Source organism: Hibiscus syriacus, unplaced genomic scaffold (genome assembly GCF_006381635.1).
Source record: "Hibiscus syriacus cultivar Baekdansim isolate YM2019G1 unplaced genomic scaffold, ASM638163v2 tig00110561_pilon, whole genome shotgun sequence".
NCBI lineage: Eukaryota > Viridiplantae > Streptophyta > Magnoliopsida > Malvales > Malvaceae > Hibiscus > Hibiscus syriacus.
Genome location: NW_024062782.1, coordinates 173,853 through 245,941, shown reverse-complemented (window position 1 = coordinate 245,941; position 72,089 = coordinate 173,853). Strand labels below are relative to the sequence as shown.

The following is a 72,089-nucleotide window of genomic DNA, read 5'->3' as shown; positions in this document are numbered from 1 at the left end:
GTCGATCAATATTGTACAGAAATCGAGATAATACTTTACTACCTCTTTATACTTTATGGAACATGTTAATATTGGTAAATGCATGAATAAGATAATGTTGGTCACTTTTGTGGAGTTGAATAATTTATTCACTCGATATGAATGTGGTAGAAATTCTGTAACTGAATACGGATCGAATGACTAATATAAGAGATTGAAATATTGTTAGAATTAAATTACAAGTTTGTGATTAGTGATAAAGAAATCAGACATGGATTTGTAAATTATATTTTATATCATCAAAGGTTAAATGTTAAAGGTACTTGGATGGGAAATTATGAGAATACTTCGGTAGGGTAAAAATACGAAATTACCCTTATATTGGAAAATGATAAGAATTGTCCCTAGAAGTGGATTAATAAATCTGAAAAGACATATTGATCTGATAAATATATTGATGTGCATAAGAAATGTTAGTTGTACTTGGAAATTATGGATAACCGGTTTTTAACCCCAAGAGGGATTATGCAAGATACTAGAAGTCTGTTAAGGGAATTATTTCAAGATCAGAGAGTGTTCAAGAAAGCAATTAATCATAGGATCTCTAAATTATATTATTTTCGTTAAGAGATAATATCGAAATTTTTTGGTTAAGAAATTACAGAAATGCCCTTAAGAGGTAGAATAGTCTGAGTTAACCATGAATGAGAAAATACTTAGAGGATTCGTACTTAACTCGATTAAGTACGGATTTGATTGTTAAGATCCTGACTTAATTCAGGAAAATTCCTGATTTTCCGTTTGTAAAATCTGAGAAGACACTTGACCCAGAAATATCCGAGTTATGAGAAAATACCTGAAGAATAATTTATCGGGGTGTTCTGTTGTCATAATTGTTCGAAAGGACTGAAGTAAATGATAAGTTGGAATTTAATAATAAGATCATATAGAAGGAAATGATTGTAATACAATGGATCTGTACAATGACCAAAATACCCTGTAATGGAAATGACCCAAGAATATCACCAAGCTCAGGAATGATTGGATATCCTCGAGCTCTGAAATAAATAGAATAAAACTGAACACCAAAATTACCAAAATAACCTTATGGCCTAAACTAAGTAAATACCTTGGATTAATTAAGAAATCCAAATAAGCATAGGTATTGGACTACCTTTAAAAGTTATGGAACATAACTTAAGTGAGCCGATCAACCTTAATAATAATATGTCAGTACCTGAACAACATAGATATTACTTAAATGCATGTTCGTCTACTCATGTTTAGCTCAATGATAATTTTGGAAGTATTCAGCTCAGCTCAACTCTAGATCGCATTCAGTACTAAGAATTAGACATTTGTTCGACAAATCAACCACGAAGACCAAATTAAATGGAACGGAAATACATGTATCTGAAATTCAGGAACGTTTGAATTACTCTGGAAAATCCTGAAGTAACTGGAATGGACATGACTGCTAAATGAACTAGGTAACTTCAATGATTGAGGATTTAGTAAGTGATTTGGATAAGTCTGGAAACTCTGATGAGTTTATATAGTGTATAATTACAATGGGTTATGAACAAATTAATCAAGTACATCAACATTACATGATATTGTGGAAGCGTGGAAATGAAATTAAGAGCATTGGAATATTTTTTAGTCTCCTTAAGATCTGTTCAGTGATGACTCAGAAGATGATCTATGGATAATAATATTTGGTATTAAAGAGTAAATACCATGGAAGTTTAATGAATTGACAAGTTGATAAGTATTGTTTTTGGGAGCTATTCATTTGGAGTTGTTTGATAAATTGATTAATCGACATAGATTGTAAATGTCCTAAACCTTCATTTCTTCCTTACCAGCTCAAGTCATATTCTGAATAATTGATATTTTGTCAGTTATTGAACTCTTCCAATAGTGATTCTGAATTCCGATATTCTATCAGTATACTGAAGATCTGTGTTTTTCTGTTTGATAAGATTATCCAGTACCTCTGAATAATGTCTGTAAACTCTGGTGTGTTCCCTAATTATATAAATATTTTATCTGATTTCTGACTTGAATTCTGTTCTGATACATTACCTGAATTCTGTTCTGATTTCTGATCTGGATTCTGTTATGATATTTGATCTGAATTCTGTTTTGATTTCTGATATCTCCGTTTACCGACGGAGAAATGTTTTATCTGGGGGGTTTATTGTTGGAGGAAGATTATCTGCAAGCTTCTCGGTTGTGTGCTCAGGGCCTTACTGGTTGTGCGAGGTGTATGGTTCTGGGGAACCTACACAAACAGATTGTGAAAGGATGAGGGTGTATATATATATGTTTTAAAATAAAAATATGTATCTTTTTACTGGTTTTATGGGAACACACTTGATAACATATTCTGATCTCCTGAATTCAGTCATTCGAAATATTTCCATCTGAACTGAAAGTTCATTGTCTGTTACCACCTGAAATATCAGTAGGATCTCTGCTCAGCATAAAAATCTGTAAATGTTCAGAAACAATAAGGAAATATATATTTATTTGTATCTGCACGTTCATCAGCATCATCTGGTAGTTCTGTATTACTGAACTTTCCAAAGCTCACTCTATTACTCACATTTTCAGGTTAAAAGAATTGTACCAGTGCATCTATCGACTTCAGTAAGGGAGTTCTTCCGGCGTTGTTGCAGAGTATGGTACATGTGATTAGGGGGCATGTAATTGTATTTTGATTTATATACGAGTCTGGAAATCTGTTTTATTTTTAAATAGTGATAATTGATTTTATAAGTTACACATTTCAATAAAAGTTTTAAATTTTCCGCTATTTTTACAGTGGGTCACTCCGGTGGCCCTAATATGACTTCCCAGATTAGATCGGATCCTCCGCATCGGTCTGGGGGGTTACATGTCTAGTACCATAGGCAAGGTCGGCGATCTCGCCTTAGATAAAGCTAGTTATCTACTCTATTGTAATCGAGCTCTACCAATATTCTTAGAAATAGATCCAAAAGTTCTTCCCTGATTATGGCCTCTAGCAGGGGTCTGAACAGAGGCCTGAGAATGGGTAGAGATCATAGTAAATGCATGCTTAAAAGTGGTTGGGTGAGGACAATTCTTAAGGAAATGCTCACTAGATCCAACACGATAACATGTACCTATATTTTTTCAACACCCTCATCCATGACAATTACCAAAATGCTCACAATTTGGAAAAAGAGAGAAACCTGAAGAATCACCTCGACTAATTACGGGGGTGGATGTGATGCAAGCCTCGAACCAGTATTACTCCTCAGAGTAGCAATAGAACGAGTTTTATTCTCAGGAGGTACAGAAGACTCAAATATACTCGAAGGTCTCCTAGATCGCTTTCGATCTACTTTATCTTTATAAGGAGTTGTAGCCTCAACTTCCTCGGTATCCTTTATTCTCCCAACTCAAACGCCTCGTCTTGATGGGTTACTTTCTACCTATGCAACTCATATTTATGTCCCAGAGCAAACTTACGACACTTATCCCTCTCGATAGGTACCAAAATTTTTAGTAACTCCATAAACTCTATCTCATACTCATAAAGAATCATATCTCCTTGAACTAGGTCTTGAAACTATTGTCGTCTTTGTGTCAGATATAGTTCTCCCAGGAAATGGTTCTTAAAACGCTCCCTAAAGAAGTCTCATGTCAGACGATCAGTTGGAACACTACTCACTACAAACTCCCACCATGTGTGGGTATTCCCATCTAGCATAGACACTACTTCCAAGTATCTCCTCAATGGATCTAAGCCTAACTGGTATATATATACGTGTCTCAGTATCACAAATTCAATCCTCAACCTCAGTCGGAGTTCTACCAGTAGGGCCTCCAAAAGTCTAACAACGTTAGGAATAAAGGTCTGAGTGATAGAAACTTTGGGTACAACTCTTGCAGCTCTGATCGCACCTTGAATCAACTGGAGAAAATGTCTATCGAGATTCTCATCCAAAACAACACTCGCAAGCTCAGACTCAAAAACTGACATTCCTCTAATCGGGATAGTCATACCTATACTAGGGGCAGGTGTATATATAATGAAGCTTTATGGGCTCGAGGGCAGAAGGATCTACTAGAGGCGAATGATCTACACGTGTATCATCTAACGGGCCAAAAAATATAATCACTCAACCTCGCCCATGGCTAGGTCGACAACCTCGCCTAGCGCTCATCTCATAGCATCTCGAGGTTCACTACACAAGATAAAACCTTAAATTAGATTTGGCAATTGAAGTCTCGTACAAAGTAAAACTAGTAAAAAAACAGTGACATGACCTTTGTAACTGATTTTGTAAAACATTTCAAAACCATGTTTTTATTTTGGACTCATCCATAGTCCGGGATTTAAACACCAAAAGTTCTAATACCACTAATTGTAACCCTATAGATTCAGCCTATACGTTAAAACTGAATCTAATGAATAACAATAAAAAAGTTAGAAATATTTTCAAAATCATAATTACAATTTAAAAAATCAAATCGATTAATTTAAAGTATAAATTATCACTAGTAAATTAGAATACCAAATAGCTAGTGACAAAATAATCCATACATCAATAGTAATATAAAGTATGTCATAAAACCAATATATCAAAATCAAGGCACATGTTATCAATCATAAAGGCAGTTTGGAAGATAAAAATACCATAACAAAAATATTGTACGGAATGTGTGGATCGTCTAAGTGTCAAGTCTATGGTGCATATCCAAAAGTATCTGAAAGTGAAAAGTTTGGGGGAGTGAGCTAGAAAGCTTAGCGTATTCTAATAACTGCAGGATAAAACATGCAGATAAATTTTAAAATGATTTCAGAATCACATTATAAAGTAATAATATGATTTTTATTTAAAACATAGAGTTATCCTCCAACTGTACAATATATACAGTTTCCCATAACTAAATCCATAAGGACTTACCCTAGGCCTATTGGACCTAGGAGCCCACCTAAGGGAGCACCTTAGGTCCGTAAGGACTTACCCTAGCCATAGAAGCCACCTGAGGGGTATTCTTTAGGTCCATAACGACCTACCCTAAGCACAAGCAAAGGAATAATCCGAAGAGAGTGCTTTTGAATCCGTAAGGTCTTACCTTATGCCCTTTGAGCCTAAAAGCCCACCTAAGGGTCACCTTAGGTCTATAATAAATTATCATCTTAATCGAAGCTGAACCTACAAAACTCCGTGTCACCTCCCCAAAAGTATCATAGCAAAATAATTTTTACAATAGTTTTAGCAGATTCAGGAGATCGTAAATCAGACATATATATTTTTCAGGAAAAACGGTAACCAAAGAACAAGAATCAGGCAAACAAAATTTAAAATTTAGTAAATAAGGAATCATATTTCAAATTAGATAAATCAATAAGAGGTGAAATCAAATTAAATAGTTATATTTCAAATAAAATGAAACAACCATGTGGACATGATAATTTAGACAGATATTTAAAAACAATTATTAGCACACAAGGAACATATCTTGTAAAAAGGTTCAGTTCGGGAGATCTACTAAGCACCAATCTCATTACGTTCTATAGCAGTACATAATCATAAAACATGTAAGAAAAGAGTTACTATTGGAGTAATATACTAAAAGGAGTATTAAATAGGTTTACCAAGGCATACATGTAATCATGGCCTCATGTAGATCACCGGATCGAGGAGAGCTGGGTCAAGCATGTGTACAACTGGGAGAATCACAATTACCTTATATAGTTAACATAATAAATTAGTTCTCAGTCCAACCTTAAAAATATTTAACTGAATATACTTAAATTCATATGCATGTCAAGGTTCAAAGGTCAATTCAAAGGCTTTCAGGTTAGAATTTAGTAAAACGAACTTCAAATTTGGACTTAAGACGTTGAAAAACACAGAATTCGACTTTTTTTAAAATAACTTTTTGGTCAAATTCAACAGTTAATACTAGTCAAAGACAAAGTTAACGAGTCTAAACAACGGGTCTGATCAATAGTCAAGTCAAAGTTAATGGTTCGATTCTACCAGTTTGGTTGGGTCGGTCAGTTTGGGAAGACCCGGTTCACACCGGTTTGGGCTGATTCGGTCTGACCAAACCTCTTCTAGAAGTGTCTCATTTGGAAAAGCTGTCTTGAATATGGCGACATGTATGGCAGGGGAAAATGCCAGGGGAGTTAGTTGATTGCTATTGATGCTCTAAATCATCAAGATCAACTCACAACAGCTCAAAAATAACTTAAAACAAGGTAAAATGGTTGGAAAAAGAGATTGGAGCACTTACCACGGCAGATGGCGAAGACATGATGTCTAGAAGTCGAACCTAATCAAGTTTTAATCGAAAAGACGAGAAATTCAATGATGGTGGTAATATGGGTAACGGGAGTCGGGATCGATCCAAAACGATGAAAAACACTGGCGATTTTCTTACTTTTTGTCGAAACTTCGATTGGTCCCCTACGACAAACAATGGTGTTTCACTGAGCTTGGTATGTAAGGATTTGATCGGGCTGAGATGGCGCTTCGACTAGTGAGGGTGGTGTCAAACACCGACAATTGTGGCAGCCGTAAATGACAATAAAGACAATGAGTTGAGTTTCCAATGAGCCTTGAATGCTTCTCCACGTCTGACGGTTGCGTTTCTCAATGAGTGGCCACTGGGTTTTGGTCGCGGAAGGTCGACAGTCACTCTATAGGGGTAGTGTTAGTCACGGTTGGCCAGAGTAGGGGTTCGACGGTGGAGAAGTGGGGAACGGTTGATATCTCTGGAAGATCTCAAAAAGGGTTAACTTTTTTTTGGTTGAACTGAATGAGCTGGAGAGTTGTTTAATAGGATATGATGATATTTTCAACAAATCTTATCAAATTTGATGACCTAGCTTAGATGGCTAAGGCATAAGATATTTCTTTGGAAGATATGGGTTCAAAACAAACAAGTAACACATTTTGATTTTTATTTTTAATAGTCAAGGGAGGTCGGTAAAATCAAGGTTCAAGTCCCAAAACTTTCTTGGTTCTTATAAATGTGTTCATAAATTCTATTAAAATGTTGATTTATTCCCAAAATTAGTCCAAAATTATTTTAAATTTGAAAAAAATTCGGGGTGTAGACCGTGGCTAAAATGGGGAAAGGTTGATATTTTGAATTTATTTCATATATTATACATATTTATATTTTAAACGATGTAATATATGATATAATATTTGTTAAAATCAATTTACTACTGTGAGTTAGGGATTAGTAAAATTTGACTCGACTCGACTCAAATTAAATTTTAGTTTGAGTTTCATAAACTCGACTCGAAAAAGTTCTAAGTTCAAATTGAGCAATAAAATACAACTCGAATGACTCGAAATTTTTAGTAATTAGTAGATTGATTTTTAAGTTTGAGTTGAATCTCTCGATTACGTATGATATATGTTTATAGATATGAAAAAAATAGGAAGAAATATATATGTATTGTATATAGTTATAAAAAACCATTTAAATTGGAATCAAATAATATCATAATATTATAAATAATTATAATCAAAGTTAAACAGAAACTCAAAAATTCGACTCGCCTCGACTGGATTCGGATTTTATAAACTCGACTAGAAAAAATTTCATGTCAATTTTGAGTTGTAAAATTTATCGCGTCAACTAAAATAACTCAAAATTTTTGAACTCGACTCGATCAAACGCGGACCAAAGTAAACTTCGGTTGTCAATGTTAATTTTCGAATAGACATTTGATACAGGTCAAAGCTAATAGGATATAAATCTTGAGTATTTAAAAAATTAAAATTTAGTTAAATTACACATTTAGTATTTAAACTATTACTTTTGTTCTATTTTGATACCCAAACTTTATTTTTCCAAAATCATATAAACATTTAGTTTATGTTTCAATTTGGTACCTACCGTTAAAAAAATAATAGAATTGTTGGTGTAGTATTTTTATTTTTAAAAAAATTATGTGACATTATCTTATGATGACATGTCAATATCATCGTTAAGCTTTTAATGGTAGGGTACCAAAATAAAACCTAAACTAAATGTTAGGCATAATTTTTAAAAAAAATAAAATTTGGGAAAACCAAAAAAGTAATCATTTAAATAATAAATGTGTAGTTTATCTTAAAATTTATGAACTTTTAGCTTGTTGGATTAAAAAAAAGAGAAAATAACCTCAGTGATCGAAAATGCCTTATAATATACGATTTTAACCAACTTTTTTTGGATTTGCTAAAATGACCAACAAATTCGCAACGGGAACTCCAATTTCGCAACCGAGTTTCCAATTTCGCAACGCGAATTTGTAAATCGCAACACAAAAGTCAAATTCGCAACGCGATAGTCAAATTCGTAACGCGATAGTCAAATTCGCAACACAAAAGTCAAATTCGCAACTGAATTTCAAATTCGCAACACGAATTTAATTTCGCAACAGGTTTTAGTTTCGCAACACAAATGTTTTTGGTATATAACAACACAGTAGCAGCAACTCATAACCTAAATCCCTAAATCGCAACTCATTCCATATCCATCTATCACTCTCTCCGGCGACATCCGTTCCTATATCCAACGACATCCTTCCCCATCTCTAATTTTTTTTACATAATTTTATTTCTATATAATTTTCCAATGATTTTTCTCCCAAATTATCAACTATCAACTTAATAAAGGTATGTTTTTCTCTAAGTTAGTGATGATATCTAGTTTATAGCTCGTTTGTTTAGTAAATTAATTTACAATTTGTAAAATGAAATCATCTAATGTTGATCATGTTTGGATAGATTTGTGTTTTGGAGGGTCATGGGAGAATGTTCATGGTGTTTTACAATATGTGCCTTTACCCATGAATCTTCAACTAAAACTATAATTAAAAAAGTTAACTTATGAAACTCTAATGTTACGTGTTGCAAAGAAATTGAATTTAGAGCCTCTAAGTGGATTTATGCTATCTTATCAAAGAAAAGGTAAAGTTTATTTGTTAACCGACAATGAAGATGTTGAACGATTCATTGCTTACATTAGCGTTTCGCAAGAAGATGATGTTACATTGTATGTTGTTGAACCTAGAAGTAGTGAAGTTGGGTCAGTAGCGGGTAGTAATCAACTAAGTTCTTCAACCCCAGTTTATGGTGCTCACAATGTACAACGTTGTTATCAACCTCAAAATTTAATGGTTCCACCACAATTTCATCACCAAGAAAATTTTTTGTTTCACCATATTTCCAATACCAAACACAATATCAAACACAATCTCAAAACCCAAAACCTTTTCTTAATCCAAATCCCAATCAACTTTCAGCACCAAATTCTGGTTTTCATATTGACCAGTTAGACGATTATGAGCCAACAGAAAAAATTGTGAGTACTAGTCAGTATTCGAAATTTGATCTTGGTCAATACTCGGATTTTGATGATGTGATGAAAGAAAAAACATACCCTGCATGTAATGATTTTGATATTGGTCAATACCTGAATTTTGATGATGAAACAGCCGCTGCCGAGGAAGATGTTGTTGATGATAATGAGGAGGAAGTTACGATTGTGAATGAACATGTTGAACATCCATTATGTAATTCATATAACCCTGAAGAAGAAAAAGAAGAAGAATAAGTCCACGAAGAAAGAAAAAGAAGAAAATGCCACGGGAGTATAACTGGAATATGTCAGAATTACTTCAGATACCAGAAGAAGAGTTGGTAAAGATAGCAGTTGATTGTTACATAAATGTTATTCGTATCAAGAAAGATGATTGTTTTGATACAAAGGAAGACTTGAAGATAGCTTTGTATACGAAATGTGTGGAAGATGGCTATCAACTAAAAGTTAACAAATCAAGCAAAAGATCATTTCGAAACAAGGTGTATGATTGAAAAAAACTATACGTGGCGTGATAGGGAAGCGATGGCGGGTTGATGAACGTTTCTCTTGTTGAAGAATCAAACCTAGAAAATATCTAGACTCGATGAAGAATAATAAGGGATGGATGGGGAATGTGAAGGTAATAGAAAAGGGTTCTTTAGGGTTTCTTTTTTGTGTTGGAAACAAGATAAGAAATAAGATTAAAACAAGATAAAGAAAAGATAAAAGAATTGCAAATAAAATAAGATAACCAAAAAATCAAAAGATCTCCCTTATGAAGGTGAACGGTAAAGATGATTGATGACGTGGATGGATATGTGGAAAATCGATGGATAATGTCCTATCGAGCCCTCCTAGTCGCAATGAAAAGGCAAACACGATAATATGGCTCTAACCAACCCTCCTAGTCGCGATGAAAAGGCAAATTGGAGTGTGAAGATTAATCTCCCTCACAAGAACTTGAAAGATCTCAAGGAGAAGAAGCTTCAAAGGCACAAGGCAATCAGCACTTGCAAAAATGAACTCTCGTTGTATTATTAATCAAAGAAATCTTGAATTAAAAAGTTTAATGAAGCCTCCTTTATATAGGGGCTGAGTTCTAAAGGTCCTAAATAACTAATGAATAAAATAATAATAAACTAAACATGTCTTAACTCTAATTCCTAATAAAATAATAATAACTAAAGATAATATTTTTAACCCAATATTAATTCCTAATAAAATAATAAATCTAATCCTAAAAGATAATGCATCATCCTATATTAAGTTATATTACAAATAATCAATAAAAATATTGAAAATTCGTAATATTTACAAAATCTCGTATCAATCCCGTATAGGATTTTCTGCATGCACCGTCTTCAGTAAAATAGCCATATCTTGAGTTCCCGATATCGGATTGATGCGATTCAAGAACCGTTGGAAAGATAAGAGACATAAGGTCGTATATCCAGAAGACATATTGACTAAATAAGATCAGGATCCCATTCAAAAAGTCGTCGTAAGTCTGCTTCTGTTCTGATCTTCTTTTCCAATGCTTGGACGAGTGGATCATTTGGAAGAGTTATTACTTCTTCCTTTGATGTGAGCCTTGTGATGCATGTATCATCCTCCCTTTCTTCAAAAAGATTCGACCTCGAATCTTAAACATTAAAGGGAGCAACATTAGAATCGTTTAATGATTCATTCATATTATACTTACCGAATAGATATGCTTTGAATCTTCGAGACTTTGTTCTTCTAATAGGTTCGAGTAGAAACATTAGTCCAAAGAAGCATGTATTATGGACTCTGGTGCATGTATCATTCCCTCACTCCTCAAAAGGATTCGTCCTCGAATATGAAAATCCAAGAGAAAGAGATTTAGATGTGTTGAAAGAAAAACTTGTGAAACATTTACCAGGATCAATGTGATGTGTCTTTATGCGTTTTAGTCGAGGTTTCTTCTTTGTAGGAACTGATTTCTTGAAGTCCTAAAATCATCTTTTCAATACAAGTCTTGTAATCTGATGTTTTGGTTGAAATTCAACATGGCACCGGCCACTGTTGGCTTTATGTATGATTATTTCAGATAATTTCTCCATGGTTTTATTTGTGTGTGGCGAGAATGAGTGTTTAAAAACCATGTCAACTGGTTTGTTAAAGTAATCCCTTAAGTCTCCTAAGCGGGGTTCATGAATTAATGATTCCCGGGAGGAGCTTTGTGGACTGTAGAACCTGTTTAGTTGGCAAAGAAACTCATATACAAGATAAAGCTCATTAAAAGCACTTTTAAAAGTATGGGTTGAAATATCAAAAATATCCGAGTTATCGTGATATAAATCTTTGATATGTTTAATTCTCGGAATAGTAGTATGAGTTTGATAGGTAAGAGTATACCTTCATGGTAGTGTATCGTCTATTGTGTTTTGCTTACCTCGGTATGTTACGCACTTAAAGGAGTTGTGTTTAGTATGGATGACAACTTCACGAGCCTTACCTTGTAAGAAGGAGAAGAAGTATGTTACAATGTCATTAAAATGAGTAATAAAATACTTACCTTTGGACTCTCGTAAATCATGACTCTTCATTGATATAGCATAGTGATTAGGGCTTTCAGGTGGTAACCCGTCAGGAGGGTCACCTAGCACTATTCGATAACTCTTGGCGATAGAAGATGGTATGGGCCAGTCTCGTGTTGCTTTTACTTTCTCATCATTTACATGGATTCCCTGTGCATGAACTATAAAGCATGTGGAGTTATTCAAGTCATGTTTCGTCATTAAGATGACGTTACGACTAAGGCTTTCATGGATGTAGCCTTTTTGTAACAAATTTAACTCTTTGGTTTCTTCGAGATTGTATGTTTGACGAGGTATGATGGAACCTTGAATTAGATTGGTTTGGTGTTGTTTTCCTTTTTCCAGTGGTAATCCGTCAGGTGGAACACCTAATTCTTCTTGAAAATCCTGTAACAAAGATGAAAACACACTAGGCAAATCCTTGTTAATGTTAGAAATCGAAACAATTGATTCTCTAAAGCGAACAAGGATGGAAGGCTGTTTGTAAAGAAGGTTCTCTCTCAATTCTTTTGTGCTCACACATAGATTTTGAGTTACTCTTTTCTTCTCACAATTAGGTTCACTCACCTCCCATGGGTCATTATTCTTTTGGCTTTTGTAACTAGTGACCTCTTTTTCTTTTGCCTCTTTCTCAGCTTTTTCTTTTTTTTTGCTTTCCCTACCTCCTCACAAATTATCATTTGATCTTTAGGGGCTGGAAGTGTGTCATTCTTTGCTGGCCGTTCTTTCTCCTTGTCAGGTTTGTCATCTCTTAGCTTTTTTAGAGAAGATGGAGCAGAAAACGAGGAAGGATTTGAAGGATTACCTTGGTAAGAGGATGAAGTACTTTGGTAATGTTCTCGGAATCTCCTTTGGATTTGTACTTCGATTGTCATTGCTTTCTTTAGTGTATCTTCAAGGTTTTCGTACCCATGGAGGTCAAGAAGATCAGTGATGTTTGAGTTCAAGACGACGACGAATCTTGACACGGTGACCTCTTCTTTTTCGGTTATGTTAGCCCTGTTGAGTAAGGATTGCATCTCCTTGTAGTAGTCTTCAACTGAACTTCTACCTTGTCGAAGTCGGTGTAGTCGTAGTTTAACTTCTCGTGTATAATGTGTCGGTAGGAAATGCTTCCTCATGGTTTGTTTGAGGTCGGTCCAAGAAGTGATTGTTGGAATTTGGAAATTCTGGATCTTTTTCCTTGTTTGCATCCACCAAGTTTGAGCATATCCTTCGAATTGCATGGTGATGAGAGGAACTTGTTTAGCTTGGGGGTAGTCATGGTATGCGAATATGAGATCAAATTTTCCTTCCCAATCGATGTACCTGTCCGGATCGTTGTCTCCTTTGAAAGACGGGATCATGAACTTTGGTTTTGCAAAGAGTTTGGGTGCTTGGAAACGTGGTTGTTCTCGCCTGGGTACCAAAAGTTCAGCATTGTTTAGTCTTGGATTCTGGTTTGGTATATCCAGTTATGGTTCTTGTCGTTCTCTCATGGTATTGGTAAGTTCATCAAATCTTTCAACTTGAGTCATGAGTCGTGCAAGTGCGGCTAAGATAGCCGTAAGTGTCTTGTTGTTATTGTCACACATCCTGAAATCATAACACTCGAAAGAAAATTTTAAAGTAAAATAAAAATAAAAGAAAGAAAATTCAACAAAGTAAGAAACCTCACAAGTCACTCCAAGAAAGTAACACAACGAGAGGCAAGTAAGCCGATCTTGTACTCTTTAAAACTCACTTTACCAAGTAGTCTTTCACAATTCGTATCGGAGTTTGATTACTAGCAAAGGCGATAAAAAAAACCTAAAAGCTCTAATACCAATTGATAGGGAAGCGGTGGCGGGTTGATGAACGTTGCTCTTGTTGAAGAATCAAACCTAGAAAAGATCTAGACTCGATGAATAACAATAAGGTATGAATGAGGAAGGTGGCGGTAATAGATAGGGTTCTTTAGGGTTTCTTTTTTGGTACCGGAAACAAGATAAGAAATAAGATTAAAACAAGATAAAGAAAAGATAAAAGAATTGCAAATAAAATAAGATAACCAAAAAATCAAAAGATCTCCCTTATGAAGGTGAACGGTAAAGATGATTGATGACGTGGATGGATATGTGGAAAATCGATGGATAATGTCCTATCAAGCCCTTCTAGTCGTAATGAAAAGGCAAACACGATAATATGGCTCTAACCAACCCTCCTAGTCGCGATGAAAAGGCAAATTGGAGTGTGAAGATTAATCTCCCTCACAAGAACTTGAAATATCTCAAGGAGAAGAAGCTTCGAAGGCACAAGGCAATCAGCACTTGCAAAAACGAACTCTCGTTGTATTATTAATCAAAGAAATATTGAATTAAAAATTTTAATGAAGCATCCTTTATATAGGGACTGAGTTCTAAAGGTCCTAAATAACTAATGAATAAAATAATAATAAACTAAACATATCTTAACTCTAATTCCTAATAAAATAATAATAACTAAAGATAATATTTTTAACCCAACCTTAATTCCTAATAAAATAATAAATCTAATCCTAAAAGATAATGCATCATCCTATATTAAGTTATATTACAAATAATCAATAAAAATATTGAAAATTCGTAATATTTACAAAATCCCGTATTAATCCCGTATAGGATTTTCTGCATGCACCGTCTTCAGTAAAATAGTCATATCTTGAGTTCCCGATATCGGATTGATGCGATTCAAGAACCGTTGGAAAGATAAGAGACAGAAGGTCGTATCTAAAGAAGACATATTGACTAAATAAGATTAGGATCCCATTCAACAAGTCATCGTAAGTCTGCTTCTGTTCTAATCTTCTTTTCCAATGCTTGGACGAGTGGATCATTTGGAAGAGTTATTACTTCTTCCTTTGATGTGAGTCTTGTGATGCATGTATCATGGCGTATGATTGCAAAGAGGATAAAAGATTGCAAAATGTTTCAAGTTAGGACTTTTATTGATAAACATACATGTTCAAGAACTCAAGTTTTTCCTCACCATAGAAAGGCAAACAAAAAGTTGTTGGTTTTCTGGCTAAGTTAATGTTTTTGAATGGAAGGGTATATCGGGGATATGAAATTATGACTGACATGAATGCTCGGTTCAAGATTAGTTTCTCATATTCTCAAGCTTGGAGAGCCAAATGTTATGCCTTTGAATTGTTGAGGGGGTCACCAGAAGCATCGTTTGCCTAACTGCCGGCTTATTGTCACAATTTAAAGCTGAAAAATCATGGGTCGATAACTCATATAAAAACATATAGAGATGGACGCTTTGAGTTGTTGTTTATCTGCCATTGGTGCTGCGGTTAGTAAATAATTATAATTTTGTTGACTCATTTTTGTTAGTTGCATGCATTTCACATTTAAATGATTATATTTCTTGTGTATATGATTTTGTAGATGCGTTCGTTTATCACTTGCATGCGCCCAGTTATTATAGTTGACGGAGCACATTTGAAAGGTCGATACCTTAGAGTAAACTTATTAGCAGTAGCTATGGATGCTATCAATGGGATACTGCTAATAGCTTACGGGGTTGGCAAATCTGAAACCTCTGATTCATGGACATGGTTTATGGGGCATCTTAGGGATTACATAGGTCCTATTAGCAATCTGACAATCATATCCGATAGGGCAAAATCAATTGACAACGCTGTTAGAAGGTGTTTCTCATATGCTTTTCATGGACTTTGTGGTGTTCATTTGTACAGAAATTTAAAATCAAGGTCTGCTGGTATAAAACTCACAAATGGACATATTGGAAGGCTGTAAAAGCTTATCGGGAAGTGGATTTTAATAAGCATATAAATTGTTTAAGACGTGTTTTGCCTCAATATGCTCAAACACTAGAAGATGTCGGGTTTGAAAGATGGTCAAGAGTACATCAACTTGGAGCAAGATATGGTTTCATGACGTCTAATAGTGCAGAATCAATTAACGCTCTAAGTCGTCATTCCCAGAAATTACCCATTACTATGTTAATGGAGTTTTTTCGAGCCTCTATTCAACAGTGGTACTACAAGAAAAGAAACCATGCAGGTATTATTTCTTTAAATTCGTAACTTATCATATATTTTACTAAGTATTATTTATTTAAATTTACAGGAACATTGGAACGTCGTGTTACACAATGGACTGAAAAAAAGATAACGAAACGTGTTGTGAAGTCAACGTCATGGAGAGTTGAACCATGTTCAAACACTTTGTTTGAAGTATTGGATAATAACTTAAATGGGCTTGTCGATCTAAATGCAAAGACGTGTAGTTGTAAGAAATGGTAAACATCTGGTTATCCGTGTGGCCATGTTATAAAAGTTGCTCTTCATCTAAACCAAGATGATTCAAGCGCATACGCTATGGATTGCTACACTACAGAAGTATATCGACAGACTTATGCCGAGATTGTCTACCCATGTCCATATCCTTCTGAGTGGAACATACCAGATGACTTACAAACAATTTTGCCACCAGTCATGGACAGCAGGCTACCTGGCCGACCAAAATATCACGATCGTATACCGTCTAAGGGTGAAGAGAAGAGGATATCAACATGTAGTTGGTGCAAGAAAAGTGGTCATACAAGGTTGACTTGTGGATCACCAGTTCCATCACAATCATTTTTCCTCTACCAAAAAATGGATCCTCATCAAAATCCAAAGCTCATATGGTGCCAAGAAAAAGGAAATCAAAATCGCAATCAAAATCAAAATCCCAATCACAATCGGCTTCACCTTTTGGGACTTATTAACTTAGGTGATTTTTAAATGCAAACGTTGTATTATGTGTATTTTATGTGTTAATGCATACATTTTCAGTTAGACATTCATTAGTAACTTAAGTTTGAACATTGCTATGATCTGTTCAGTTGTTATCATGTTGGGATTTTCTCTTGTGTTTGATTGCTTGGATAGTTGTTCTCTTGCTTCTTCAAGTGTCCTTAGCTTGTATTTATATCTTGGAATGTGTTTGATGTTGTATATAACTTGATGTTGTATGTTTCGATCAACGCGAAAGTCAAATTCACAACGCGAAATAAGCGTTGCGAAAGTCAAATTCGCAACGCGAAATCACAAACCGAAAATCGCAATGCGAATTTGGCTTTCACGTTGCGAATTTGGCTTTCGCGTTGCGAATTTGACTATCGCAACGCTTATTTCGCGTTGCGAATTTACCTTTCGCGTTGCGAATTTGACTTTCGCATTGCGAAAGTTTAACTTCAACAGGTTTTTTTACCTTCAACATAATGCAGATTGAAAATTAAACAACAAATCAATTAAACATTGTTGTGGATACATTATTTGAACATTGTTATGGGTACATTATTTGGAAAATAATGTTCCGGACTTCGTTAGAAATAACTCTTTTTCATCGGATTAATTTCGTTTTGTGGGTACATTATTTGAACATTGTTATGTATAAATTTGTTGTGTATGTATGTTTTGGTTTGATTATATTGTATGTATATTTTCATTCAGATGAGATGGGTTGTGCATAACAAAACAATCTATCTCTTCCATGTGAGTACTTTATTCCAACCATGTGATAAGTGTGACAACCCCATCAACTCATAACTCAGTTTTGAACTCAATCAATATTGTCTTTTAGCTTGATGGTTCATAAAGCATGTTACTTGAACAATATGAATCAATTATGCAATTTTCATGTTCAATTTAACACTGCATTTCAAATTCATTTCATATGTAATTGGAGTTTGAATTTAAATTTCAATTTGAGTTTGAATTTCAATATAAATTTCAGCTCCACTATAAATATTAGCCCAAGCCTTTGTTCCATCCAAACAACAACTTACTCAATGGAAAAACTTAGCCAATATGCATGTTATCATTGATTATTCCTAATTTCCATTGTTTTTTTTTTCAACTTTAAACGCGAGGGAAATTCCGACCATCGTAATTTTTGGTTAACAAGCAGGAAGATTGGATATCCGAATAATGCCTTTCGGATATTATCCATTTCAGTCAACTCACTGAGGTGATTTAACCCTAAATCAAAACTATCTTAGCTAAACATACTTGATGTAGAAGCAACTACAGATTTAAAATCTTAATGGTGATGCATTTGGTTCTCAAACAGTTAAAACGTCAGAAACATTTTGGGCGTATGATCTGGGTGGTATACGAGAAATGCAACAAATGACAACTAAAAATCCCGATAATTGAGGGCTACAACTTGTAAAAATAACAAAAAAAAATAATAAGTCTGAAATGCTTCCGAGTACCACCCAAATTATAAGTCTGAAATGCTTTCGATGCTTTAAATGTTTGAGAACCAAATAGATCACCTTCGAGATTTTAAAATATGCAGCTGCTTCTACATCAGCTATGTTTCTCTCAGACTGTTTCGGTTAACGGTTATCCTATCTTCATGAGTTGGATGAAATGGATAATATTCGGAAGGCTTTTTTTTACATAATTTTATTTCTATATAATTTTTCAATGATTTCTCTCCCAAATTATCAACTATCAACTTAATAAAGGTATGTTCTTCTCTAAGTTAGTGATGATATATAGTTTATCAACTTGAGTTTGAACATTGCTATGATTTGTTCAGTTGTTATCATGTTGGGATTTTCTCTTGTGTTTGATTGCTTGGATAGTTGTCATCTTGCTTCTTCAAGTGTCCTTAGCTTGTATTTATAGCTTGGAATATGTTTGATGTTGTATATAACTTGATGTTGTATGTTGCGACCAACGCGAAAGTCAAATTCGCAACGCGAAATCGTAAACTGAAAATCGCAACGCGAATTTGACTTTCGCGTTGCGGATTTGACTATCGCAACGCTTATTTCGCGTTGCGAATTTACCTTCAACGGGTATTTTTTGCCTTCAACATAATGCAGATTGAATTTAAAACAACAAATCAACTTTTACAAATCAATTAAACAAGAAAAAAATAATTCTTATTTACACATCAAATTAAAAAAATCAACTTTTACAAATCAATTAAACAAGCAAAAAATAATTCTTATTTCCTCATCAATTAAACAAATCAACTTTCAATGTAAAATTCAATTAAACAAGTAAAAAAAGTGTACCCCAGACCGTTGTTTATGCACAAATACATCAATTTCACGCAGCTCACGTCAGGAATAACCTGCAGAAACCAAACATTTGCTCAAACAACACTTTCTACACATCTAAAACCAACAAACAACAAATTATTGAATTTTAGGTACTTAACCAAACATTTTCATACCAACAAAGAGTATATATGTTAACAACACTTGCTCAAACTTACCAATTGTTTATGAAAACTTTTAGCACGCGGATGCAGGTAGGCAACGTCTCGCATATATCGCTCGAGCCATAAAATGCCAAAACCATAAGCCTACTACAGCTCTATCTCTATTTGTTGGAGGTAGAAGGTGTTTACTTCCTGTCGTCAAACGCTCCAAGCACATGTATACAAGAGGACCACATTCCCCTCTGGCTCCCTCTGTTTGGTTGTGGCACGGTACCGTCTCTGATCATTGTAACTTTGAACTTTTTTGGCTTCTTGTTTCCAGAATTAGTCCAATAATCAATCGCGTCCAAGTATTTCGCCAAATGAGCGCTCCATCCCTTACAAATAATATCTCTCAAATCAGACAATGGTATGTAATTCAACATGCTGTCACATACCATTGTCTTCAGGGATGGGAGCTGAAGCTCGACGAGAAGTCAATGACAACGTTCCAAAATATGGATAAACACCTGCAATCATAAATAATTGCACACATCAAATAAAATTTATGAAAACCTTTAAAATATTCAAAAAATAAATACTAACCTTATCGACCTCCCACCACGCAAGATAAAGTTTAGCTTTTCCGTTACCCAACGTATATGAAGCATCTCTCGGATCCTTCAAGTGAGCTACGCGAAAAGACATCGGCATAATAGTCCATCGAGTATTTCTTATTTTCCTCAATTTCCTTATTATTAGAAGACGTGACACCCACGCATCAATATGTTGTTTTATAAAAAAATACATATATTAGTGAATTTATTAATAATTTAAAAAAAATTAATCAAAATACAATATAAAAAGAATATAAGACTTACCACCCCTTCGAGATAGCCATTATCTTCAACCCCTAATAAAATACCCCACCAAGACCGATCAAGAAACAAATGCATAACATCGTCGAGTTGACATAGGTCAGAATAACACCCCTTGCTCCGCTCATGTAGATAAAAATCAACTGCAGTCTTAGCCCAAACAGTATTATCCGTAATTGTGTCCGATAGTGTTTCCCTCTCCTGCTGAGGAATGGTACTGGCCGGTGACACATACGAAAGCCAACTCACATCCATCATATCGGGCAAGGGAGGGAGTTTATCAATATGTCGACATATGACGCCATATGAATCGGGCTCTTGAATGGCGGGCGGGACCTCTTGAACGATGACAGGGGCCTCTTGAACGGTGGGAGGGATTTCTTCGATGATGAGAGGGGTCTCTTGAACGATAGGAGGCGCCTCTTGAATGATGATAGGTGCATCGGGCTTCTTCTTACGGAGTCTTGGCACTAGAGGGGTGAACGGAGACATAATGATATGTGCACGACGTCTGATGCGTGAACCCCATCGTGCAAGAAAAACCCGACGTAAAGCATCTACCTTATCGAGCCGGTGAAAATAAATTAATACATAAATCAGTAAATAAATAAATAAATAATGCCAAAAAAAGGCTATTTGCATTTTTAGTATAGTATTAAACAAATTTACCTTATTGTGTAGAATATGAACCTCATTCTACAATGATAAAACAATCTCGCATAGAGTGGCAACCTCATCACATAAAGTAGATACCTCACCACGTAGTGCACCATTGTCATCGCGTAAAAAATCCACCTCACCACTTAAAGACCGAACCTCATCACGCCATACACCATTATTTTCACGTAAAGCACCGACCTCATGAAGCAAAGCACCGACCTCATCACGTAACTCCCCTAACTCATCCCGTGGAGGTGGAGAACAGAAAGATAAATGTTGTGGCCTCTTTGCCGGTCGTCTATCATGAGGTGATGGTGGAGAAGAGCCTCGATGATGTGATGAAATAGGTGATGGTGGAGGTGGAGAAGAGGCTCAATCAGGTGATGGCTTCGGGTGTCGAGCTGTAGAATCGGCCCGATCAGGTGATGGCTCTCGAAGTGGGGGGTGCTCATCATCCGTCCCATTAAAAAACCGCTTACTAGCTTGCCACCAATCAGTGGTAAGCTTAGCCTCTATGGGTGTCAGCCTCTGTAATGGATAGTTGGCCTCCTAACAATATAAAAGCTCAAACAAAGTTAAACTTGTACTAGTAATAACTTGATTATATATGGTATTATTTGTGTGTTAACTTACATCATTCATCGTCGTATATGGGAGTAACTCTTCCCAATCCAACATGTGGATCCTCTTCCAGGTAATAGCCCTAGGAATATCATTTGATCTTTTTATCGCATATGTCCGCATGCTAGAGAAAGCCTCAAATATCGAAATCTACAAAATAATATAATACACAAACATTAGTAATTGTTAAATAATTACTTATAATTTTGGAAACATTATATAGAAATTCTTACCTTAAAGGCCCAAGTAAAGCCTGTCAAAGTGTATTTAGAACCATCGCCCTGCAAACTTTTTCGGTCCTCAAAGGTAGACGACAACTTCTTCCAGGTAGCTTTCCATAGATATGAACCCCACGGAAACAGGTTCCATGCATTTAGGTCCTCTACCAATAATATTATGTCCTCAAAGATAGGTTGTCTGCCCTCTATAACAAATGGCATACTCGGACAACATCAAGGTCATCCATCCGAGTAAAACCATCTTTAACAAATAATCTCTTCAAGTCGTCGACGTGTAAACTCGGCTTCGACTTTGCCAGCTCAAGAAAAACCTGAGATAACCATGATGGGCGAGAGATATGACTAGTGTACCGGGTTACTTTATCGTGTCCGAAGCGTAGACCAATGATTAAGCAAAACACCTCCCGCCCAAAACAAGTATACGTCGGTGCCGGAGGAAAATGAAACCATATCTCTTTATCACCACGTTGTATCCTCTCGGGTAGATCGTTAGTCATAGTCTGAAGAAACAAATGTGTCAACATAGCATCTCCACCCGTATGTTGTACTTTCAGCCATGGCCCGAAGCAAGTATCTTCAAACAATTTTCTTTGTAGAGGTGTAAGTGTTGACGCAATTTTAGTGGCTAGGCTTAATTTATTCCTTAAGGTCAATGCAGCCGAAAAATTTTTCTACAAAAACAATTAACATACCAAGTTATCATAGTTGTCATTATACCAAAGCCAAATATGTTTCAAACATATTTCACAATTAACATATACCAAAAACTACAAATTATACACTATAAACAGACATGATATTAAACAGTGAAAACAAAGCCAAATATGTTTCAAACTAGCACGGTATTCACATGCTGTCATTATTCCATCATAGTTCACAAAATGCATCAAATAACATTACAAAAGTAAGCACTTATATAAACATTTAAAAGGACAACATATAGGTTTAGTGCAGGTTCAAGGACAACATAAAAAGTAGTAGTTTATTCTTGAAACTTAAATTAGCAACACTGTGAAGTTAGTATTTGTCTTTGTTTTGTCTTTTTGTTAAAGTAATACAATTCATTCGAGTTTCAATTTGCAGAATAAGAGTAGTTTCTGAAACTTAAATTCGCAACGCGAAAATGAAAATCGCAACGCGAAACTAAAATCGCGTTGTGATTTTCATTTTCGCTTTGCGATTTTGGTGTTGCGATTTTCATTTTTGTGTTGCGAATTTAAGTTTCAAAAACTATTCTTCTGCAAATTGAAACTTGAATGAATTGCATTTCTTCAACAAAAAGACAAAACAAAGAGAAATACTAACTTCTCAGGATTAAAGACTAAACAGTTTAGCAGTATTGGCAGCAACCGAATGAATTTACTAAGCAATCTCAGTGAAATGGTTAAAATATATATTGAAATTACTAGTAAATTTATCATCAATATAAGAAAAATCTAATAATAATACAAAAATTTCAAAATAAAAATAAGAGATTAAAAAACTAACCCTCGGTGGTTGATTTTCCATTTCTGACCGTGAATGGTTGTGAGGGTTACTCTGAGAGATAGAGATAGACGGATTTCGCCGGAGATGGGGACAGATGTCACCGTAGAGAGTGAGAGATGGAGATGTGATTGAGTTGTGATTTAGGGTTTTAGGTTATGATTTGCGATAATACTGTTTACATTTGTGTTGCGAAATTAATATTGTGTTTCGCATTGCGAATTTAAAATTCCGCGTTGCGAATTTGACTTTTGTGTTGCGAATTTGACTTCTGTGTTGCGATTTACAAATTCGAGTTGCGAATTTGACTTCTGTGTTGCGATTTACAAATTCGCGTTGCGAATTTGACTATAGCGTTGCGAATTACAGATTCGTGTTGCGATTTACAGATTCGCGTTGCGAATTTGGAAAATCGCAATGCGATTTACATATTTGCGTTGCGAAATTGGAAATTGGGTTGCAAAATTGGAGTTCGCGTTGCGAATTTGTTGGTTATTTTGGCAAATTCAAAAAAAAGTTGGTTAAAATCGTATATTATAAGGCATTTTCGGTCACTGAGGTTATTTTCTCTTAAAAAATCGATTTGGAAATAAGAAATTGGTGTGATAAAAGATAATAGGGTAAATTGCGGGTTTAGTACTTAAACCATCTATTTTTATTTGTTTTAGTACTTAAACTTTCAATTTCTTTTAAAATTATACTTAACAGTTAGTTTTTGTTTCATTTTAGTACATCGTTGTTAAAAATTTAAAGGCACTGTATTTTTATGGGTAAATTACATCATCTATCACTCATCTATCTTCTCACTCCTAGTTTGGTACTAAAATTTAAAAAATGTTCAATTTAATACTCAATTTTTAGATTGTTCCTATTTTAATCACTCTAATTTATTTTATTAATAATTTTTGTGACATGAATTTTTTATTAATATATAATTAAAAAATTAAATTTGAAAGTTAGAGTGATTAAATTAGGAGTAATTTGAAAGTTAAGTAATTAAATTAAAAGCATTTAAACTTCAGTGACCAGAATTGGAGTGAGAAGATAGATGAGTGGTGAATGATGCAATTTACCATAAAAAAGTGCCATGTGCAAATCACCGGTTAAGTTTTTAGCAGTAAGATACTAAAACGAAACAAAAACTAAACGTTGTGTATAGTTTTGGAAAAAATGAAAGTTTATGTACTAAAATAGACTAAAATTGATAATTTAAGTACCAAGTGCGTAGTTTATCCAAGATTATATTACCTTGACTTTTTTAAACTTACTTTAGTTTCTAAAGGTGAGGGCTGGTCACTAGGCAAGAAATCTATTATGTATAAAAATAGGGTCAGCTATTAAACTTAGTTTAGACCAAATCAAATTTAGATTTAGCTACTATTTTGATCATGAATGAATCAAAGGTTGGTTGGAGACAACCATACTCTCTAGAAATTTTAAATTATCATATATTTTAGATTTTTTATATTTTTATTAATGATTTATTCGTGTCTTTGTAGAATTTTATAAATTAATCCACTCTTAAATCTAAAAGTTCGTCCCCATATAAAATGTTATAAATTCATCCCCTAACGAAAAATTTTATGTCCGTCTCCGGTATTTAAGAATGTTTAAAGGATTGTTAGACTTATTAAAAATATAAAGGTTAGGTAGGAATGGATATTTGAATATAGGTATTGTTTGATAAATTGAAAAAAGGCGGGTTAATTTTATCCCAGTAGTAAACTCAATTTATCATTTTTTTCCTTATGTTATTTTCGCATCAATTTAGTTCTCGAAATTATTTAATCGAATCAATGTTTAAAATATTTAATATTGTTTAAGTTTTTAAGTAGGGTTTGGGATTTTAAGTTAAGTTTGGAGTTTAGAATTTAGGATGATGCAGCTAAATGATTCATTTTCACCTTTTTGTTATTTTAAATATCTATATATTTCATATTTTTATGACATTTATAATTAGTATTAATTTACAATTTTAAATAATTAAACCGGTGGATTTAATCAAACAATTTTTTTCTCGGTAAAGTAATTTTATTAGTAGAAAACGTTTACAACCGTCTCGGTTATATGCCTCATTAAAAACCTCCTCATTCTTAAGTGGAGGAAAAAATACATATAATCAAAATAAAAAGAACAAAACTAACATCAACAAATCACCACAGCGAAACCAATAGAGGCAGACGCACTAAAAAGGCCAAATAAATAAGCAATATCAAGAGTTTAAATTTTGTGTGAATGGAGTAAATTGGAATGGAAAGGTCGCCTCTATAATTGATATGTAGAATATTCGATTTAAATTAATCTATTAATAAATCAAATTTCAATAGTTATAAAAAAGAATCGAATATCCAATCAATTAGACTCCAATTGAATTTTTTTCAACCATGCTTCTTAAAACTAAAGTATGTCATCTCAAATTATTCTATCAATATTTGTATCATATCTACAGGCTCGCCCAATGACAAGTATAGAATGTGATTCGTTACAGGGCTCTCACACATGAATGTCATTTATATTCGTCCATGTATAATATTTGTGTCCTAACGATATTTATGTTTGAACAAAAAATAAACTTTTTGTTTGACTCTCAAGAAAATAGAAGAGAAAGTTGTTAACAAAGATTTTGATAATATCTTTAGTCGTTTTTATGATAAATTTCGGTAAAAGAAAGTAGTATATCAATAAAAAGACCTACAGATTGAAGTATATTTGAGAACAAATATTCAAAGACATAATATTTAACATGCATGGATCAAGGGGCGGTAGAGGACAATCACTTCCCTTAAATTTTTTAATTTCCTATATATTTTAGATATTTTCTATATTTTTATTGATATTTTTTCCTCTAAAATTTTATAAGTTCTTCGTATTCTAAAATATTATAAATTCATCCCCTAACGTAAAATTTTATGTCCGTCTCCGACATTTAAGAATGTTTAAAATTAGTAAGGGTTGTTGATTTTAAAAAAATAAATAAAGATTAGGTAGGAATGGATATTTGAATTTAGGTATTGTTTGATAAATTGAAAAAAAAGGTGGGTTACTTTTTATCCCTGTAATAGACTCAATTTATCATTTTTGCCCTTATGATATTTTTTCATCAATTTAGTCATCGAAGTTGTCTAATTGCATCAATGTTTAAAATATTTTCTATTGTTTAAATTTTTAAGTAGGGTTTGGGATTTTAAGTTAAGTTTGGAGTTTAGAATTTAGGATGATGCAACTAAATGACTTCGAGTGATAAATTGATGCGAAAATATCATATGGATGAAAATAATAAATTGGGTCTACTACAGGGGCAAAAGTAACTTTTAGGCCTTAAAAAATTTATGTTTTGAAAAATTCTAAATATATTTAGTATTTTGCTTAAAACTAAAGATTAAATATAATTAGATTGATAAGTATAAAATTTAAAGGATGATATAGTTAAAATAAATAAAAAAAAATTTAAAATATTGAAATATTCGTCATTAATTGATAAATAAGGTCCTTATCTACTTAGCATTTTTTCATGGGGGGAATTCTAATGGATAACTTTGATTTTAGGTTAGTAAACAAATTTAAAATATTAAACTACTAAAATTATTAATTTTCTTTTAATTAAATTTTTTGAATAACTTATAAAACACGCCCTTAATTTTTTTAAATTTTAAAATTTTAAAAATGAAACAAATTGATCTGAATTTAAATGATAATCAAATAAGCAAACTTGATAGTGTGGATTGGTTAATTGGGAGGTGAAAAAACAGTACGTTTCTACTAGATTCATTTTGACAATAGTTATGTTTGGATAAAAAAATAAATTTTTCGTTTGACTCTTGAGAAAAAAATAAATTTTTCGTTTGACTCTTGAGAAAATGGAAGAGAAAGTTGTTAACAAAGATTTTGACAATATCTTTAATCATTTTTTATGATAAATTTCGGTAAAAGAAACCTCGTAGATCCCTCATAATTTTAAATTCGACAAATTAATCTTTATTATAAAATATTTTAGGGATCTCATTTTTAAAAATAACACAGAACCTCCACATCATTTGAGATAACATGTCTATATGTGTATACTAACTAAATTTATTGTCAATCATAATAAATATCCACACATATATGAACCCTACATGTGAGAGGCAAGAGTATGCTTAGAAAGGATTGAGCATTCCCACCATGAAATTTAATAAAAATGATTGTCCCTTTTTCACATATGTATGGGGTAAGGGAGAGGTAAGATAGTAGGTTACCCTAACACCAGGTTGAGAGCAGCTTCCGTAAGAGACCTCCGAATTATGAAATGCCCTTCGTGGGACTCGATCCCACGACCTCAAGACTAAGAACCTTGTGCTCTACCAACTGAGCTGGATGTTCATTTCCCACCATGAAATTTAATGTTCAACATTAATAGTTTCTCGTTTGCAATGGGATAACCTCTAGGAATTATTTCTTAGCTTTAAGTACATAAATCCAAAAATCAGGACACTCAAAACTAAAAATTTGACAATGAAGCCCCAATTAGATTTGCCAAGATTTTGTTTCTTTTTTTATTTTCTCATCCAACTTGACATTATGTCTAGAATTATGTTGGATTTTTGTAATCCTCAGAAGTCCCCACCAAAAGGTTTTGTTAAAGAAACAAAAATAAAATGGTAGGTCCTCAAATAAAATATGAATCCCCACTTTTGGACAACAAGATATCCCTTTTTACCAATTTTATAAAGGGTAAAATACACCAGAGGTCACTAATCTATGTTCAAATTTCATTTTGGTTACTAAATTTCAAAAGTTATAGAATAATCATTAAAATAATCAGACAGATATAAAATATTTTTTTATTTTTTATAATGAATTATTAAAATAATTATTTGAGTAGTTCAATAAACACCTACATACTTTACCAGACCAAAGGCCTTCAATTTGTCCAATCCCATCCACTTTATTGGCCTAACCCTAAACCCATGTTTTACGTGTGGGTCCTTTTATCCCCACCCTCTTGCATGAAAATTATGGTGCACGTCCCACGCGTACATCTACGCATGTATTTGGCTTTAGCTAAGGCTACTACTTTTCCTTCATCTTTGATTTTTTTCATGTGGTCTTTTTCTTTTTGGGGTGCAATCAACTTCTTACACATTGCAACCAATAACGAAAATAATAATTACATGTAGTGGGTTGAAAAAAGTTAATCGAACTATTATTTTGGGTAAAGTACAAAAATAATCTAGGTGATACTTTGTTGAGTCCTATGAAAAGTTAAAAAATTATAGTTTGATTATAGGATGTTGTTTTGTTTAGTCTTTTGACTATTAAAAAGTTACAAAATAGTCACTAGAGTATTCATATGTTCCAAACTCATCATTTTATATTAAAAGTTTGATGATCGTATAAGTTGGACGTTAATCTTTTGTGATATGAAAAAATCTGATTTAGAAACCATTTGAGTTGCATTATTTTGATCGACTCCGTTTTGTTATGTCATGGAATTAGTGATTGAAATATTATGTCGTCAAGTCAGTGTTTGAAAACAATGACGGTGCTAGTAGACATCACTAAAATATGATTTTACCATATCTCAATCAATAAGTTAACGTCCAGTTCAGATGAATGTCAATTTTTTAACGAAAAAGAACGAGATTGAAACATATGAATAGTCGAGTGACAATTTTGTAACTTTTAATAGTCGATGGACACAATAAAATAACACACTATTGTCAGGAAACCATTTTGTAACTTTTACTAGTCAGATGACTCAACAAAGAAGCATCCTATAATTAGGGGACCATTTGTATACTTTACCCATAATTTTTTTAAGATTAAATTCATTTTTTATTCATTTTTTATAAAAGGGATTTCACTGGTGAGTTTTTCCCTCGTTTTCCAAAGAAAACTGTATTTTCTATTGTGTTTTAAATGATTATTACATTGACGAAATAAGTTTTAAGATATAGAATATTTATGATTTGGGGAATTTTTTTTTTTGAAATTGTCTATTAATTTCGATCATATGTGTAATGCAATACCCCAAATTTTAACCAGTGACTAAAATGTAAGTTTTGAAAGTATAATAGTTAAAGTATAAACTTTGAAAAGTTTAGGACCCAAAATTTGTAATTTTTAAAAGTTATATATATTTTATGCCTGTAAATGAAAAGTTTGGATTAAAAAAGAGATTTTAGTGGGATCATATTTTTGGTACTGGAATTGTGATAAAAGTTATAAAGCAGTAAATTTCGGTATTGAAATCAGATAATCGGATCGAACTGGAATTTTATAAAAATTTGAAGGATGTTATAAAATGGTTGGAAATATTATTTTCATATTTTCGATCAGAGAATTTGGCTCAGAACAGTGCAATTTTTCAGATTTGACCCAACAATGGAATTTTAGTGACTAAAATGCAATTTTTGAAAATTGCATGGTCAATTTCGAAAGTCAAAGTCAAGTTGTATCATCTTTTACCAAGGAATATTTTATTGGAAGATAATACAATGACATTTGGTAATTTTCAAGATTTATTAAGGCAACATGGTAAAGTGTATTAAATGAATTTAATATTCATTTATATTATATAATGACATGTGTATTAAAGGATAAAGTCTAGCAAATTGAAGAAAATTTCAGTTTCTTCTTTCTCCAGCAGCCGTGAGACTCAAATTACAAGGTGAGAGGATTTGTTTTTAAAATTTTTGTTCATTTTATTAGAATTTTAAGTTAGGTTATTAAAGATAAAGTAACCTATATGAATTTCTCTTTCATTTGGCATAAAAAAACTTCATGTTTTATACTCAAGTTGGTAAGATATTGATGAAGGGGAAGTGTGATTTTTATCATTAAAGATCAATTCTTGATATTAGAAGTGTTGTAAAAATTGAAGAAGAACCAAAGATGCAAATTAATGAAAACAGTTTAGATTTTCGAATTTGGCAGTGAGTTTGAAAATTCACCAAAATTTCTATAAATATTATTTGGGGGTGATTTTTATATATTATGTTCATATATCAATCTAGTTTTGTTTAAAACAAACGGATATCAATTTCAATGTGTATACAAAAAGATATGAATTTTTAACTGAGTAAAGGTCAGAAAAACGGGCAGCATATTTTGCATAAAACAGATTCTGTTGATCAACTTTGAAAATTCACTATAAATTGTACCGAATGGATTAGAAGGAGTTCTTTATATGGATAGATTCTTATTCTAGTCTAGTTTTCAATTGAAGAAACATAATTAAATTACAGTGTGTATATCAACACATAATACTAAATCTTTAAAGGTAGTGCAAGTTGTTTGAATATGGAAATTTTAGAATTTAAGTTGAAATGGAGTAGAAGATGAAGAGTAATGTTTAAAAGTTGAGTTGAATTTTAGAAAGAATTCAAAATATGTGGTTTGAAGTTATAATGGAGTTATGAGTTTGGTTGATATCGATTTAGTTATCGATTTTATTTTATAGATTTTCAAATGTCAAAATGAGTTTATGTTAGAATGATACTAATATTAGTTTAAATATTTTGTGTTATAATTTGGTATTGTTAGATTACAATAAAACTAGCAATCCGAACGATCTGAAAGGAAAAGACAAAGCTTGTGACTAATATTATCGTATACAAGTTCTGTAGTGAGGCAAAGGTTAGTGCAGTTTATTTATTTAATTATTTGATGGGGGATGACTTGCGATAAGTCAACCTCACATTAATTATTTCAAATATATAAATTATGTTTTGACTATGGAAGTATATCCGTAATATTGTTAATAAGTTTTATGAATGATTTTGGGTATGAACTGCCCATGTCATATTTTACGAATGTGAATTAAATATATTTCTGATTATGATATTTTTTTTATCAAATGATTACGAAATGACTAAAAAGCCCACTGTATGTTATATGGAGAGTCATAGGTACAATTGGCATGCCATGAGGTGGAGTGATTATATGTTCTGATTTTGATATACTGTGGGTGTACCAAAGTGTACACTAGTATATATATTATGGTCTGAATGCACTTGGTGTGCATATTGTTATTTCCGATGTTATAGCACTGTGTGTGCTTATCTGTTCCGACTCTGATGATCTGAGATCTGTATTGCGCACACTCATCTGACTCACGTATCTTATATTCTCTTAAAATATACTTTGGGCTATAAAAATGAAATAAGAAAGTTCTGAAAAGTGTCTGACTACAAAGAATTATGAACTGATTATCCTGTCTGATATGATTATTTATGATCTTGTGAAAATTATTAGATGATTATTTTCAGGTTTATGATAAAGTTCAACATGAGATATCTGGGTTGAATGTTCTGAAGAATATCAGTCTATTTTATTTTAATGATTTTATATATTTTGATATTTTATTTAATTATTCTCACCTTTAGTATTACTGCCTCACTAAGTTATATTTAGCGCGTGATGATTTTCATGCGTAGATTCTAGTAAGGATAAGTACGATCAGTAAGAAGCTATCGGAGCATCTTTTGGAAAGACATGCATATCATCAGTATCAGTAAGACACCTATGATGTTTTCTTTTGACTTATAGTGGCATGTATAATTATATCAGTAGTTTCTAATTATCGTATTTATTTTAAATAAATTGTAATAGTAAACTAGAACTATTTTAGTTTATTTTACTTAGTTTAGTTTTATCGGTAACTATGCATGATAAGAATTTATTACATTATTATGTTTTTAAAATGTTTTACGAAAAGACATGGTTTAGTAAAATTACTAAATAAATAATGAATTTATTTTCCTGTAATAAAGAAATAAAGTATAATCTGAAATAGATTTTAAAATAGATTTTTAAAGTTAGAACAAGAGTATTCTCAAAAGAAACAAATTTTTACGGAAATTTCAGTTCAATAAATGTTTTCAGTATGATGTGACATCTTTAACTCGTATATCGAGACATATACATATTAAGGATGTTATATGTAATGTAAGTATATGAGTAATATAATTATATAAATCAAAATTTGATTTTAATTCAATTTTATCTATGAAATTTTGATTTTAATTTTAATCTAATTCTATAAATTTTGAAAGCAAATAAATTCTCCTATTTTCACGTTGGATAATTATATATGTAAAATGATTTCGTTTTTATAAGAGTTAGTGATTTATTAGTCATCTACTACATTACCTCTCCCCACCGAAATGAAATCTTTTTAATTATAGAAGTTAAAATAATTTTAAAAATTATTATTTAATACACAACTGTATAAAAATTATTTTTAAAATTTTATATAATCTTTTTCGTCAGAATATTTTTTTATTGCGCAACGAACGCGGCAAGGCAAAGGATAGGATTGGATGTGAGAGTTTGACCACTTTTTCCCTTTTATTTTATATTTTTACATTGAAAATAATTGATTGATAAAGGATAAACATACCGTTTAAGTTTATAGTTTAATTTTGATAGTTGATTTTTTTCATTTAAGTATTTAAATTTGAATTTTGTTATATAAATTATCTTAAAATGTGGTTATGTTAAAGTTTTTAAGGGTTAATGTAACCCCTAGACACAATTTATATGTTACGACTAGATCTAGAGGATAATAATAAAAAAAAGAGTTTAAAACATCATTGAAATCGTAATAAAAAGTATAGAGTCAAATCGAATAATATAAAACCTAGAAGCCCAAGAGTAAAATGAAATAATGGATAACTTCAAATATAGTAATAATTCATCCATCGGGAGTGAAACAAGATATGTCATAAAATCAATGTATCCAAAATATAGGCACATGTCACCCAATCATAAAGGCAGTTTAGAAGATAAAAATATTACAACAAAATGAATTGTATGGAATGTGTCGATCCTCCAAGTGTCAGATTTGGGGTGTCTATCCTAAAGATCTAAAATGGGAAAAGTTTGGGTGCGAACTAGGGAGCTCAGTGTGTTCCAATAAGTGCAAAGTAAAAACATATAGATAAATTTCAAAATTGATTTCAAAATCATATTAAAAAGTGACAATATGATTTTTATTTAAAAAAAACATAGTTACCCTCCAACCGTACACCATATGCAGTTTCTCAAAATTGCATCCATAATGACTTACCCTAGGACTATTGGACCTAGGAACTAACATAAGGGGGCACATTGGGTCCATAAGGACTTACTCTAGTTGAAGTGTAGGAGCCACCTGAGAGGTTTGTCTCAGGTCCATAAGGACTTACCCAATGCACAAAGTAGATAAGTCATCCTAAGGGAGTACCTTAAGATCCATAACGGCTTACCCTAGGCCTATTAGGCCTAAGAGCCTACCCAATGGTCGCCTTAAGTCCATAAGGAATTATCAATTTGATCGGAGGTAAACTTGCACTCAATGTCACATCCCAAAAAGTACTCCAGTAAAACAGATTCAGATAGTACTAGTAGAATCAAGAAAATCATAAATCATACATATTTATTTTTCAATAAAAATAGTAACCATAGAACATGTATCAGAAAAATTTGATTTTAAATTTAGTAAATTAGGAATCGGACTTCAAATCAGATAATTATTCATAAGTCAAATCAGATCAAACAATTATATTTCAAAAAAATATAAAACAATCATACACATGATAATTCAGATATATATTTAAAACAGTTATACAGCACACAAGGAACACACCTCGCAAAAAGGATCAGTCTGGGAGATCTACTAAGCACATGTCTCGCTACGCTCTCCAGCAATACACAAATATAAACAATATTGAAATAGAGTTACTACACGAGTAATACTCTAACTAGAGTAATACACACCTCGCAAAAAGGATCAGTCTGGGAGATCTACTAAGCACATGTCTCGCTACGCTCTCCAGCAATACACAAATATAAACAATATTGAAATAGAGTTACTACACGAGTAATACTCTAACTAGAGTGCTAAATAAGTATATTGAACCATACGAGTAATCACGAGTTCAAGGGGACGATTGGATTGAAAGGTGCTGGGTTGAGTAGACGTACAATCGGGAGTATTATGAGTACTTTACATAATTAATAGAATAAATCAGTTTTTAGCCCAACCTTAAAAATACTTAACTAATAATACCTAAATTCATATGCATGTTCCAATTTAACAAAATGGACTTCGAATTCAGACTCAGGTCGTCAAAAAACAAAAAATAATACTTAAATTCATATGCATGTTCCGGTTTCAAGGTCAATTTAGAGGCTTTCATGTTAAAATATAGTCAAAGTCAATGGTCAATATTGATCAAAGTTAAAAGTCAACAGGTCTAATCAATGGTCAGATCAACGATCGGGTAAAAGTTAACAATTCAGAGGGTCAATAGTTTGATTATGACAGTTTAGTCGGTTCGGTCTGACCAAACCAATGTTCTAGGAGAGTTTGGGTTGTTGGAACTGCCCCACGCGTAGAGGAGTGTGGTGCCGCGTGCGGTGAGAAAACAGATGGATAAGGTTGGTTGATTACCCCAGATGCATCAATTCCTAAAAACTAACCCAAATCAACTTAGAAACAAGCCAGAAATAAGGTAAAACAAAAAAAATGTTTAGAGTTCTTACCCAATGGAGACGGTTGAGAAAACGACAACAGTGAGGTGATTCACTGGTTGGGTTTGTTTCAAAACCACTTGGGGAATACAACAGTGACAGTAATGTGGCTCACAGATGCCGAAATCGGTCTCAATCCTTAGAAAATATCAATGGCGTTTGTGTTTTTCAGTGAGCTTTTAACACAGTCTCCACGACTAACGATAGTGATTCATGTTGCAAGACCAATAGGGTTACGGTTAGACAGTGGTCGAGGTTGATGGAAGAGAACTCGAATGATTTTCTTGTCATTTACGATGGATGATGACTAATTTAGATGATAGGTTTCAAGGGAATCGCTAGATGACGTCGGTGCTGATGGTAGTGATAGTGGACACCACGTACGGGCAGAGTAGAGTTGAGCAATGGTGAGACAATGGCTTGGGTAAAGTTAAATGGGTGTAGAGCTTTATTGAACTAAATTGGTTTTAGATGGTTTTTTTATTTCTTTGGGGTGAAAAAATGAACTATAAAATCCCATCTAAATCAACTTAACAAATATTTTACATAGGTTAAATCATTAACAGTAACCTAGTTTGATGGCAAAGGCATATGATGGTTAGTAGTAGGACACATGTTTAAATCTTGAGTCACACATACTATTTTTATTTTTTCTCTTATCATACACCAGTTTATGGGAAAAAGATGAGAGGAAATTTCAAGTTCAAGTCCTTGAATTTTTTATATTTTATTGATTAGCTTAAAATTTCTAATAAGGTGTTAATTTTATCCTGGTATTTTAATCAAAAAATTATTATTTTTATCTCATAACATTCGAGGTTTGACAACTCTCCTACCCTTAAAAGAATTTCGTCCTCAAAATTCATCTAAATCGAGTTGATACAGATACTAAGACTCTAACAATTCTTTCAAAGGACAAAGCCTAAGTACCTTATTCACAATAACGGACTATCTCGCTAGACTCGTACTATAATAGTAATCGTAATTTACTCAATTGGAAACTATAAGTCTTAGAATACGAAACTCGAAATATAGGGGGCTAGTAATGCATGGTATAGAAAAGAAATAATAATAAATGTACTTGTAGAAATCTCTGGCTTATCTCGATCATCAAAATGTCTAGTAACGTAGATAAGGACAAGATGTCTAGCCTCAGACAAGGTTTTTCCTCTACTTTGATGTGATCGGACTCTGTTATTGATCCTAGAAACATATTCAAAAGTCCTTTCTTGATTATGACTTCTAGTTGGGGTCTAAACAGAAGCCTGAGAACAACCAATGGTTAGCGTATAAAACGCTTAGAAGAAGTTGAGTGTGGATAATTCCTATGGAAATTCTCACTAGATCAGCAATGACAACATGTACCTATCTTTTTTTGACACTCTCCCTATAATTATTATCACAATGCTCACAACTCGACAAATGAGAGAAACCCTAAGAATCGACTTGATTAACTGCTAGAGCTAAAGGTGATGTAGGCCTCGAACCGATTTTAGTCCTCTAATGAGTACCAAAATAAGTATTCTTCTCAAGAATTGTGGAAGACTCAGATAGACCTGAAGGTCTTCTAGATCACTCTTGTCAGGAGTTGTAGCATCAACTTCCTTGGTATCATTCGATCTCCCTACCATAACACCGAACACTTCATCTTGATGGGTTACTACCTACCTACGTAACTCATATCTAAGTCCTTGAGCAACTTTACGACACATATCTCTCTCGGTAGGTACCAAACTAGAACCATACTTTAGTAACTTTGAGAACTCATTCTCATACTCAGAAACAGTCATATCTCCCTAAACTAGGTCTTGAAATTGTCTTCGTCTCTGTGTCATATATCGCTCTCCCAGGAAACGATTCCTAAAACACTCTCTAAAGAAATCTCATGTCAGACGATCGATTGGAACATTGCTTACTACTGACTCCCACCAGGTGTGGGTATTCTCATCCAGCAAAGAGATAGCTCCTAAGAATTTACTCGACGAATCTAAGCCTAATTGGTCCACACATCTCTTAGTATTACAAAGACATTCCTTAGGCTCAGTCGCAGCTCTACCAGTAGGGCATTCAAAAGTCCTAACTCCATTAGCAATAAGGGTTTGTGAAATGAGAACTTTGAACTCTGACTAAATCCTGGATCAACTGAAGTAATTGTTTACTGAGATTCTCATCCAACAACACTCAAAGGTTCAATCACAAAAACTGACGCTCCTATAACCGGGGAAGTCATAGCTACACTAAGGGTAGGTGATGGATCTATAAGAGTCATAGGGGCTCGAAATACGGAATGATCTACTAGAGACGAAAGATCTACACGCGTATTATCTAATGGATCAGTAAATCTAGTCACTCAACCTCTTCCACAGCCAAATCAACAATCTCAAAAAAAGCTCATCTCGAAGAATCTCGAGGTTCACTACACAAGGGTAAAACATAATATTAGATTTGGTACTTTGAACCTCGTACATTGTTAAACGCGTAAAAATTTGGTGACATAGATTTTGTAATTCATTTTATAAAACATTTCAAACCCATATTTTTATTTTGGACTCATTCACAATCCGAGATTTTAAAAACCAAAAGATTTGATATCACTAATTGTGACCTCCTAGACCAAGCTTATACGTTACGACTAGACCAAGCCTATGTTTTAAAAATGATATAGTCAAATTGAGTAACATAAAGGTTTTATAGTCAATTTAGGTTTTATTACGACTAGACCAAATTTAGTGGTAAAAATTTAAGTTTTATAGAACATCATTTAAATCGTAATAAAAATGATATAGTCAAATTGAGTAACATAAAACCTAGAAGTTCATGAGTAAAATGAAATAACAGATAACGTCAAATATAGTAATAATTTATATATCAATGAGTGAAACAAAATATGTCATAAAACCAATGTATCAAAATATAGGCACATGTTACCCAATCATAAAGGTAGTTCGGAAGATAAAAATATTACAACAAAATATATTGTATAGAATGTGTTGATCCTCCAAGTGTCAGGTTTAGGGTGTATATCCAAAAGTATCTAAAAGGAGAAACATATGGGGAGTAAGCTAGGAAGCTCAATGTAATATACCAAATTTTGTCTATTGACTAAAATATAAAATTAAAAAGTTTAGTGGCTAAAGTATAAACTTTGAAAAGTTTAGGGACCAAAAATGTACTTTTTAAAAGTTATATATTTTAGCCTGTAAATAAACAATTTGGATTAAAAAAATAGATTTTAGTGGGAATCAGATTTTTGGTACGGGAATTGTGTTAAAAGCTATAAAGCAGTAAAGTTCGGTATTGAAATCGGATAATCGAATCGAACCGAAATTTTACAAAAAAATGAAAGATGTTAGAAAATAGTTGAAAATATTGTTTTTCATATTTTAGATCAGAGAAATTTGGCTCAGAACAGTGCAATATTTCATATTTGACCGAACAGTGGAATTTTAGTAACTAAAATGCAATTTTCAAAAATTGCATGGCTAAATTCGAAATTCAAAGAAAAGTTGATTCATCGTTGACCAAGGAATATTTTAATAGGGAAAATGACAATGGAAATTGGTATTTTTTAAGTTTCATTAATGGCAAAAATGGAATTTCCTATTAATTGAATAAAAAATTTCCACTATTTTATATTAAGCCATGTGTTAGGATTTATTTAACATTAGAATATTCAAGAATTGTTGAACATTTCCAGCTTCTTCTTCCTCCAAGGGCCGAAACCTTCAAGCTTGCAAGGTAATTTTTTTAGTTTGAATTTTGAAGCTATTTACTTAATAATCTACATGAAATTCTCTATCATTTGGTACCAATATTCCACGGTGAAGATGATTATGCAATGATATTTCATGATTAGGGTTTAAGGAGGTTTAGTGAACTTGAAGAATTGATGAAGGATTTTTTATGTTTTTGATGTTAGTGATTATTTTTAAAGCATGCATGATGATTAAAATTAATTGTACATGCATAAATAAGGTTTGGCTTAATTAGGGTTTATGGAAGTATTAGGATTTGGATTGAACTTGATGTTGTTATGGTTAAAATAGCATGAAAATGATGCAGGGAAGATGAATTCATGCTTGAAATTGAATGGAATCTTTGCCCTTTTTTTCATTAGATATATTCGGCCAAACAAGGAAAATTAGGGGGGAATATTGAAAATTTTCCAATGGTCTAGAAATGATATTAGAAATATTCTATGTGATTTGGGAATTCATTTGGATCAATTTGGAAGCACAGACAAGAAAAAGGGCAAATTTCCAAGTTTTGAGAATTTTGAAACTTTATTGCAAGAATGTAATTTTTGGAAAGGTTCAATGCTGATTTTTGGTACTTGAAATGCTGGAAATTTAATTTGGAAAGTTGATTAGAGCTAAATTGCAAAATTTGGAATTTTTAGTTTAGAATTCGAAAAGCCTTGATAATATAGGGACTTGGGTGTTAATTTTTAAATGTAAAAGTACTATTTGGGTGAGTTAGAATAATTCTGGAAATTCTGGAAAGTGTGCTGATTTTGGAGTTTAAGTATTAAGTTGGGATTGAATTTCAAGTTTATCAAGTTGCAAGGTTGAAATTGAAAAGTCTAAGAAAATTTAGGATGAAATTGTAAGCTTTTGAGTGTTGACGTATTGATTTGAACTTTTATTTTAGTTGCTGGAAATTTTATATATTTAATGGGAAATGATCATAATAATGAAGAGTCATTATGAAATTAAAGGAAAAGTTGAGTTGAATTCTAAAAAGAATTTAAAATATGTGGTTTGATTTTATAATTGGTAAAAGTTGAAGAATCATATTGTGAATAATTATTTATGGGATTGAATAAGTGTTTCGAGAAGTTTGAAGTTATAATGGAGTTATGAGTTAGGTTGATATCAATTTAGTTATCGATTTTATTTTATAGATTTTCAAATGTTAAAATAAGCTTATGTTAGAACAATACTAATATGTAGTTTGAACATTTTGTGTTATAATTTGGTATTGTCAGATTACAATAAATCTAGCAATCCGAACGATCTGAAAGGAAATGAAAAAGCTCGTGACTAAGATTATTGTATACAAGTTTTGTAGTGAGACAAAGGTGAGTGCAGTTTATTTATTTAATTATTCTGATTGAGGAAGACTTGCGATAAGTCAACCTCACATTATCTTTTGAAAGTATGGTTTTATTTTAATAATTGAATATTTTTATAATGACATATAAAAGATTTATGATTATTTTGGGTATGAAATTTACCTAATATGTTTTTATACGATATTTTCTGAAAAAGGTATTCTAATGAATTCTTTTTATAATGAGAATGATATTTATTGTTAATGATGTAATATTTTCTCTATGATTTTAGAAATATTATTTGAATTATTTTGGGTATGGATTGCCCATGTTATGTTTTACAAATATGTTTAAAATATATTTTTGATTCTAATATATTTTTTATCAAATGATTACGAAATGAATTGAAAGCCCATTGTATGTTATTGTGAGAGTCATAGGTACATTTGGCATGCCATTAAGTGAGTACATATCAGTTCAGCTTTGGTACATTCGTGTATCAATGTTCAGTTATCAGCTCAGCTTTGGTACATTCGTGTAACAATGTTCAGCACCGTTGGTACTCATTCGGGTTATGATTGCACTAAAGTGCATCATATCTCAGTTTTAATTATGATTCGACACTATGTTGTGCCTAGTGCGCACCTTAAACTCACGTACCTTATATTCTCTTACATATACATTGGGATATAATAGTAAATATGAAAGTTATGACAATATGTGAAAGAAAGGAACATAGACTTGGAAAGAAAGTTTTGAAATACGTTCGAATGAACAGAACAAAAGTTATTTATGATATTCGATGTTGACTTACATGATTTTTGATAAACTCATGAGATGATGATTTTCAGGTTTTCAGAAGGAAAAATGACTTGACTAGCCCGGTTTGGAGTTTAATGTTTATATTTAAATTACAGTTTGTTTATTATATTTTTATAAAATTTATGGGTTTACATCACTTTAATTATATTTCTGTCTCACTAAGTTTTATTTAGCGCGTGATGATTTTCATGCGTAAGTTCGAATAAAGTAGAGGTCGTGAAGTAAGGAGCTTGTTAGCATCTTATGCAAGTTCAAACCTATGACTGTATCAGTAAGACATCCTAACTTTGACTTATTAGTGGCATGTACATTATATTTGTTGGGTTGCTTTATCAAATTTATTTTTAAAAGGGTTTGTAATAGTAATTAGGGTTATTTTCTTTAGTTTTGTCTAATTTTAGTATTAATCGTATTTATGAGTGAATAGTATAAATGTTAGATTTATAAATGGTTTAAAATCAAACGGTATTAGGCAGTCGTACTTGGATATGAACAACACTGAACTGTCTAATTTCTGACTGAAATCATATTAGTTTTCAATGATCAAATAATGTTTTTAAAAAAAATATGATTTAGGAAAAAATTAAAGTAAAAAGGGAAATTATTAAATGAAACAAAATTTTTAAGCCTTTAAGTTCAACAAAAGTCAGTTAAGTTGATGTGATATCTGTAACTCGTATTATGAGACATATATGGGCCATGAGTGTTACACTCAATATGTTTCAATAAGTGCAAAGTAAAAACATACATATAAATTTCAAAATTGATTTCAAAATCATAGTAAAAGTGATAGTATAATTTTTATTTCAAATACATAGTTACCCTCCAACTGTACACCATATGTAGTTCCCTATAACTGTATCCATAAGGACTTACCATAGGTCCAATGGACCTAAGAGCCAACCTAAATGAGCACTTTGGGTCCATAAGGACTTACCTTAGCCGAAACAAACAAACATATGAGGGGTATGCCTCAAGTCCATGAGGACTTACCCAATGCACAAAGTAAAGGAATAATCCTAAGGGGATTCCTTATGATTCATAAGGTCTTACCCTAGGCCCATTGGGTTTAAGTGCCTACCCAAGGTCATCTTAAGTCCATAAGGAATTACCAGATTAATCGAAGCTGAACCTATATAATTCAATGTCACATCCTAGAAAGTGCCCAGTAAAACAATTTCATATAGTACTAGTAGAATCAAGAAAATCATAAACCAGACATATTTACTTTTCAGTAAAATAATAACTAGAGAACATGTATCAGACAAGCTTGATTTAAAATTTAGTAAATCAAGAATATGACTTCAAAGAAAACTATTCAGAAGTAAAATCAAATCAGACAATCATATTTCAAAATAGATAAAACAATTATGTATACATGATAATTCAGAGAAATATTTAAAATATTTATATAGCACACAAGTAACACACGTCGCAAAAAGGATCAGTCTGGGAGATCTACTTAGCACCCGTCTCGCTACGCTCTACAATAATACACAGACCTAAACAACATCAAAATAGAGTTACTACACGAGTAATATTCTAAATGGAGTGTTAAATAGGTTTACTGAATCATACGGGTAATCATGAGCTCATGTAAACGACTAGATAGAGAGGCATTAGGTCGAGCATACGTACAGTCAGGAGAATTACAAATACATTAATACTTAACAGAATGAATCAGTTTCTTAGTCCAACCTTAAAATACCTAACCAAAAATACTTAAATTTGTATACATGTTCAGGGTTCACAGTCAATTCAAAGGCATTCGTGTTAGAATTTAGAAAAACAAACATATAATTTGGACTCAAGAGGTCAAAAAACATAAACTAGGACCTTTTAGAAGAAGTCAACTTTTTGGTCAAAGTCAACAGTTATTTGAAAGTAAAATTCAAAGTCAATGAGTCTGGTTAACGATTAGGTTAAAGGTTAGGTCAAAGTCAATAGTTTATAGGTTCAATAATTCAATTCTGTCATTTTGGTTGGACTAGTAGGTTCAGGTAAACTAGTTTGGGCCTTTTCGATCTGACCAGATACGTCTTGTAGAATTTTTTGGGTTATTAGAGCTGCCCCACGTGCAAAGAAAACTCGTACGATGATGAAACGGACGGAGGAGGTTGGCTGATTACCCTAGATGCATCTATTCCTAAAAAATATCCAAATCCACTAAAAAAATCCATAAATAATGTAAAACAAACGAAAAGCAATCAGAGTTCTTGCCTATCAGCAATGACAGAGGAAACGACGATAGTGAAGTGATCCATTGGTTAGGTTTCTTTTGAAACCACTCGAGGTATACAACGATGGCAGACGGGTGGCTTACGAATGCCAGAATCGGTCTCAATCATCGAAAATCATCAATGGCATTTAGGTTTTTTAGGTGAGCTTTCAACACAGTCTCCCAGACGAATGGTCGAGAGTCTCGTCACAAGACCAATGGAGTTATAGTCGAATGAGGTTGGTGCTCCATCTAGTATTGGTAGTGACGATCACTAGAAAACAATGGTCGAGGTTGACGGATGAGAACTCGAATAGTTTTTTTGTGATTTATGATGAACGACAGGGCCAAACAACGGTAAGTAAGGGTGTTCAGATCCAATCCGATCCAAAAAAATAACTGAAAACTGGAAGAAAAAAAAACCCGAAACCGATTTAGTGTGTTTTGTTTTTTTTAAAAACCAATCGGTTCCGTTCGGTTTCAGTTTGGAAATCCGGAACCGATCCAAACCGATCAGATAGTTGGCTATCTCCCTACGCAGAATGACATCGTTTCAAGTTCCTGGCCAAAAACTGAAACCTAGCCCACATTTCCCAATTTACTCCACCTCTTCTCATTCTCCTCAAGCACAGCCCCCTCACTTATAACCCAACTTTTCTTGAGAGTCATCTAATTCCGTAAAAAAATTTGTCAGATTTCTCATCTCAGTAAAGGTGTATTCCTGATAACATAAGTGTTACATTATCGTTCTATTTTATTTGTTTAGATCTCCATAAGTGGATGGTTGCACTACATGCTTTAAAAGAAGCAGGATTATCAATAAAGGGCATATGGCTTTGCTATAAGCAGGCTGAAAGCAGTAAAAGAATTTCCTACTCTCATCTACACTGCAGAAACAGCAGTAAAAGAGTTGAATGGATTTCAAACATATACTAGTGACGCCGTTAGCAAAAACAAAAAAATTGTGCAAAAGATTTAGATTGGCCCATGCAGGTTTCGAACCTGCGACCTTCACGTTTTTAGCACGATGCTCTAACCAACTGAGCTAATAAGTGCTCCCTTTTTTCAAGAATTATAAAATAAGGTAACAGATTGAAATTAAAAGGTTAATTAGAAGTTGCAAAATATATGAACGCTAGAAGGAGGGCTTGAACCTCCGACCTTGTGGTTAACAGCCACACGCTCTAACCAACTGAGCTATTCCAGCTACTTGCTTTCAATTTCAATCATTTCCTATTTTATCCAATTTTAGCACTAAGAGTTTTAAGCTTGTTACTATGAACCAAAAGCATATGGTTGATGTGGCTTACATGTATTTAAAAATAACTACATTACACTATGAAATTCATGTTCAAACCTCGAAACAAGATTATTAAGAGAAATAGTCACGAACCTAATAAATGAAAAATCTGAAGTTTCAGTTAAATTAAATATAGGAGAAAGAGAAACAATAAAATAATTTCATGTAAAAATTACAAATTTAATTTCAAAATTATATACTAAAGAATCAAATAATTAAATTTATATATGTTTTTATTAGTGGGTTATTATATTTCAATATGTAATTTATATTTAAATTGCATAAGATATTTTGTTAATTGAATTAGATCGACCATTAATATCTATAATTTTAAGCTTCAATAGTTGGAATATTTATGTAGTAATTATACTTGGTGTCAATTACATTCCAAGACACTCAATTATTTGGTCGGTTATAAATAATTTATGTTTTCTGCATAAAATTATAATTTAGTTAGTCAATTAAAATATTTTTATAAATACGTCAAGCTACCGTTAAATTTGAAATAAAAATCTAACATGACTTCTTGGTATGGTAACAAATTAAAAAAAAAATTGGTCATTAAAAACTCAGAGATACTAAAATAATATCCATTATAATAGTTTAAATATCATAGTTAGGAATGATCACGGGTTAGGTTGGGTGGAATTTTTGACCAGTTTGACTCCAACTTTAGTATACCCCTTCACTCGGTCTGATCCAAGTTTAGGAAGATTCTATCCGTACCAAATTCAATCCGACACAAATAAAAAAATATTTTTACTTATTTTTATTTAGTAAAAATGAAGAAAATTAAAGAAAAAAGAATGGAGTATTATAGTTGTCATAAAGGGCTACGACTTTGATTTTGGAAAATGGTGATTTTGAATTAATTTGGATTAAATTGGATAGAGTCGCTATCAACCTTTGGGTTAGGTATGTCGAATACCTAAAATTGTCTTTTAAAAACAATTTAAAAAAAATCGTTTTTTAAGACAAAAGATGATATACGTTTACCAAAGATTCGATGAAAACGGGTTCGGGAGTCGGTTACACGTGGGGAAAGATTAGCACCCCACAGCGCCCAAAATTAGTACTGTTTCACTTACACGTGGTAGAAATCCTGAATCGAATATAAAATTAAATTATGATCCGTTTGTTGGATATTGAATAATTTACTTCAAATTAATTATTTAAAAGAAAATCATTTTACTGGAGCCAACCACTTCCAATGCATTTAACTTGATATAAAAGATTTCTAAAACTTATCCTCTATGATCGTTGCTTTCCTAAACCTTCTCGACAGTGACTTTAATGGAGCCAACCACTTCCAATGCATTTAACTTGGTTGAATACAAATTCAAATCAGTAGTCAAATCTTATCATCAACAAGGAAATCGCCTATTTCACGAATCAAACTAAAGCAGACAGCAACAATTGCTACTGCTACTTCTCCTTTTTTTCTGTTTCCTCCTCCCTAGCTCAACCCCGTATCCTTCCCTTTTTATAGTTGCAAAATTACAATTATTAAAACAATAATTCCCCCACCCCACTTTCATTTGCTCCCCATTTTCCTTTAATGCTATACCCACTACCTTATTAAATATGGGTAGCGGAGTAATAACACTAACATATTGATGCTTCATGTGGGGACTGAAAATGGCACGAGTATGGGTTGCTGTAACTGGGTCTGGGTTGGGTTGTAACCAAATTGAATGCATCTGGATCTTTGTTTTGTGGGCCTGCAAACATTGTAATTTTATTTTAACAATAATAATAATAATAATTATTATTATTATTATTATTATATTTAATATTATTTCGACCCGGACAAAAGCGGGTGTCTACAGATGCCCCTCTTTGCACATTCTTGTGTTAACAAGAATAGGGCAAAGACGAAAAAGACAACCAGTTTTTGTCTGGTTCTTTTTTTTGGTTTTGAGATTTGTTGTTTGATTTGGGAGACGACACTCTCATACGTGATGAAGAGTTTGGGTCGTCTAAGGGTGACAAAACTCCTACATAATGAGGAAATATAGTCAGGGGATGACACTATTCATACTATGATGAATCTTGGCCATCTTTAGGAAGGGTGATAACTCGGTTCCTACTTGATGAGGACAACTGGTTATCTGGGTTGACACAACTCCTACATAATGAGGAAATCTGGTCGGGTGATGACACGGTTCCTACGTGATGAGGACGGCAGACCATCTAAGGGTGATAACACGGTTCCTACGTGATGAGGACGGCTGATTATCTGGGTTGACACAACTCCTACATATGAGGAGATATGGTCAGTTGATGACACGGCTCATACGTGGTGAAGAGTTTTGGCCATCTAAAGGTGATAACACGGTTCCTACGTGATGAGGACGGTTGGTTATCGAAGGTTGACACAACTCCTACATAATGAGGAAATTTGGTCGAGCGATGACACGGCTCATACGTGATGAAGAGTTCTGGCCCTCTTTGGTCCAACCACCAGATTTATTCGAACCGGAGGATTGGCCATCCTGATCAGCCTTGGATTGGCTCCAAATCTTAGCTCCACCACCATTTGTTCCACCACTCTAGCCTTGGTTACCCTCTTTGTTCCAGCCACCAGATTGATTCCAATCGGAGGATTGGCCTCCCTAATCAGCATTGGATTGGCTCCAAGTCTTGGCTCCACCACCATTTGTTCCACCACTCCTCCGGCCCTGGTTACCCTCTTTGTTCCAGCCACCAGATTGATTCCAACCTGAGGATTGGCCTCCTTGTTCAGCATTGGATTGACTCCTTGAACAGGGTAATAAAATGGAAAAAAAAACTAAAGTTTTTAACGACGATGTACTAAAATAAAGAGAAAAAAACTAAATATTAGGCGTGTTTTAAAAAAATTAAAAGTTTAGGTATCAAAACGAATAAAATCAACAATTTAGGTACTAAATGAATAGTATGAGGCAGTTACTGTATGTTTAGAATCTTTCTTACCATTGATAAGATACACACATTCTATGTACATAACTACAAACACGTGGCTGGGTGGATAAAAGTGTAAGGAACCTAATGGGTTTTAAATTCACTAAATCAATTAATGTTGTAATTGAATTGGGAAACACTCACGTGCGGCGCCTTAGTATATGGCTAAAATAAGGCGATACCGGTTTTGTTATTATTTTAAATAACAAAACCGGTAAAAAAATGACCGAAAACATCATTATTTTGACCGGACTTATACAGGTAAAAGCGGTCTGGTCGAAAAAATAATGTTTTAGGTAGCGCTTTACCGAAAACATTATTATTTGACCGGATTTTTTCTACCGAATTTACCTATATATGTAATTATAATCTGTCAAAATAATGATGTTTTGGTCATTTTTTTACCTTGTAATTGCTTTCTTGTGGTTGATGATAAAAGTGGTAAGTAATGGATTAGGGGTTTTTAATTCATTAAATCAATTAATATTATATTTAAAAGACTCCATTTTATTATATTACATCATCTTCATATCATAGATAAACACTAGGATAAAATAGGATTAGTGGATGATATAATATTACATTTTTCAAAAAGTGTATAATATAATATTACAATATGATAATTTTATTTTATTTTTTGTATATTTAAAAGATTCGGTTTTATTATATTACAATATTTTCATATCATTAGTAAACACCATGACGCTCAAATATCATGCAACATCTGGTGTTTGAACCTGAGACCTCTAGAAATAACAATCATTTTTAGTCACTGAGATAACTTAGTTCATGTATATTATTACATATTTCGAAAGGTATAGAATTACAATATGATATCTCACCATGTGAGACACAGAATAAAGGGTGTGTCAATTTTGGCACCACTAAGATTTTGATATAAATGTTTAAAAGTCGAATTATTTTATCGAATGAACAAAATTAGATTTTAAAAAATAATTTTTAAAAGTTATATTCGAAAATCAATTACATATAAAAAAGATTTGAGATATAACCATGAGTTATCCTTTTAACGAATAATCACATGCTATCTCAGTTTTTAAAAGTAACAATTGTGAATCTAATTTTAAAATATGATCACATAAATAGATGCAAATGGTGTGAATTTAATTAAAAATTAAAAAATAGTTTCATTAACTTTTTAATTTTTTTATAGAAAAAATCATTCAAATTAGAGGACTGCTAAGGATTAAATTGCAAAAAGCAGAAGTTAAATAGGCTAGAATAAACAAAGTGCAAAATGGGTCAAATTGAACTGCATGAAAAAGGAAGTATGTTACTCTCAAAAAAAGCTTCGAAACCCCGAGCTATATATCCGACATTAGATCAACACCAAATGGAAGTATGTTACTCTCCTCGGTTCGGGTCACATTTTGATCGGATCATGCCCGAAGCCCCGGATACTCTAGAACCCGAGATCTCAAAATGAAGTATTTCCTTTCGGGTATGTAAGGTGATGACAATTGGTGGCCGAAGTTAGGTGAGGGGACTGTGAGTTTTGTTTTAGCATGTGGTTCGGAGATGATGGCAGCTCGGTTTAAGGTATCGGGTTGACGGGATGACGATAGAGATAAGGATCGGGCTATGAAACAATGGCGGACACAATGGGTACCGGTTGATGGTGAGGATGGTGGTTCTAATGATGGGGGCATAGGCATAGGACGAGCAAGAAATAAGATAACAAAAGGAGCAGATTCTCTAATTTAATAAAACTGCGCCAAATCCTACCATTCATGGAAATTCCAGCATCATACATGCTTCATTGTTTGATAGATTTGATAAAACCAAGTACCTATGCTTATACCGTTTTCACCTAAAAGTTGACACATCATAATGGCATCGCTTAATAGCGATCAAATGAAGACAGGCGACCTCCTCCCATGCCCGAACGATCGTAAGGGCCGGCCCTGTTCCGGTAGCTTCTTCCATCACTCCGCGCTGCTGGCCCTCCACCTCCATACCTATCACTGCCTCTTGGAGCAACATCTCGAAACCCTCTCTCTCTGCCATAACCATTCTGAGGGAAACGATCTGGAACACCATATCGATCTCCAGCAGGGGGATACCTGCATTGTTTATGGAAGCATTAGAATTGAAGATATTATACGACAGATGATGTCAAGCCTGTGCAGTAACATCAGGTTAAAATCTTATATACCTGTCGCCAATGAAACGATCACGGCTCCCATATCTGTCGTCTCTGCTTTCAAAACGGTCCCTATCACTAAAGCGCCCGCCATCATAACGGTCATCTATGTACCGATCACGATCTCTGAAGCGATCACCACAGTCATCAGCGCCACCGTATCTTGAGCGTGAAGATAACAAGACACCACTCCCACCTCGGCCACCACCAGCTGAAGGACAATCGCGGGCCCAGTGCCCGAAGCGCCCACATTTGAAGCATTCATCTTGTGCAACGGGCCTGTCTCTGTCTCCACCTGCATAGCGACCCCTGCCACTTGATGAGTAACCTCCTCTATAGCCACGATCAAGATCTTCACTCATCTTGGGCTGTGCCTTATTCACCGAGATGGTGCGCTCTCCCAAGTCACGTCCATGCATCTCCCTGATAGCATCATCCACGGACCGGCGTTCTGAAAATGTAATAAATCCAAATCCACGAGATCGCCCTGTATCTCTCTCCACCATGATCTACAGATATCCACACACAAAAAGCTCATACCAAACAACAAAGAAATTGTAAAGCAAGTACTACATGATTATCAATATAAGCGTTTTAACATACAAGAAACAAGTAAGCACCATGCATCATTTGTATACTAAGGATAGAAGAAAATTACATCAAGTAAATTTGAAGAACATCAGTCTAGACAATTATGCTTGTGCCTACTTATATCATAAGATAGTTCTAGTTTATAAAAAAGAGATAAGTTGAAGGGAATATGGTATAATAGGGAAGAAGTAAAATTCATAGAATCAAATATATTTCTAGTAAAAATTCATCAACATCATCTATGGAAATGAAATAAATGGACTTCGAAAACATAGTAAACGGGGGAATAAAGGAAGCGGAACTTACTTTCTCCTCGTTATAGTTGGTTATGAATTGATATGATGATATTGCAAAGATTCTTAAAACATAACAGAAGATTCTGCAATTTTTCCTTTTCTGATCTGATAAAATATTACTCTGACCTTGACTCATTCCCACAGGATCCAACATAGCTGCTTATGCAATAACTTATCAAAACCTCCATATGGTCAAACAAATGGTTTTCTTTCTTCCATTTCTCTTCCTCTTTATAGTTACATTCTCACCGGTCAGTGTTAAAAAACAATAGACGCTATGGTTTCCACATTGGGCTAAAATCGATCCTTACCAAGCCAAAAACATTTTCCATATCAGTCGGTTTGTCTGCAAGGTATAAATGACATGAGAAGCAGATACATCATCAGGCCCTATATGCCAAAGCGTACTTATAATGTCCGTGTGCAATCAGTTAGGGAGGAGAAATTTGAAAGTGGGTTCAGAAAACTGCCAAAAATAATGAGTCGTATCTTACAGTTTCAGCATTCTTGGTCAACACAACTGGAAGACTTTGAAAAGGCTCTCACAATAAAATCTGACGGAGATAGGAGTCGCTAAAATAATACAAGCTCCCAAAACTTACTGCTACAGAGAGTGCTTGATCTATTACCTGCCATACAGATGCAGTCCCGGAAAAAGAACAGATTTGGATCTCGGCATAAAACTTTCTAGTTCTTGAGGCTTTCATCAGAGGCAAGAGAAACAAATTGGGGGTTGCTAAACTGATTGGGTGAACGGTGATACAAGCTTGAAAGAGAGAGATTTGAACTTGCTATACCAATATCCATGGATCACGTGTTCATACGGAACCAGCATTCAGTTTTGATCTACTTTATTAGAAAACAGGAAATATTAACAAAACTGCATCAAAACTCCTATGGAAAACATGTTCACAACTAATCCGGCAGACTACATTTCTATTCTGAACCAATTGAGAAATTCAAAGGAATCAACAAAGAAATCGAGATATAAGGCTAAATAGGGATTTTAAGTCACGCTAACCACATCAGCCGATATGATGATATCAATCCCATCCAAAAGCGATTAACACTGCCCTCAGGAAAACTACATAATCATGCATGAGTACACAGCTGCACTTTGTCATCATTTGGAACATAGTGGCCCAGAAAACTATACTCTAACGAGTAGAGACAAAGTTGGCTCACTCCGCAACAAAAAAAGGTCAGGCACATGAGAATTGTACAGCAACTTAAGGCTCCACAAGTAAGGAAAGTCTAGACATGCTTTCATATAAACTAGAAAAGGAAAAGATATCTTCACAAAACCCCAGTCCTCTTGGAAGGCAAATCGACCGATATCATGATATCTATCCCAACCAAAAGCAATTAACACTGCCCTCAAGACAACTACATTATCGTCTGTGCACACACAGCTTCCCTTTATCATCATTTGGAGCATGGTGGCCCAGAAAACTGTATGCTAATGAGTAGAGACAAAGGTGGCACACTTCGCAACAGAAAATGGTCAGGCACGTGAGAATTGTACAGCAACTTAATGCTCCACAAGGACTTCACGAGTAAGGAAGGTCTAGACAAGCTTTCATATAAACTAGAAAAGGAAAAGATATCTTGACAAAACTCTGGTAATCTTGGAAGGCAAATAGACTGATATGATGATGTCAATCCCATCCAAAAGCAATTACCACTGCACTCGAGAAATATCGTTTTTATCATCCGCGTACACACAGCCGCTCTTTACCGTCATTTGGAACATAGTGGCGCAGAAAACTGTATGCTAATGGATAGAGACAAAGGTGGCGCACTCCGCAACAAAAAAGGGCAGGCACGTGAGAATAGTACAGCGATATAAGGCTCCACAATGACTTCACAAGTAATGAAGGTCTAGACATGCTTTCATATACACTAAAATGAAAAGACATCTTCACAAAACTCTGGTCCTCTTGGATGGTAAATCGAAACAAATCGATGACTCATTTGTCGTCCATAAGAAATAAAAACAGTGGTCTTGCCAGAAAATTTTCATAACCAGCTCCACAAAAGCTTCACTGTGATGCTTGCCACAAATGGCAACTTAAGAAACAATGCACATTTCTTTAGACAGTCTCCATAATCGTTTCAGGCTCTTTAAAAGTAAATTTCACAAATAAAGCAAAAAACCTTAAGGCTTGTTCCTACATGCAAGGATCCTTTAATCGAAACAGAACGGGTTCTCCATAACATAATTTAAAAGAACCAGTTTTAACTTCAGCTCCCTTCCATGAACCATACACTTAAATTAAACAAAACACTTTGTGCTTGAACATTATGAATAGAGATTCTTTGCACTTCAACAACTTGATGCAGTCACCTTGACCGAAAACACTTCCTAAAAAACCCATCCACGGTATGTCAAAATGTTCTTAAAGCAATTCAAAAAAGCATGAAACAAGAAAAAATAATTTGACGAGAAGAGAGAAATAATAAAAGCAAATCAATTAGGGAAAGCATACAATATTCAACCATATTGAAGAAAAATTCAGCAACCCATTTTCCACAAAGTACACCACTTATAAATCCCCCATCAATTACTCTATCTAATTTTCCAGGCAACCAAACATAACATGAAAAGGGGCGGAAACAAGGGGAAAACAATTTGTTTATCATTTGAAATAAAAAGTACCTGAGATTCAATAATTTTTCCAAACTGACTAAACGCATGTTCAAGCTGTCGCTCGGTGACATCCCACGATAATCCTCCGACAAATATTCGGTTCTCTTCTTTCCCTGCCATTCTTTACAAAAAAAAAAATATTTCTTCTTTGAAAATCTGCGAATGAGAGAAAATAAAGCCAAACATAAAGATCAAAAAGTTAAAATCTTTATCGGTTTCCTGAGGGAAAAAAATCCTAACTTTCCCGAGAAAAGAATTGTTATTCTTTAGTTTACCTCTCCTCTTTTGGCTTCGTATTACTGTCATCCTGTTGGGGTGCATTTTTATGAGAGAGAAACCCTAGATGATTCAGGCGACACGTGAAACATTTTGGATAAAGCATATTAGAGGTCACTAAACTACATCAAAATAATCTTTTTGGACATATAACTTTCAAATACTATAAAATAATTATTAAACGTCCTAAATTGTTACAAACTGATCCCTACATCGTTAAAATAATACTCTCTCCGTCCCATAAAAGATGCCCTTATTGACCTTCAATCAAATAGTTTTCAAATATATACTTTTACATATTTTTTATCAATAATAAATTTTAAATAATAATTAGTCAAAATTTTAAAAAATGACTAAAAAATCAATAATGGACATCTTTTACGGGATAGAGGGAATAATAAATTTAGATAATATTTAAGGATATTTTACGATTAGTAAATTATAGGTCACTAAAATATATAAAAAAAATGGTCATAAAACTTTTAAATATTATAAAATAGTTGTTAAACATTCTAAAATGTTACAAAATGATCCACGCATAGTTAAAATAGTAATAAACGTTGATAAATTCAAGGATATTTTATAATATTTTGATAAGTTAAAATACCATCTTATAACAATTTGATACATTTTAATGACCATTTTCTAATCATTTGAGAAGTTTAATGATTAGTTTGTAATATTTAAAAGGTCACCACCTAAAAATATTATTTTTTTATACATAATTTAATGATATTTTTTAACATAAACATGATATTTTTTTTATCAAAACTATATCAACAAACGTCTTATCAAATAAAGACTTAATAAAAACCCGAACCAGAAACCGATCGAATACTTTCGGCCTTGTACATTTGCACCCACTGGACCCATAAAGAACCGGTCTGCATTTACACAGCCCACAAGTTTTGCAAGATACATTCTTTATATCATATTTTAATTACTTTCATAGATGCCGATTTTACTATTTTTTTCTTTTATTAAGAAAAGAATATATTAACAAGGATGGCAATTTAAATTGAAACCGACGGGTTTCGAACCGATCTGATTTAATAGGGTTAATTTTTTTTTTAAAAAAAATCAGATTCGGGTTTGGTCGAATTTTTAAGGGACGAGGTCAAGTCGGGTTCGGGTGGAGTGTGAAAAAATTCTCACCTGACCGGGATAATAATGCAATTTCTTTTGAAAAGTTTATTATTTTTTAATTAAGTCTTTATTTTATATCGGGTCGAGTTAGGTCAGGTCGAATTTATAGTATATAAATTTGGGTGGGGTCGGAGCAGAATCTGGTGGAAAACATATATATTCGAGTTGGATTGGGTCTGGTCGGGTGAGGATATATAATTTTTGAGTCGGATCAGTTTAGGTGGAAGATACGTATTTTCGGGTTGGCTGAAAACCCGACCCTAACCCCACCCGTTACCATCCCTATATGTGAACTTTGATTTTGGCAAGGCTCAAGTTGGCATGCAACCGTGGAGTACACAAGGCGTTGATGCTACTTACAAGTGATGTGCAATGCCTTAATGGTATGGGTTGATCCGATCTGCAGTTACCACTTGGGGTCTTTAGCGATGAACCTCCAGCTCTAACTCTCAACGGATAAAGTGCCCAAAACAAAATCTAATTTGGTGATGCATCATCTACATTTCCACCATCTTTCGACTTGCTCCGACCCCGACATGTTCCTACCCCATCCTCCAGCAAGCAGGCAGAGCAGCAGTTCAACTTCATTGCTGCCAGTTCCGACACGACCATTTGTTCCCATCACATGATCTTCACACCCACCTGCTTCCTTACTTTAACCATTCATTGGCTTTCCAATAGGAAGATTGGCCTCCCACGTCAGGAGATATAATAGCATACTAGTTAGTAATGAGGGAAACGACAACGTTTGGGGAAAGTGTGAAAATGAAAAACAAAATGGCCCATGCAGGTTTCGAACCTGACCTTCACGTTATTAGCACGACGCTCTAACCAAGCTAATAGGATTTTTGTTAGAAGCTGACAGATTTTTTATAATGATATTAGAAAGATAACATATTGAAATAAAAAAAAAGTACTAGCAGTTGCTACATATACAAACGCTAGAAGGAGGGCTTGAACCTCCGACCTTGTGGTTAACAGCCACACGCTCTAACCAACTGAGCTATTCCAGCAAGTTTGGTAATGCTCCCACGCAACTAATTACTTTTCATATGTTTGAACTATTTGTACATATGTCAATGGAAACTTTACACTGTTCTGTGGGGCAGAAGAAGGAAGTATTGACATTGAAGCATGCTTGTCAGCAGAGACATCGGAGGCTTTGACAATGGACCAATAATTTATCGATTCCGTAACTTTATAATCGATGTTAATGTTAGTATCGAACATGTGTTCGTTGTGTTGTAAGTTAAAGTTCAGTCATCAGTACCATGTTTTCAGTTTGATTGAGAAAGAAAACGATAATAAATTGCATTGTACTATTTTACATTTTACAATGTCAAATAATACGTGATGAGATACATAACCTACATATGAACTGTACAAGAATTGGAGCTTTGTATCAGTCAATGATTCATATGATTGAAAATAATGTTTTATTCAGGCAGGAAGGGAAGCCTTGTAACACTTGTTCCTCCACTGCTATCAGTTAGCGGCTTCAATCCAGTCTCATTTTGTAAATTCGACGTAGTTTTGAGGGATTTCGATGAAAGCCTTTTGTTTCTATGAGGAAGAATTTGCAACCTTGGGTTAAGCTCGGTACCTGAGTTTTCTGCATCCAACTGATAGCTTTTGACAAGCTCAAGTTGACGGGCAATTATTTCGGAACGTCTCGGAAGAAGTTCAACTGGTTCACCTCCAGGTATAACGATATACTCAATCGCTAGACGAACCTCCTGCAAGAATGCAAAGGAATATGTCAATTTACAATAACTTCATTAAGTGTAGATTGCAGTTAGTTCGACGACATTTGAGTGGATGCGATTTGATTAAACATGATAAGAACAGGGTTTCAATAACATATGCACTTTCCCCACCAAGATTTCAAGAATAATTGAAGAAATTTGGAATTGTTATGAGTAAAGAGCACAAGGGAAAAATATAACACCTCTAAGGCATCGATCTCTTCCAAGGTGGGTTTTCGTTTCGGTGCATCATCTTCAACCTCGATATCGGAAGAATTTCTGTTAAGAAGCCTCGATTTTGAGGTATATGATTCCCTCTCGAGAATCATGCGCACTGCCTTGACCATTTGTGCCATGGTATTTGACTGCAATCCAAGAAAAGAAACCATGTTATCCATTAAACACATTTTATGTATGAAGCGCCATTTTTTTATGACATTTCATATCAGCAAAAAGATTGTACCAGGAAGATAAAAACAACAATGAAGTTGGTGTTTTTCAGCACAATTGTTTGTGAAAATAGTTATGAAGATACCTTAATGACAAACATTGGCAACTTGTGGAACTTTGCTATTCCACGAATCCATGGGTTCTGCTTTATTTCCAAGGCGGATGCTAAAATCGCATCGGCCATCCCAATGTCATCGGTGACATCTAGTTCATCTTCAAGTCCCATTACTGTTGCTACTTGTAAGAGATCAGCTTCAAGGATCTAAAGGATACATCCAACAACAAAAAACATATAAGCACAGCATGAAGACACCCGAAGCTTATCGAGCACATTCAAGATATTCCATTAGAGGCCGTCAGATTACAATTACGAATCGTGTTCTTTTATCGGAAAAAGTTCTAAAAGTCAACCTATAAATTTCAGCAAAGTATCTGTCCAAGTATCTATTTTCCTTCTACTTTTTGCCCATTTCATCATGCACTCTTGAAATAGAAGAAAAGGAAAGCATAAACCATGTACTTCACCTTGTAAGTATAAACAAATATTGGAGAGTTCCGTTTGCTAGCGGACCTGGTAAACCTGTGTTTCTTTTTAGGAATAGGAAGATCATCTTCATCTTCATCACCAAAATCAACTTCAGCACGTTTTTCTTCATTAACATGCAACACAGATTGCTCATCTTCCTCGTCACAATGAACTGCAGCACGTTTTTCTTCATTAACATGCAACGCAGATTGTTCATCTTCCTCGTCATAATGTACTTCATCACTTTTTTCTTCATTAAGAAGCATGTGAGATAGTTCACGATGTTCGATTTTAGTCATCACAGTAGACTTGATAGGAACATTAGCTTCAGGCTCCATCTGACGGATTTCAAATAAAGGACATTTCCCTGCCAACCAGAAATGGTTCTGCTTAAATATCTTCTTAGATGAAAACTTTACTTGATATGCAAGTAGGTAGATGCCAAAAGAAGGCTTGTAAATAAATGTAAAATGGATATAATCTACCAGCCAGTATAGCATCCACAGTTGAATCAAGTCTATGATGGACACGACACTCGGTCTTAGATATCATCTCAACAGCACATGTAAAGGTCGACGGGCCCTTTCGTTCGAGAATAGTCTTTTGCACTTTCCTTTTCCTTGCTTCTTCATCACCCAGAGTTACACTCTGTTTTCCAGTGAAAGAGCGACTTTAATCAATATGAAAAACTTCAGTAAAGGTCGCATAGATCAAAATAATTTACTTGTTCCATAAATTTCCTAACAACATGAAAGCAAGTGGTATATCCATACGGCAAATCCCACTTTGAGCACATTGAAAGCCATATGAGCAATATGAAGTGAAGAAAAAAGAAGTTGCTTTGCACCTCGATGCCACCGACAAGGATCTGTAGAGAAGGGTTCTTTATTATGTTGTCGATGGTCATTCCATGGGCTGTTCCAACCAGCTGAACTCCTCTTTGAGCAATAGTGCTGGCAGCTAATGCTTCAAGCTCTGTACCTATCTCATCAATTATGATGGTCTCAGGCATATGATTCTCAACCGCCTCAATCATAACCTGCAAGGTAATTGAGCCTAGAACAATTAGACTTGAAACAAATGATTGATGTTTTGCAATGAGAAAAATACACATCAATACTCACATTATGCTGCATATTTACATTCGGAACTTGCATTCTCCTTGCACGCCCTATTCCTTCATGGGGGACATCTCCATCACCTCCAATCTCATTCGATGTATCAACAATGACAACACGTTTCATGTGTTCATCTGCCAACATTCTAGCTATTTCTCTGCGACAAAACGAGGATTTTGTCGGATACAGACTTCTTTCAAGAACTTTCACTTAAGTAGTGAGTCAGTTATAGTGATGTAAGATCAGATAACATTAAGATTATGAAACCCTGTGTAAATAACATTAAGAGAAAATCCACCAACAACTGTTTGAACAACACGGACATCGAGAAACAACAGAGACTTTGTAGGAATAAGTACCTGATTAAGGTCGTTTTGCCAACTCCAGGAGGACCTATGACCAGGATGGAACCTCCTCCCTCGACCAAGTCGTGAATAATCTCAGCACTTCCAGACGCAGCTCGACCCACCCGGCAAGTGAGGCCGATAATTTGCAATTTACGGTTTCTAATAGCACTAATGCGATGTAATGATCTATCGATTCCGGAACGGTTATCATCCGAAAAGTCACCAACCTAGGACAAAACAAGCAATTTCAATCCACTTATAATCTATGTCAAAAAGAAGCAACTTCATCTCAAAAAGAACTATGCCAGCCACAAAAATCCCCTTTCCAACAAATAAAGTAACAATTACTCTATTTAATTATCAATCATTCAACAGATAGTATTTTTCTTTTATTGAAGTCAAATTTTATTATAAAAAATACTCTCTCTGTTAAACATAAAGCAAAAATTCAAACCTGAAGCTTAATCTAATTGGTTGAGGGATCATCCTTTAACAGTGATTCGAATCCATCATCTACCTCAAACTATACAAAAAAATTGAGCAAAAAGTTCAAATTAAGACTTCACTAATTCACTGAAAATCACCTTAGATATGGCGTGCACTAAATCCTCATGCTTAACGGGCTGATCTGAAATAATCCAATCCCCGGAAGGAAACCTAGCGAGAGGCTTCCTCCCCAAATCCATAACCACCTCAATCAACTCCCCTATCTCACCATGCCCGCTAAGCTCTCTCCTCACCCTCGACGGTAACATCTCGAGGAACAAATCAAGCTCCGTGCACGCCTGGAATCGGGAAGTCGAGGTCGAAGCCGACGAAGACCCATTCGAGGACGTGGATCGATCCGACGGTTTCCGGATCTGCTGGGTGCGGAGGCTCGAGGGCTGGGATTGCTTCAGAGGCGCCGTGGGGGGTCTCTGATGAGCTCCGCCGCGCTGCGACATGGTGACGAGGTGGGAATGCCGCCACTGACGGTGGCGCCATGAGACGGCGTCGTTTGTGATGTCGACTAGAACGAATCTGGAATTCAGAGCTCTCATTTCGTTGGAGTGTATGGTTTTGTACCTTCCTTGTGTGCTTGGTTTTTGTAGGAAGGAAAAGAAGATATGAGAAGCAAAGGGGAAGACGAGGAAGAAGAAGATTCCAAGGGATCTCCTCTGGGGTAGGAGGGAAAGTGGGACCCCACGGCGGACATTGCCGACCGTGGAACACGAAGGTGGTTTCTTTGGTGACACGTGGGAGATATCTGGATTTTTTGGATTACATTGTAAAAAAGTTAAAATATGGAGTACTGTTACTGACAGTAAAAAGAGTAGACAGTTGCGCAGTTATTTCGGGTAAATTCAGTTAAAAAAGTTGAATAGTTAGGATAAATTAGTATATTGTCACATACGGTACCTATACTTGAACAAAACATTCAATTTAATACTTTTAATTTAGCGAAATATCTAATACCACACATGTATTTTGATAAAAGTTTAATATAAACCTATAGTTATGGATAGGCATGGGACCTGAATCCGACGGGACTCGACCCGATCGGGTTATTTTTTTAATTTTGGGTTTGGGTCGGGTTTTTTAAATATGATGTTCGGGTCAGGTCAGATTCGGGTTTATGGTGAAAATACCCGAACCGACCCGAAAAAATATAATTTTACCTTATATATTTAGGAATAATTACAATAATACCCCTTTATATATTATTTTTTCAATTAAATCATTGTTTTTATCAATGTTATTAAAATCGGACCAGTCGGTTCGATCGATTGAACTGTGAACCGGTGGCCTGTCCGGTCCGGTTAACTTCCAAAACCTACTGTGCATAGAACCGATAAATAATCGGTAAAACCGGTTGAGAACCGGCAAAATCAGGGTGAACCGGCTGAAAATCGGTAAAACTAGTGTGAACTGCCGATTCTCTTTTTTTCTTTAAAAAAAATTAAACCAAACGACGTCATTTGTTAAACGAGTCGAGTCGAACTCGAGTACTGTTGAGCTCGACTCGAACTCGAAAACTTTAAAAGTAAGCTCAACTCGACTCAAAAACTCACGAGCTAAAAATTATCAAGTTCAACTCAAACTCGAAATATAATATTGAAACTTGAACTCGAAAAGGCTCAAACTCAAAAAAAAAATTAGAAGCTCGATTGAAGCCTGAAATTCAAACTCAATTGAAGCGAAAGAATAGTTCGCTCTGTGCTCACCAAAATACTCCATGATTTTGAATATCAAATTACCTCTAGTATTTATAGAAGTCTGTTGGGATGTTCTTCTATGTTTCTTAGCCATGTGGGATTGTTTTGTTCTCATATTTTTACTCTTTAGACTTTTGGGATGCTCTTCTATTTTTCTTAGCCATGTGAGATTGTTTTTTTTTTAAAAAAAATTAAACTAAACGACATCGTTTGTTATGGTTTTTTTCAGCCACAAATTTATTTTTTGATTATAGTTATAAAAATATATTTATTATTTAATATGTTTTACCTTAAATATTATGTTGTAGTTGATTTGAATCATTTTGTTTCACTTGATTTTATGTTTTTTAATTTATATATGTTATTTTCATACTTTTTAATATTGTAAACTTAAAAAAATGTTATATATATATTAATATTGTTTTGAATATTATATAAAATTTAAAAAAATATTATTTTATATAAAATCTGGTTGAACCACGGTTGAACCAGTACCTTCACCGGTTCAAGGTCCGGTTCGGTTTTATTGACTAAAAATAATATTTTTATTATTATGTTGGGTCGGGTCGGTTCGAGTTTTATCTCAAAAAGTTGGGTCGAATTCGAGTCGGGTGGATGATATATATTTTTCGGATCGGGTGAATGATGTATAATTTTCGGGTCCGTTTGGGCGAAACCCTACCCATGCACATCCCTACCTATAGTTCAATAAAATATTCTGTATATGCAAAATGATGATATAGCGAGAGGAAGATTCATCTTTGGTGACCGATGTCAGTGTCACGGACGGTCACATAATTTTATGTTAGGGAACAAATTTTTAAAATTTCGGGTGGAAATGAATTTATAAAAATTCCAAGAATAAAAATATATGATCAACAAAAAAATATAAAATAAATATATAAAATATATAATAATTCAAAATTTACATGAACAATTTAATTAACAACTGCTCGAACCTTCATCATCGTCTTATTACGAAATCGAAACCAAAGTCAAGGTCCTCGACCGCGCAACACAACGAGCACATGTCAATACTATACGTAGAAGAGTTGTGTGGGATTAGTTTTGTAGTTGTAACTTGCAGGTCCATTAATTTGACTTTTAAAATGTTCAGAAACGAAGTACACGAAACAAATTGTTCGTTAGATGGATTTGTCCTATGTTGATAGTTTGGCCGAATGGTCTAAGGTGCGAGATTTAGGCTCTGGTCCGAAATGGTGTGGGTTCAAGTTTGATTGCCGTCGGTCATGTTTTATGTAGGAATGGGTATTGGTCGGGTTTTTAGTCTATCCGACCCGATCTGAGAACAAGGAGTCCTCCACTCGAGATCCGACCCGACCAAAACAAGTTTTCATCCGACTCGAACCCGCCCCAATATATAACTTAAAACCCCGACCCGACCCAAAATAATTAAAAAATTATTTTTATTCAACAAAAATAGTGACTTAATTGAAAAAATAATATATAGAGGGGTATTATTGTAATTATTCCTAAATATATAAGGTAAAATTATATATTTTTCGGGTCGGGTTGGATCGGGTATTTTTCACCCTAAACTCGAATCTGACCCGACTGAACTTCACATTTAAAAAACTCGACCCGACCCGACCTGAACCATAATTTTTTAAAAAAAGAAATCCTACCCAATCGGGTCGGGTAGAAACCCATCGGGTTCAGGTACCATGCCCATCCCTAGTTTTATGATAGAATCAGAAGTTTAATGAGTATTTATAACTTTCGAAATATTCGAGTTTAAAAAAAGGTCATTCTAACTTAGTTCAATGATAATTATTGTGTTTTATCTAATAAATATTTCATCTAATTATTGTATTCATTTAAAAGTTTTTGTGTTTATATTATCTTATGTACATTCTTTTTCCTAATCTATGGAACGACATGCAAAGCAATGTGGAAGCAAGCTTCCCGAGAATTATTACTCGGAACCAAGCTAGTTTTATTGCATGTAGAAGCATGAATGATAACATCATCGTTGCTTAAGAGGCGATCCATTGCATGAAGCGGGAGAAGGAAAATCCTTGCTGATTGGCTGGTAAAGTTGATCTTTAAAAAGCGTATGAAGTTCGAACTTTGTGGGGGTGCTAGACCTTCCACACATTTGATTGACTCTCGAACCCGTATTTATAAATATCTGATTTAGAAAAAATGGGCTAATAAATTTTTCTTGAAAAATACGTTTTTTAAAATTATCTTTTTTAAAATACACTTGTATATGGGTTTGATCATACCTAACCTCAAATGATCGATTGAGTCTCAAGTCTTCTTTTAAAAACTAATTTTGTATAAAAGTCCAAATCACATTTTAAAAAAAATCATCAAGATTAAGGATCGTTTCGACATCCATCTTCGTCATTTTCGTCAACTATCCCCAAATAACCTTTCTCCGTCCTACCCAAACCATAAATCCATCAAGCTTAACCCTTATTCAAAGTTTGACTAGTACCCCTCATGAACACACATAAAAGTAACTAAAAAGAGAATGGGGAGAAAAAGAATCATTTGGAGTTGAGAGATATTTGGAGACGATTAGAAATAAGGGTTAGAGAAAATAGAGAGTAAAGAGAGCGAAATAAGAGAAATGAAGGGAAAAAATAGTTTATATAATCTATCAAAACTACGTGGTTTTGGTCTTTGAAAAACTCATCTAAACGATGTCGTTTTGGTACACTGACCCATTAATTGAATGGAATTAGAATTTGGATAACGTTTTTGTTTAAACAATTTAGAGTAATTGCAGGAGGTATCCCACGAAAGTTGTTCTCAACCTGGCGTTGGGACAGCCTACTATCCTACTTCCCCCTTACCCCTTACCCCATTACATATGGGAATAGGGTCAGCTAATTTTAATTTAGGGTAATTGCAGCTCTAATCCTTTTTAGTTCTTATCCCTTTCAAGTTAGTTTGTAATTATCGTTTAATTACTAAATTGACCTTACTTTCTATTTTAACAATTATGTGCCCAAAATCATTATTTAATAATTTTTATTTTTAATTTTTGAAGGTGAGTATATAAATTGAGAGCCATGCTGAGGGGCGAAGCTTTAGGAAAAGTAACATTTTGGACTAGAGACTAGAAATGGTAATTGCCAGAGTTTAATGTAGTCACGTACGGAACTACCTTTAGGGTGCGTTTGGTTCACGGAATATAAGATTACCAGTGGGAATGTAATCCACATTCCCACGTTTGGTTAGCCCGGGAATCCCATTCCCGGTAATGTTAGATTACCAATAGTGGATTTTTTTGGGGTATATTACCGGGAATGTCATTACCTCCCTTTCCTTAGGTATTATTGGATTACCGGTGTTTTGGACTAAAATGTCCTTAAATTTTTATTTTTTTCAAAAACATCATTCTTCTGTCATTGAATAATAAAAATTCTACGAATATTAAATTACAAATTTATCCTTAAATTATTATAGATTTACAAAAAAAAGTATATAATTAAAATTTTATATGAAGTTCAGGGGTTAAAATAAAATTTTACCCTTTCATTAAACCTTTTTATATTTTTAATTTTGTAAAAAAATATATATAAATATTATGAATTTAAATTTTTAAAGAAAATATATAAATATTTTCTAACTTATAATATTATACAAATATATAATAAGGACAATTTGGTCAAATATACATTCCAATAATCTTTTATTCCTTTAACCAAACACAGTAATCTTACATTCCTGCTAAGCTAACCAAACACAAAATACAATATTCCCAGTAATCCTATTCCCTGGTAATCTTACATTCCCACTGGTAATCTTATATTCCGTGAACCAAACGCACCCTTAGTCTTGGGGGGTGTCTCTGCTTAACGAGTTGAACAGTTTAAACTTGACACGGTCAAAATTTTATTTTGTATTAATAAATATTCAAAGGTAATTTTTTATAAGTATTTATATGATTAACTATATTTTTCACATTTTTTTATATTATAATGAATTATTATTTGTTTAATTTAATAAAAAAATCTAATAAAAAATTTATATTATATATTTCTTTAAAAAAAATTGAATTAGGGGTTCATTTTTTTAATTTCGCCCCGAGCATAGAAATAATCAGTATCAGCCATAATATGAGATCTCTGCATGGTGTTGATTAGGATAAAGAGTTAAAGACCTTCTCATAATCCACTTTGTGATCCAAGTTTTCCCTAAATGCCTCAAAGGTCCCTCGCTGCCAGTTTTTTTCAACGTAATATCATTCCAGGGGATTGTCTCAGGAAAGGCGGGTTAATATACGGCTAATATACGGTATTACCAGATACATTAAAATGTATTTAATAAATTCGGTTTAGCGGTACCTATTATGTTGACAACTAATAATGTTTTAGGTAGAAAATATGAAAAACTATTAAAAAATTTGGTAACCGGTAAACTTTGGTTATCGGTAAGTATCTATCATTTTTATAAAAGTGTCCATACTTTTAACATATCAAGTAAATTTTACCGGTTTTGTCATAATGAATATGGTTTTGTCATATTTTTACCTGTTATATTGTAAAATATCTATCCTTTTTATAAAAGTATCCATACTTATTTCACTGTGAAAATATATTTATTATTATCTTTGGTTAATATTGTTAAATTTAAATTCTAAATAATATTTTATAAAATATCAAAACAATCAAATAATTTTTTGTGTAAATGAAATTATTAAATTAATATTGTAGGTGGAAAACATGAAACACTATTAAAAAAAATTGAAACATAAATTACATAACTTTTAAAAAAGTATATATCATTTTTATAAAAGTGTTCATACTTATAAAAGTAGGTCTAAGTCATGAAGAAATATTAAAAAATTATGCTACCGGTTCGTGTCGATCCAAATTAAAAATGTGTCGATCCAAAACGATATAACAGGTAAAACTATGACAAAACCGGTATAGAAATGATAAAACCGGTAAATCGCTACCGGATACATTTAAAGTGTCGGTACTTTAATATAAGGATCGACACTTCGTGAATTTAAAAGAGAAGCAGTTTTAAATCCTATAAAGTGTCGATACTTTAAAAAAATGTATCGATCCAAAACGATATACCAGATAAAAATATGATAAAACTGGTAACAAAATGATAAAACCGGTAAAACGTTACCGGATATATTGAAAGTGTCGATACTTTATATAAGGATCGACACTTTGTGAATTTAAAAGAGAAACAGTTTTAGCGCCTATAATGTGTCGATACTTTAAAAAAATATATCGATCCAAAACGATATAACAGGTAAAAATATGATAAAACCGGTATCAAAATGATAAAACCGGTAAAATGATACCGGATATATTGAAAGTGTCGATACTTTCGTAAGTACGTGTAATAAATTATCGACACTTTCAAAGAAATAGGTAATTATCCTTTCGAAAGTATCGACACCTGACATAAAAGTATCGACACTTTTGTATTTGTATCGATTAAATATAAATAACATATCCGATGAAAATATAAGCTAAATATCATCTGAAAATAGATAGAACGGACGAGTTTTTGAAATCGATGCGTAATTGTTGCTGCATTTCAGAAGGCGTTTCTAAAGCGAAGTTTGTTTGTTTGTTGCTGCAGTCGAATCGAAAAGTATGTTGTCGAAACCCTAATTTTTTATTATTACAGTAATCGCGATAGGGTTTTTATGTGTTGTTTGGGGTTTTGGAGTAAAGAATCATTTGGGACCGATTGCAGGTAGAAAGTGATATTCAAGGAAAAATATAAATGTCGATACTTTTATTAAATATTATAGGTAGAAAATGATATTATATGTTGTATAAATGTGCCGACACATTTTGGTGTGGCCATTCAAATTCTTTTGAAGAAAACCGTTTTACCACAAGAGTAGTTATCTATATTTGTATATTGAATAAAGTGTATGTAACAAAATAATTTGATTTGCGTAAACTGATATATGAAGGAAAAATGGAGTCAATGGGTTGGAAAATTGTTGGTGGAGCAGATGACTTTGAAATTGAGGCCGAGACTCGAAAGCAACCAGAGGGTGGATATATGTACTTCTAGTAAGTATCAATGTCTTTTTGTTATTATTGTTGAAATGGTAATTGGATTAAAGTATCGATAAACTTTAAATTAATTACAAATTTTAAATGTTGACAGTATGGCCGAATGCAAAAGGATGAAGGAAGATGGCACACAGAGCGGTTCGGTATGTAAAATGAAATTGACATTGAGTAGTATTTAGTGTTAATGTATTGATTAAGAAACGTTTATGTTTTATATTAGGTGACAAAAGATGTGAGGTCCAAATGAAATTCAATGAGTGATGCTGAAAAGGAACCTTACATCACACAGTCAAGGAATGATAGTAAAGAATACAAAGAACGGAGGAAAGCACATGAAAATAAGGTATTCATTAAACTTGTAAATACGTTGATACAAAATATATAAGAACTATAACATTATATATTGTTAAAAAATGTAGGAAGTGTCGACAAGATGCAGCATTAAAAGGGTGAATTTATTAATTAAACACCTTAAGGAGAAGGGTCAGTTGAATGTGCTGGGAGAAATAGGTTTTGGATCGTTGGTAGGAGTAAGGGATCGACCTATTCGGAGGGAATTGTGTCGATCCTTGATGGCGCAATTTGATGTCAGTCAATGTATTGCTAAATATGGTGATTTTTCATTTCCTCTCGGGATCCCATGTGCTGCAGCCGTATTGGGGGTAGAAAATGAAGGCAAAAGTGTTGTAGAAGTCTGTAAGAGTAAGGACTGGAAAGCACTTGCCTCCAAATATGGTTTGAAGCATAAGGTGACATATGCTGAAACTGAAGAGGAAATAAAAAGTGGATCTTACGTTGGGGATGAGCTGAAGGCCAGAGTTCTATTATACCTTGTCGGTATCTTTCTTTGTCCAACGGGTAATATGTCAACAAACAAAGAACATATGAAGCTCATTTGTGATGAAGGCTTGAAGGGTGAATTCAATTGGGCTGAATATATCCATTCGAGATTGATTGAATCAATAATCACCTTTAAAAAGGGCAGCCAGAGATACCTCAAAGGGTGCATAGCAATCTTAGAGGTAAATGAGTTGAATAACTTTTTTGTGTTTTTATGTAAAAATATAAATTTTATTATAAATGCAGGTTGCACTGTTCGATTTTTGGTCGGGCTGTGAGGCAGTGCCGGCTTATGAAAGAACCGGAATGGCACGCATCCGTGCATGGGGGAAGGAAGAGGTGGTTAGAGTGATGGTGAAGTTGAAGTTAGATAGAGCGAAGAAGCAAGAAAGGGTAATAAATGTAATTAAATAATATTAAGAATATAATCAATGTCTTAATATTGTAATTTAATTTTGAAGGTTATTGGCAAGGATGTAGAGGAGGCAGAGGAGAAGAAAGGAGGGATGGTTGTATTGGGGGATGACGGTGAGGGAAAACAGAGTAACTTCGACATTTTGATGTCTGAATTGGCTGATATCAAAAAAATCCAATTTGAAATCATGCAAAGACAATCAAGAGTCGAAGATAAACTTGATAGAGTCGAAGAGAAACTTGAGAGAGTCGAAGATACACTTGAGAGGCATAAGGGGGTAGTGGAAGGGAAAATAGATGGAGTGGTGAAAGAAGTAGAGGTGTTGAGGGGTGAAGTGGTGAAAGAAGTTGGGGTGTTAAGGGGTGATATTAAGATGGTGACGGGTGAAAAATTTGAGGGAGTGGTGAAGGAGGTTGTGGAATTGAGGAGTGAACTTACGGGGGTGAAGGGGGTGGTTGATAAATACTTGGATGAAGGAGATCAATTGAAGGGTGAAATAAAAGAGATGAAGAGCTATGTAGAAAAAAAATACGATGAACTGAAAAAATATGAAGAAGAAAAGAGGGAGGAGGAAGAAGAAGAGATGGAAGAAATGAGGAGGAAGGAAGTCGATGTCATTTATACACCGGAGAGTGTTATAGCAGCAGATTTGGATTCGGAATGTCCTGCACCCCAGAAGAAGAAGCAGAAGGTAAGTTGAATAAAAGAAAACTTAATTTGATTTTTATTATGTTGTTGTGACAAAAATTTGTATGCAAAATTGTAGGTTGAAAAAGCGGATATTCCAAGCGGAATTGATGACATCGAAGCTGCAATTTGTGATTATTTATGGAATAGCGAGTTAGAATCGGAGTAAGTGAAATATATTGCTTTGTGAGTTATATTTAAATATTTCATGACAACATATTAATCCTAATGATTCATACAGGTATTCTGTAATATCAATGGGAAATCAATTCGCTAGTGTATACGACGTTGCAACGTTGAAGCCTACGGAATGGGTTGGTGGTGTGGTAAGTAGAAAATAGAAAATATTAAAACGTATTTAATATGTTCTGATTGTGTAATTAATTTTGTTAGGTTATTGATTTGCTCGCCTGGACAGTATGCTACGATTCTCAGAAGTCACTCCGGAGGATTGGCTACCTTCCATACCACTTAGCAGTGAGTTAAATTAATAAATGGAGATAAGTAGTGTTATAGACGGTAAATTAATAATGTTTGTTGCGTAATTGCAGCAGCAGGCGTTGGATGCCAACAGCAAAGAAAGTGTTGAGGGTATTGCTAGCTTCTGGGGTCCCATATTGAATAACTATGTGAAATTCACCGACTGTGAGAAGGTAAGACACCATACCAATTGCAAATGATGTTTTCGGATATAGAATGTTGAATTTTGTCAAATTGGGTGTGAAATTTGTTGTAGATCATGATCACAATAAACTACCATAATTCACATTGGTATCTGTTGGTGTTGGATATGGTAGATCGTGTTGCAACAATATATGATAGTATGTTTACAACTGAAGCAGCTAGACAGAGAGTGAAGGATGCTAAGAGATTGGTATGTATGTATGTATGAAAGGATATTATGTAAATTATAATGCATAATTTTTTTGGATCATAACTTCTTCTATTTTAATGCAGATTAAAATACTAGATTCTTATAATAAGAAACGCATTTGGGTTGAATCCTGTGGATCTCTAGGAAAGTATCCCTTGAAAAATTTCAAATTTGTGGAGCATAAGAAGAATAAGCAATTGAATGGGTATGAGATGTTATCACAAATAGAAAGCTTAATTTATGCAGTATTCATCATAATTGACATGTGTGGTTTTCAAATTTTGTAACAGACATGATTGCGGCATGTATGTGATGATGTGGATGGAATCGATCGGTTCTACAGGGGCAACTGGTGATTTTGTAAGTGGATAGAAAAATTCGTTTGTGGTAACATTGTTAAAAGTCGTAGATTGAATGCTGTAGTTGACAATACTTAACGTTCTGACAATTTGAATATAGGTTGTTGGAGACTGGGATCGATCGCGAATATTAAACGATCTCGTAAGCCACAATCAAAATGAACGAAGTCAGGAGATAACAAAAGCTGCCATATTACATAAGAATAACAAAAGGATGCAATGATGTAAATGTAGGGTTAATTTTGTATAAGATTTATAATTTTGTATACGATTTATATTTTTGTATGTGAATATAATTATGAATGAGATGAGAAAAGTTAGCAGTATGTTGTTGTACATGTTTCTTATACACATTAAGGGTCATGTTGATACTTTGAAGTAAAAGGCAAATTTACAATATGGCCAACAGGGTGCAACAATAAAGTGTCGAACCATATATAAAAAGTGTCGATCCCAAAAACATCGAAACCCAAAAGTATAATGTAATATGTAATTTTCCAATCTAACCGGTACAAGTATACCAGTTTTATGAGAGAATATGTCTAAATAATGTGTCGACACTTTTTTAGTTTGTGTCGATATTTTTTGTCCAGAATGAATGGAAAACAGGGTGCAACCATAAAGTGTCGATCCATATATAAAAAGTGTCGATCCCAAAAACATCGAAACCCAAAAGTATAATGTAATATGTAATTTTTCAATCTAACCGGTACAAGTATACCGGTTTTATGAGAGAATATGTCTAAATAATGTGTCGACACTTTTTTAGTTTGTGTCGATAGTTTTTGTCTTGAATGAATGGAAAACAGGGTGCAACCATAACGTGTCGATCCATATATAAAAAGTATCGATCCCAAAAATATCGAAACCCAAAAGTATAATGTAATATGTAATTTTTCAATCTAACCGGTACAAGTATACCGATTTTATGAGAGAATATGTCTAAATAATGTGTCGACACTTTTTTAGTTTGTGTCGATATTAATTGTCCAGAATGAATGGAAAACAGGGTGCAACCATAAAGTGTCGATCCATATATAAAAAGTGTCGATCCCAAAAACATCGAAACCCAAAAGTATAATGTAATATGTAATTTTTCAATCTAACCGGTACAAGTATACCGGTTTTATGAGAGAATATGTCTAAATAATGTGTCGACACTTTTTTAGTTTGTGTCGATATTTTTTGTCCAGAATGAATGGAAAACAGGGTGCAACCATAAAGTGTCGATCCATATATAAAAAGTGTCGATCCCAAAATCATCGAAACTCAAAAGTATAATGTAATATGTAATTTTTCAATCTAACCGGTACAAGTATACCGGTTTTATGAGAGCATATGTCTAAATAATGTGTCGACACTTTTTTAGTTTGTGTCGATATTAATTTAAATATCAAGTATTTTTCCACCGTTTACTATATATAGTACTCTTAATCGAGAAACCCTAAACATAAAGGCAAGCAGGCAGAAGATAACTCTTCCTCTTTCTTCTAGCGTTATCATAAGTGACGATCAGATATTCAGGTAAATTTATCGATATTTTATGGGTTTGATTGATTTCTATATTGGAGTTTTTTTCCTGAATGTGTTTGTGTTCCATTGTAATAGCATCCAACCAAAATGGCTCCAAAATGTCAGCGTCAGAAGCGCGGTCTTTCTCAAAGCTCTTCTCAACCCAGTTCTTCTCAACCACAACCTCCTTCTGTAACAAACAATTCTTCTGAGGAAATCAGGTCCTTCGAAACTCTGAACTTTAGATCCGATATGGAGAAACAAAGATGGCAGACGAGTTTTAAAGTAAGGAAGATTCGTCCCGAACGTGTCATTGACCTGGGTTTCTTGTTTGATGATAAATATGCATTTAGTTTTAAATCCACATTTACATCTTGGGGTTGGCTTGAATTCTTTGGTGTAGAACCAAGATATTATCCCAACCTAGTTAGAGTCTTCTACAACAATGCTTCCTTACAGCACGAGCCTAATAAGACTAATATAATAGGAATTAATACACATGTCATGGGGAAGGATATATATATATCTCCAGAAACTATTGCGGAGGGTTTAGGTGTAGCGAATACAGGGGATTCAGATGAAAATGGTGTAGATTGGTCTACAATTAAACGGGTTGCTAGAAATAGCCTAATTCACCTCGATGTAGAGTCGAGAATGTTTCACAAAATGCTCACATGGTATATCCGGCCTAGTGGGGGAAAACATTCAACGCTTCGAGACAGCGATTATTGGTGGATAGCAAAGTATAAATCCAAAACGGCTCCAAACATTGCAAAACTCATATTTAATACAATTGTATATATGGTCACAAAGGGAGCAACAATTTCAACTACACTACCATATGGATGTGTCATCACCCATCTGTTGAAGAAGAAGGAAGTTGATTTTTCGCATGACGCCCCTGTTCGATTAACCCGCAAGATTGACATGGTATTTATTAAAAAAGCGGGATATGATTTTGTTGAAAAACTCGGTTGGAAGCGTGTCAAGTAGGTCGGATTAGATCAAGAGAGGGAGGAAATGAACCTCGTTGGCCATGAAGAAGAGCAACCAAGTGGAGACGCAATGATGGAAGAAGCTCCAGT

General features: G+C 33.8%; 2 protein-coding genes and 3 non-coding genes across 6 annotated transcripts; all 5 read right to left on the bottom strand.

Moving 5' to 3' along the window:
- Nucleotides 1–43,519: 43,519 nt before the first annotated feature.
- Nucleotides 43,520–43,595, bottom strand: TRNAF-AAA. Its single transcript has one exon. It is a non-coding gene; the product is annotated as a tRNA-Phe (tRNA).
- A 76-nt stretch (nt 43,596–43,671) lies between these two features.
- Nucleotides 43,672–43,745, bottom strand: TRNAN-GUU. The gene has a single exon. It is a non-coding gene; the product is annotated as a tRNA-Asn (tRNA).
- Nucleotides 43,746–48,493: 4,748 nt separating this feature from the next.
- Nucleotides 48,494–52,819, bottom strand: LOC120132355 (glycine-rich RNA-binding protein RZ1C-like). Of its 2 annotated transcripts, XM_039149136.1 has the most exons (4): nt 52,758–52,819; nt 52,492–52,638; nt 48,958–49,454; nt 48,494–48,865 (listed from the first exon to the last, which is right to left on the bottom strand). In XM_039149136.1, exons 2-4 carry the CDS (start codon nt 52,600–52,602, stop codon nt 48,643–48,645), a joined length of 831 nt encoding a protein of 276 aa, XP_039005067.1. In that variant the 5' UTR covers nt 52,603–52,638; nt 52,758–52,819; the 3' UTR covers nt 48,494–48,642. The 2 variants fall into 2 exon arrangements, with proteins under 2 accessions (XP_039005067.1, XP_039005066.1); XM_039149135.1 differs by lacking the exons at nt 52,492–52,638; nt 52,758–52,819 and adding an exon at nt 49,843–50,966.
- Nucleotides 52,820–54,843: 2,024 nt separating this feature from the next.
- On the bottom strand, nt 54,844–54,917 carry TRNAN-GUU. Its single transcript has one exon. It is a non-coding gene; the product is annotated as a tRNA-Asn (tRNA).
- Nucleotides 54,918–55,185: 268 nt separating this feature from the next.
- On the bottom strand, nt 55,186–59,164 carry LOC120132356 (protein SEEDLING PLASTID DEVELOPMENT 1-like). The gene is made up of 9 exons (XM_039149137.1): nt 58,675–59,164; nt 58,103–58,317; nt 57,750–57,900; nt 57,473–57,664; nt 57,111–57,273; nt 56,625–56,992; nt 56,185–56,361; nt 55,853–56,014; nt 55,186–55,640 (listed from the first exon to the last, which is right to left on the bottom strand). Exons 1-9 carry the CDS (start codon nt 59,128–59,130, stop codon nt 55,341–55,343), a joined length of 2,184 nt encoding a protein of 727 aa, XP_039005068.1. The 5' UTR covers nt 59,131–59,164; the 3' UTR covers nt 55,186–55,340.
- Between the last annotated feature and the right edge of the window lie 12,925 nt (nt 59,165–72,089).

Excerpts from the sequence above, each read along its gene's own strand:
- LOC120132355 (XM_039149135.1), bottom strand. The coding sequence starts at position 49,986 with ATGTTGGATCCTGTGGGAATGAGTCAAGGTCAGAGTAATATTTTATCA. Across the intron at positions 49,455-49,842 it reads CCAACTATAACGAGGAGAAA|ATCATGGTGGAGAGAGATAC; the intron begins GTAAGTTCCGCT and ends GGATATCTGTAG. Across the intron at positions 48,866-48,957 it reads GATCGTTTCATTGGCGACAG|GTATCCCCCTGCTGGAGATC; the intron begins GTATATAAGATT and ends TAAACAATGCAG.
- LOC120132356 (XM_039149137.1), bottom strand. The coding sequence starts at position 59,130 with ATGAGAGCTCTGAATTCCAGATTCGTTCTAGTCGACATCACAAACGAC. Across the intron at positions 58,318-58,674 it reads TAGTGCACGCCATATCTAAG|GTTGGTGACTTTTCGGATGA; the intron begins GTGATTTTCAGT and ends GTTTTGTCCTAG. Across the intron at positions 57,274-57,472 it reads TCCTTGTCGGTGGCATCGAG|AGTGTAACTCTGGGTGATGA; the intron begins GTGCAAAGCAAC and ends ACTGGAAAACAG.